The sequence below is a fragment of the Nicotiana tomentosiformis genome, chromosome 3 (assembly GCF_000390325.3).
Source record: "Nicotiana tomentosiformis chromosome 3, ASM39032v3, whole genome shotgun sequence".
Lineage (NCBI taxonomy): Eukaryota > Viridiplantae > Streptophyta > Magnoliopsida > Solanales > Solanaceae > Nicotiana > Nicotiana tomentosiformis.
The window spans coordinates 49,895,101-49,967,189 of record NC_090814.1 but is presented as its reverse complement, the minus strand read 5'-3'; the positions used below and the strand labels follow the sequence as shown (position 1 = coordinate 49,967,189).

The window sequence follows — 72,089 nt, the reverse complement described above, 5'->3', positions numbered from 1 at the left end:
TTCTCCCCCTTCCTCTCTCTAGAATCGCTCTCCCTTCTCTCTAAAACACTAAAAATTTCCCCAAAATGAACCCCAATCGAGTTAAATGAAATGGGGTTCGGGTCATAAAAACCCGTTTTTGTACAGCTGCGGCACATGGGGAGCCGCGGGGTGCGGGGCGGCTGTGTAAAAAGTGTTTAGAAATGAAATTTCGGAGTGTTCTGGAATTTCCCACAGGCACGGCGCATGGGACGGGGCGGTAGTGTTAAATTCTGTCAGCTTTTGGTAATTTGGTCATAACTTCTTGTATGAGTGTACAAATGAAGAACGGTTTAAAGCGTTAGAAACTAGGCTCGAAGATCTTTCATTTGATAGGTTTTCCATCACATAACGCCTTGTATATATATAGATATGCTCGTCCAAATTTTGGTCTTGTGCTTACTCATTTGGAACTTTAGTCTATCATGAAATTTCCAAGTTGACTTAGGCTTAGGCCTCTCCTTAGACCTCACATCACTTATAATATACTTCGTATACTTATTATCATATCCAATTTATGTCCATCATATTAATAGTCCTCGTCACACAAAATAATATAATTAGCATACATCAACTTTCTAATTTTGCTAAAATGCGCCGAATTATTCTACGGACTTCCAACTCAAATTCCGGGCATACGCCTAAGTCCGAAAACCAAACTCAATCGCGCGCGCAAGTCATAATGCACATTACAAAGCTGTTCGGGACCTTAAGCTGCTGAAGGGGACGTAAATTATCAAAACAAAAAGTCGGGTTGTTACATTCTCCCCCTCTTAAACATACGTTCGTCCTCGAACGTGCCAAGAATTATTCTGAGGACATTAAATTACTGAGTGTACTATTACACACTTACTCGTGGTGAGTCCACTTCACCAAAATTTTAACTTGGTCTGACAACACCATCTCAATTGAGATTATTTCTTTTATACATATTTATAAACTTAAAAACCAATTTCTTACACTCCAAATATTTCCAAAAGGCCTAATTTTTCACATCAACACACGATATTAGTCTCAACCGGTTGTAGCAACTCGTGCTTACGCACACATCGACTTCCTTAATAGTGCTTAAGTACTTCAAAATTTCTGGGAAGTTACATTCTTCCCCACTTAGGATCATTCGTCCTCAAATGAGAAGTAGAGTCTACCCTTAAACACATAACATAACTTATCTCTTCTTTCGCACATCTCAATATCCTAAATTTTTTCTAACTCTCAAATTTTTCAGAAAAATCGTGCAGAGTCTCCCATGTAATTGGGCCTATCCACCTATCAGAGTAGCACCAAAACAACTCCTAACAACACATCCACAACCCAACAAAGCACCACAATGTATATATCAATAACACTAATCTCAGCATTACAAGCATTGCATTATCATAATGATATCTGGACATGAAATACATCCTATATATGCTCATAACCACATCTCTGATCTTAATAGTTGTTCATAATCGATTACAACATCACCAATTAACCTCATGTTAACAAAAATCTGGTTTTAAACCTCCACTTTACTAACAATGAGACATGAGGCATGAAGTCCTCATAATCATTTACTCGAATTGATGAGTCACATTTAACTCCACCTGGGCACTCACATCGTAGGTTAAAACTCAATAATTACAACACGAATTTTGGCAAATTATGCACAGAGAAATTCATACAAGAATTTTCAAATAAACCTAACAGGCATGACTCCCCATTAATACTATAGTTCAAATTTAATTTCACAGAGAGAGAATTTAAACTAATAAATTTTTCATCACAAGGATCTCGTCCTTATATAACTTTCACTGCGGCTCGTAGCCCGAAACATATCAAATCATATTAAAATGCGAGGATCTCGTCCTCAGTTTTGAATCACAAGTAATATGCACATCGTTCCAATCGAAACATTCTATTTTCTTCTTTTAAATAATTTCCGTTAAATAAAATTACAACACATAATGAACCCTCATACCGGTAGGGCATATAATTCACAATTGAAATCAATTATCTGGAAATTACATCAAACTCACCGAAATGATTAACAAAAGTCACTTTTAGCCTCATGGCTATTTTTAGTGACCAACACATAATGATGGACATAGCTATCTCCATATAATCTCCCAACAGGAGTATTCACATAAGTAGATTTCAGGATTACGAAGCTCACTCATGAGTGGAGCATATAAGGAGGACTTGCCTTGATACTCAGAGCCGAATCAAGTTAATGAAATTGTTATATTATAATAACTCGTGATCGTACTTGTAACGATACCATCTGGTGTAGCGACCTCAGCCACACCATAACAAATATATCAATGAGCCGGGCCGGGCCTCCACCTCTTGGGAGCCCTCTACTCGCCTGTCCTCCACCCCTAACTGGTAGTGTAGGTAGAGTAGTAACTGTAATGGAGTTTGTGGCCTGAGTATTCTGATGAAATAGGTTTCTCCCAAGTCTGGAACAATTTCTCATGATGTGCCTAGTATCTCCACACTCATAACAATCCATTTGCGGTTCGGCTGCTCATAATGAGTCTGCGCCGGATAACTGGAATAATCATTAAGGAGCCATGTATCGGTGGTGCATTAAATGAACTTACTGGAGCACTCTGAGTATTCTGAAATTATTTTCATGTCCCCGCTGATACTGAAATGTAGAATTATTAAAGACGCGGGAATACCGCAAGTCCCAGCATCATCCCATACAAATCTCAGCTCTTAATCATATACAAGTTTCGGAGAACCTTTCAATACCACATAAATACATCTCCGACCAAAACTTATATAACACATGACCCCGCAATCTGATTGTTGATAGCGGACTCCCGTCACTTTGCGTGAAGCCATAGGACACATTCCAATGATCCGCAATATTAACTTTCATCGCTCGTACGATACCAGTTATAAGACACCTCAAGCCATTTATTTGGCGAATGTCATCCTCGTGACAGTTAAACGCGCTTCCTCGAGTTTCTTGGCTGCTAGTATGTACCCTTCCCTAAATAGAAATTTCATACGAACCATATAGTATCCAATACCACCAACTATCTTCAGGTCTACATCCACCTCGTGACCCTACCACGATTGTGACAATTAGGCAGCTAATTAAACCTTCTTAAGATCGTATTTATCAACCAGATGTCAGAACCTTATGCACCCTCACGTACACAAATGAATGACCTCTCAATACTTTCGCATCCTCGATCTGGACGACACGTGGTAACAATGGTTGAGCAACCTTGGCTCCCTTATAACCCCCATGTAGTATCATGAACCGTTGGCGCATAGTTGATACCGAGTGCACAATTTCATACACGAGTGGATGCAAAAGAACATAAGATATATGCTTCAAGCTGAATAAATATCGCACAATAAGGAATGATAGAAGTGGAAATGTTTCCTACTAGCTTTGTAGCCTCTCGAAGATAAGTACAGACGTCTCTGTACCGATCCGCAAGACTCTACTAAACTCGTTCGTGACTAATAGAACCTAGAGCTCTGATACAAACTTGTCACGACCCAAAATCCCACCACAAGCGTCGTGATATCACTTAGTCTCTAAGACTAGGTAAGCCAATTACAATTACATTTCAAGCCTTTTTCTTTTAATTCAATACAGGTGCCAAAACCAACAGCGAAAACAATTATAAAAACCTCCCAAGACTGGTAATACTGAGTCACGAACTCTAACTAAATACATGTAATGATCTCAAGGATCGAATACTCAATATTGTTTGATTAATAATTAACAGTACAAAAAAAATGGAAAAACTCCAAGGGACTGCGATGACCAAGTAGCTCTACCTTGAGTCCTTGCGATCACGCTTTAACTCTGTCCGAGTCCGATATCTCCAATACCTGGCTCTGCAAAAAAATATGCAGAAATGTAGTATGAGTACACCACAATCGATACCCAGTAAGTATCAAGACTAACCTCAATGGAGTAGTGATGAGGTATAATCAAGACACTCAATAGTCTAATAGCCTGTGCAATATAGTATACAAAAATAATAGAAAATAAATAACAATAATGGAAACACTAATCAACCAGTGATATACACAGTAGGGCAACAAGAACACCATTAATATTGCTCAAAAAATAATAAATACAAGTACAATCAATTAATCTAGTCCTTCAAACATAAATTTTTCGCCTATATACTTCTCAAATATTAATCTTCAAGATATAATACTTTTCAATAAATACATTTCAAATATACTCCCTTCAAATAAATATTTTTCAAATATAATTCTTTCAAATATAATTCTTCAAATAAATCTCTTTCAAATATAATTCTTCAAATAAATATCTTTCGAATAAAAGTCACCCTGTGACACCTCATTTCAAAATCATAAAATACGGGTCTCAGCCCACTTTCATATTTTCACAGCACCTCGTGCCAATTTCCCTACCACAACTGCACGGACAACTCACGTGTCAATATCATCATCATTTAACCACGGCATCTCGTGCCCATATTTCATATCACAACTGCATGGATAATTCACGTGCCAATATCATCATTATTTACTCACGGCACCTCGTGCCCACATTTCAATTCATAATCCGCCTACCAATAGCCACAGGCTCCCAATTTCAACATAGATGAGCCTATTATCACCCTTATAGTCCACGGCTCAATACAATGTATATAATATCTCAAAAATAACAAGGATGGAAAAATAACTCAGCATAGGACAACGCCTTCTTTAATCCAAATTTTAGATAAATATATAAACTACTCAATTTAAACATATTTAATTAATTATTTGCAGATGAAAAATCCATAATGTGATTATTTTCAAGAAATATCAAATCAACAAACACACGGAATTTACATAAAAATTCAAGTGGCAATCACACCAAATTTTCATATAGAATACAAACTCAACAAACAAGGAATGAGGCATGACAAATCAAGGATTTACTAAGTTCCAACAATTTTTCAATTTAATACATAAGGGCATCTACGAATTTCAACCGATATAATTTGCCCATATAAACCAAGTACGCACTCGTCAACTCGCGTACATGATTTTCAATTACACAATTTCTATATAAGACTCAATGCCTAAGGGGTAATTCCCCCACTCAAGGTCAGGCAAGATACTTACCTCACTTCGCAACCAAATTTAAGTTTCCAATAAACCTTTTCCTCGCGAATTCATGTCCGAACGCTTCAAATCTAGTCACAAACAATTCAATATACTCAATACGAATCGTAGGAATTAATTCCATATGAAATTACTAATATTTCATATTAAAATCCAAAATTCATTTTAAAAATCGACGGTGGAACCCACGTTTTGAATCCCGTAAAAACTTACGAAATCCGAACACACGTTCCGATACGAGTTCAACCATACAAAAATTATCGAATTCCGACATCGGATTGCCCTTCAAATCTTCAATTAAAGTCTTTGAAGATTTCTATCATTTCTTAACCCAATCTTTACCCATTTGAACTTAATAATCTTCCCACAACCTTATTGGTACAAGCATGTATAACTAATACTCTCACATCCAAGAATCATCTTACTAATTACCCATTTCTAGTTAGATTTCGAAATTGAAGGATTGGGGAAAGAAATTCTTACCTCTATGAAGCTCTAGCAACCCTTTATTGCGATTTCAAGGTTTGATTCAAGGAAGAGTAGTGAAATCTTTAGTTCTCCCATTTCCTCTCTCTAGAATCGCTCTCCCTTCTCTCTAAAACACTAGAAATTTCCCCAAGAATGAACCCCAATCGAGTTAAATAAAATGGGGTTCGGATCGTAAAAACCCGCTTTTGTACAGCAGCGGCGCATGGGGCGCGAGGCGGCTGTGCAAAAAGTGTTTGGAAATGAAATTTCGGAGCGTTCTGGAATTTCCCACAGGCGCGGCGCATGGGGCGGCGCGTGGGGCGGCGCGGTAGTGTTAAATTCGATCAGCTTTTGGTAATTTGGTCATAACTTCTTGTAGGAGTGTCCAAATGATGAACGGTTTGAAGCGTTAGAAACTAGACTCGAAGAAATTTCATTTGGTAGGTTTTCCATAACATAACTTCTTGTATATATGAAGATATGCTCGTCCAAATTTTGGCCTTGTGCTTACTCATTTGGAACTTTAGTCTATCATGAAATTTCCAACTTGACTTAGGCTTAGGCCTCTCCTTAGACCCCACATCACTTATAATATGCTTCGTATACTTATTATCATATCCAATTTATATCCATCATATTAATAGTCCTCGTCTGCACACAAAATAATATAATTAGCACACATCAACTTTCTAATTTCTCCAAAATGCGCCGAATTGTTCTACGGACTTCCAACTCCGATTCTGAGCATACGCCTAAGTCCGAAAACCAAACTCAACCGCGCGCAAGTCATAATGCACATTACAAAGTTGTTCGGGACCTTAGCTCCGGAAGGGGACGTAAATTCTCAAAACTACAAGTCGGGTTGTGTCACGACCCGAAATTCTCACCTTCGGAACCGTGATGTCGCGTAACATTTACTTGCTAGGCAAGCCAACGTAAGAATAATATTAGTCATTTTAAAATAATTTTAAACTAATTAATAACAAAGAGACAAATGCGGAAGTAAGGCCTGAAATGTAGTGAATAATCTATAATAATAGCGATGTCTAAATACCATCCCAGAACTGGAATAACAAGTGCACGAGCTTCTAGAATAATACAAATAAAGGTCTGAATAAAATTCAAGATGTTTGAAATATAATATACAGCTGAGATAATATAGAAGGGGATTTCAGAACTGCGAACGCTATGCAGTTATACCTCAAGTCTCCACTGGTAGTTGTATCGAGGCAAATCTACTGTACGCCGCTAGGACCAACTCCGAAGTCTACACAAGAAGTGCAGAGTGCAGTATCAGTACAACCGACCCCATGTGCTGATAAGTGCCGAGCCTAACCTCGACGAAGTAGTGACGAGGCTATGACAAGTATATACAAACACAAAGTAACAATAATACAACAAATAACAATTTATAAATTGGGAGGGAACATGCGAAGGGGAATGATATAATAATTTCAGCAGGAGGAGTGTCACTTAGCAGCTAATTAATTTATCAACAATAAAATGAGCAAATGATAATATGAAAATGGCATCATACCACCCTTCGTGCTTTTACTTTCATTTGACACGGCATCACCCTTCGTGCTTTTCCACTCACAAATGGCACGGCAACACCCTTCGTGCTCTTACACTCACAAATAGCACGGCAACACCCTTCGTGCTTTTACACTCACAAATAGCACGGCAACACCCTTCGTGCTTTTACACTCTTCCTTACCATGAAAATAATAATATAAATCCGGAAGAGTATTTAAGTGCGGGGATATACACTTATCAATCAATTCAATACCAAAATACCGACTTCACCTTCCTAAATATTCAACAATAATTAAATGAATAATAATTTCACGAATAATGATCAAATAATCAATAATAAACTTAAGCAGGAATATCTTAATTAAATAGACAATTATTCACAATAAACAAATTCTACTCGCATGCTTTGACTCAACCACAGCGCATAAGTAATCGCCACCTCACATATACGTTGTACCCACACATTAAATCATGTAGCAAATAGACAATTAAGTCCTACTCCCTCAAGTCAAGGTTAACCACGACACTTACCTCGCTTTGCAACCAAATTCAAGAATCCACTACACCTTTGCCTCGCGAATTCGTGTCCGAAATCCTCAAATCTAGTCATAAATAATTCAATATACTCAATATAAATCGTAGGAATTAATTCCATATGAATTTACTAATTCTTCGGATTAAAATTCGAAATTTATCTCAAAAATATCAGTGGGACACACGTCTCGAATCCCGAAACAATTCACGAAATCCGAACACCCGTTCCGATACGAGTTCAACCATACAAAATTTATCAAATTCCGACAACGGATTGGCTTTCAAATCTTCATTTTATATTTTTGGAAGATTTTACAAAAATCTAATTTTTCTTCAATAATTTCACGGATTAATGATATAAATGAGTATGGAATCATGAAATATAATCAATATAGGATAAGGAACACTTACCCCAATATTTTCCCGTAAAAATCGCCCAAAAATCGTCTTACCCGAGCTCAAAATCGAAAATGGTGGAAAATAGGTCGAAATCCCATTTCAAGAACTTAAGTTCTGTTTGCCCAGATTTTTACTCATCGCGATCGCGGAAATTCGTTCGCAATCGCGTAGAACAACTTCTGCCTAGGTCCATTCGCGATCGCGGATAACTCTTTGCGATCGCGAAGCATATTTTGGCTGCCCAGATTTTTAACTCTACGCGATCGCGTAAATGGTCATGCGATCGCAGAGAATATTTTCTTAGCCTTACGCAATCGCGTACTGACTTGTGCGATCGCATAGCACAAATGGCATGCCCAGCTTCTGCCTTCATTCCTTCTACGCGAATGCGGCTTGGCCCTCGCGTTCGCAGTGCACTGGAAGCTAACCTTCCGCGATCGCGTACCTATCTTCGCGAACGCGAAGACTAAAACTCACGACTAACAATTTTCTCTTCGCGATCGCGAAGCACAATGCACCAGATGACAGCAGAAGCTAAAAATCAGATTTTTCTCAAAGTTCAAATGGTCTGTAGGCTATCTGAAACTCACCCGAGCCCTCGGGACTCCAAACTAAACATGCACACAAGTCTAAAAACCTCATACGAACTCGCTCACGCGATCAAAATACCAATTTAACACCTAGAATTAAGAATCGGACACCAAATCAAATGAAATTTAAAAAAAAAACTTTAAAACTTCTATTTTCACAACCGAACGTCCGAATCACGTCAAATCAACTCCATTTCTCACCAAATTCGACAGACAAGTCATAAATGACATAACGGACCTATAAAAATTTTCAGAACTTGAATCTGACCCCGATATCAATAAAAGTCAATTTATAGTCAAACTTGGAAATCTTTAACCTTTAAATTTTTAGTTTCCGTTAAATGGCCATAACTTGAGCTAGAGACCTCCAAATTAAATTCCGGGCATACGCCCAAGTCCCAAATCACGATACGGACCTACTAGAACTGTCAAAACACTGATCCTAGTCTGTTTGCTCAAAATGTTGACCAAAGTCAACTCAGTTGAGTTTTAAGGCTCTATTTCACATTTTAATCCATTTTTCATATAAAAACTTTCCGAAAAATTATACGGACTGCGCACGCAAGTCGAGAAATGATGAATAGTGCTTTTCGGGGTCTTAGAACACAGAAATAATTATTAAATTTAAAGATAACCTTTTGGGTCATCACAGGTTGTTACAGAATAAAACTGTAGGTACATACCGAATGAAAAATTAGACTCAACTTCAAAAGACGAGAATGAAATTAGAGCCCGGTGGAGCAGGCAAAATAACAATGATTTGAGCAACTCGTGCTGATAATGTATTAAGAAATAAGAGCAAAATAGAACAATATAGTAATAGAGACAAGATATATAGTGAGAGAATATAAAAGTTATCTTATTCAAGTGTGTTTCTTGTGTGTACTTCATAAGATAGAGTATATCTTATTTATAGGATATGGGATACATGAAAGGTTACAAGAATACACCTAAAGGTTACAAATATTAAGTGATGAATTAACTAAATACATGAACTCAAATGGTTCATGGAATAAGGATGTATGGAGTATTCAATGGACATCCACTTTAATATATTTATAACACTCCCTCTTGAATGTCCATCTAAAAGATACTTACATGTCTAAAACTTTATAAAATTATAGCAATATAAGCCAAGAAATATAGATAAAACTTTCAAGTTGTATTCAAGTCTATCTTATTGGTGTCGTTTGTAGAATTAGAAATACCGTATATTTAGTGGACAATTTACTTGAGAGTTACAAGATATTAAATGAATGTAATAAATATATTCATGTATATCCAAAATGGTTCATGGATGAGTTGTTGGACATCCACAAATTTAATGTATTCATAACACTCCCCCTTGAATGTCCATAGATAATGTGCCTCTTTAAAACATTACTAGGAAAAACCCGATGGGAAAAAGCCTAGTGAAGAAAAAAGAATACACATATCTTGTAATACGCATTGAGTGTTGCCTTATTAAAAACCTTACTAGGAAAACGCAATTGGGACAAAACCTTGATTAAGGAAAAAAAAGTACAGCGCGTATTATACTCCCCCTGATAAAAATTTTATTTGATATCTCGGAGACGACGCATTCCAATCTTATGTTTCAGCTTTTCAAATGTTGATGCTGGCAATGCCTTAGTGAATAAATCTGCTAGATTGTCACTTGAACGGATTTGTTGAACATCTATCTTACCATTTTGCTGAGGATCGTGTGTGAAAAAGAACTTTGGTGAAATGTGCTTTGTTCTGTCTCTTTTGATATATCCTCTTTTAAGTTGAGATATACAAGCAATATTATCTTCATACAATATCGTTGGGATCTTCATTTTTAAAGAAAGACCACACAGTTGTTGAATGTATTGAGTCACTGATCTCAACCATACACATTCTCGACTCATGAATAGCTATTATCTCTGCATGATTAGAAGATGTAGCAGCTAAAGTTTGTTTTGTTGAACGCCATGAAATAACTTTACCTCCACAAGTAAATAGATAACCTATTTGAGATCGGACTTTATATGGATCAGACAAATAACTTGCATCTGCATAACCAGTCATTTGTGAATCGGATTCATAAGAATAAAATAATCTCATATCAATAGTCCCTCTGAGGTATCTAAAAATATGCTTAACACCATTCCAGTGTCTTGTTGTTGGAAAGGAACTAAATCTTGCTAATAAACTTACTGCAAAAGCTATATCTGGTCGAGTATTATTTGCAAGATACATTAGTACACCAATTGCACTAAGATATGGAGTTTCATCACCAAGAAGCTCTCCATCATTTTCATGAGATCGAAATGGATCTTTATTTATATCAAGTAATCTCACAACCATTGGGATACTCAATGGATGTGCTTTATCCATATAAAACGCTTTAGGATCTTTTCGGTATAAGTTGATTGATGGACAAAAATTCCATCTTTCATATGCTTAATTTGTAGACCAAGATAAAATTTTGTCTCTCCAAGATCTTTCATTTCAAACTCTTTCTTCAAACAGTCAACTGCTTTTGGAAGCTCCCGAGGAGTTCCAATGATATTTAGATCATCAACATACACAGCAATTATAACAAATTCAGGTCCAGACCTTCTTATAAATACACAAGGACAAATTGGATCATTCTTATACCTTTCTTTCAGCAAATACTCACTCAGACGATTATACCATATTCGCCCTAATTGTTTCAATCCATATAAGGATTTTTGAAACTTTATTGAACAAGTTTCCCGAAAATTTCAGGAACTTTAAACCCTTCAGGGATTTTCATATAAATTTTGTTGTCTAATGTGCCATACAAGTAGGCTGTGACAACATCCATCAGACGCATATCAAGTTTTTCATGGACTGCCAAATTTATAAGATACCTGAAAGTGATTGCATCCACCACATGAGAATATGTCTCCATATAATCAATGTCAGGTCTATGCCAAAATCCTTGTGCCACAAGTCGTGCTTAATATATAACGACTTAATTTTTATCATTTCGTTTTCGCACAAAACCACATTGTATCCTACTGGCTTTATTTTTTCAGGTGTTCGCACTATACGTCCAAATACTTTACGTTTTTTAAGTGACGCTAATTCTGCCTCGATAGAGTCTTTCCATTTTGGCCAATCATTTCTTTGTCTACATTCATCGACAAATCTTGGTGTAAGATCCTCATCTTGTTGCATTATCTCAACAGCAACATTATAAGCAAAAATGTTGTCGACAATAATTTTATTTCGGTTTCACCTTTTTTCCGTAGAGACATAACTTATTGAGATCTCTTCATTCTTATTATTTCCAGGTACCTGGACTTCCCCTGAGGTCTTATCATTTGTTATGTCACGAGGCTCTTTTTGAGCAATTGCCTCCATATTATGATCTCCCAAGATCATTTGCTCATTTTCGCTTTCGAGGATTTTTATATTTGGAACCAATTGGTCTACCACATTTCAAGCATGGCTTAGACTCATTTGTATTTATAGATTGTCCAACCGGGACATCAATTCGAACAGGAGCATTAGCAGATGGAATATGTGACTTAGTCACCCTTGATAGGTTAGTGAATGCATCTCGCAGTTGATTTGCGATATTTTACAAATAAATTATCTTTTGAACCCCATGTTCACATATATTTGTTCGAGGATCTAAATGAGATAGTGATAATGCATTCCAATCTATCTCTTTTTGCAATTACTTATTTTCTCCCCCTAATATTGGGTATACTGATTCATCAAAATGTCAATCAACAAATCTTGCAGTAAATAAATCTCCAGTCATAGGTTCCAAATATTTTATAATAGAAGGAGATTCATACCCAACGTATATCCACAATCTTCTTTGGGGTCCCATCTTTGTGTGTTGTGGTGGAGCAATTGGAACATATACTGCACATCCAAATATTTTAAGATGGGAAATATTTGGCTCCTGACCAAAAGTCAATTGTATTGGAGAGACTTTATGATAACTTGTGGGTCTGATCCGCACAAGAGCTTTTGCATGCAAAATAGCATGGCCCCATGCTAAAATGAGAAGTTTTGTTCTCATAAGCATTGGTCTAACAATTAATTGGAGGCGTTTGATCAATGATTCCGCTAGACTATTTTGAGTATGAACATGAGCAACTAGATGCTTAATTGTTATCCGAATTGATATGCAACAATCATTAAAGGCCTGAGATATAAATTCACCAGCATTATCAAGACGAAATGTCTTAATTGCATAATCTGGAAATCATGCTCTTAATCTTATTAATTGAGCTAGTAACCTCGCAAAGGCCAAATTGCGGATTGATAACAAGCACACATGTGACCATCTTGTAGATGCATCTATCAAAACCATATAATATCTGAATGTTCCACATGGAGGGTGTATGTGCCCACATATATCACTCTGTATACCTTCCAAAAATGCAGGAGATTCAACTCTAACTTCAATTACTGATGGTCTAATAATCAGTTTGCCTTGATAACATGCAGCACAAGAGAATTCTTTAGTTTGAAGAATCTTCTGGTTCTTCAATGAATGACCATGTGAATTCTCAATTATTTTGCGCATCACATTATAACTGGGATGGCCCAACCGGTCATGCCAAATAATAAAATCATTAGTAAACTCCTTATTTACTATAGCATGTGATTCGACTACACTAATACTAGTGTAGTATAATTCGGAGGAAAATGCGGGAAGCTTTTCAAGCACATACTTCTTTTCCGTTTTTATTGTAGTAATATAAAGGTATTCAACCTTTCGTTCATTGGGGGTCTCAATATGATAGCCATTTTGACGAATATCATTATAGATGCATTATTAACAACCAATATAGTTTCTCCTGGTAGTAATACAGTCGCTCTTCCAGAGCCCTCGATTAATTTTGTACTACCAGATATTGTTATGATATTGGCTTCTTTCATGATTAAATAAGAGAAATATCTCTTATCTTTTAATATGGTGTGCGTCATAGCACTATCCAGAAGGCATATTTCTTCTTTATTATTCATACGAACAATTGAAAACTGAGAAGTTTTCATATTCTTCATAAAGAAAAAAAAATACATCATAAGTAATATTGAAAAATTTAAGAACAAAAGAAACTACATTTAGGAAATTAAATACTGACAACATAAAAAGTTTTATTCAAAACATGAACTTCATAAAAAAAATACATTTATTCTTATAATGTTTCCCAATAATAAGTCTTCAGTTATGATGCTCAAAGAAGTCTTCGGCTTTTAAAAGATTAATATCTGCAAGGCCTTCAAAAATATCATCTTTATAGGCAAGGTTTGCTTCAACTTTATCACGATTATTCATAGGGCCTGCCTCAACATCATTTTGAAAGGTCAAATGAGTCTCTAACTTTATTTTGTTTCCCTTCTATAGATGCTTGATAAAGTTTGACAAAATGTTCAGGTGTATACTAAATTCGTGCCCAATAATTTTTCATACCACATCGGTGGCAGATATTACCTTTGTCGTTTGAAGGATTATTCTGAGAACCCTTATTGTTCTCTTGTTTATAACAACCACCACCATGGCGATTATTATTTCGCCCCTTTGCCACGTCCATGTATATTTATACGGTCATGATAATTATTGTCTTCTTTCAGACTTTGGATCTATCGTTCCCATATTCGCTTCTGAAAATGGAACTGATCCAGTGGGGCGGGCTTCATGATTTTTCATTAAAAGGCCATTATGTTGTTCAGCCACCAAAATGCATGAAAATAACTCAAAATATTTCTTAAAGCCCTTTTCACGGTATTACTGCTGTAACACCATATTTGAGGCATGAAAAGTGGAAAGAGTCTTCCAACATGTCCTCATCATTCATAGTTTTCCCACATAATTTTAGTTGGGAAATTGTTCTATATGCAGCAGAATTATATTCACTTATGATCTTATAATCTTGTAGCCATAAGTGCATCCACTCACGAAGAGCTCTTGGCAATACCGTAGCCTTTAGGTGGTCATATCGTTCCTTCAAACTAGTCCATAGTTGAATGGGTCTTTCAAGGTTAAATATTCACTTTTTAACCCCTCATCGAGATGATGGCGAAGGAAAATCATGGCTTTTGCCTTATCCTGACTTGATGCTTCATTTCCTTCTTTAAAAGTGTCACCAAGACCTTTAGCGTCAAGGTGAATTTCAGCATCAAGTACCCATGGCAAATAGTTATTCCCAAAGATGTCACGTGCCACAAATTCAAGTTTTGACAAATTTGACATAGTGAAAACTATCATAGAAAATAAGTGAATTAGAATGATAAGAATTATTATCAATGAAAAAAAAATCAATGCAGAATATAATCGTGTATTAACATTCTCTATATAATTGTTAGAACAAACAATTATGTGTAATGCGATGATGAATTAGTACTTAATATTATACACAAGAACTTTAGACATGTAAGTATAACTTCTGATAATAAATAAGATGAAGTACTCTCATTAATAAGTACTAATATATTTTGTTCTACTTAGAAGATATTTCAATATGTTAAGTAGGCATAAAACTAGATAATATCAATTCTGCCAAGTTTCAACATTGAATATGATTCATCTAATAGTTAATGACCTTTTGAAAATTTTGCAAAAATTCCTTCTAAATGCCTATTCTGTCATAACATTTGGATGTGGGATTAATTAGTCTAATCATGGTAATTCAATTTAATACTTATCTATTTATGTATAGGTTTAAACTTCTTCGTAGATTATATAATGAAATAACAATTTAACCGAAGCTTATTGTTTTCATACCAAGGCAATTATTATAATCATATTCAAAACAAGTTATGCATATGGTAATTAAATTGGTTAGAACTACGTGCTGATAACACCATGCATTTGTTTCTGAATCCCAGTATATGCGTTTGTAAATAACATTTGGCATTCAAACGCCAGATGCTAAACCCAGCAAAAGAGATGATATAATCAACCAACTCCAGTAAAGTTGAAAACGAGTGGATTTTGTAAGAACAAATCTAGGAGGATGAGTTCCTCGTTCGTGAAGAATCAACACTCAAGGACGATAATCCAACAGTATCAGGGCTTTTAAGCTGATCAAGCTGTTTCTTACCACGACGAAGTAAGTACTCAATATAAATAAAGTTCTTACGGTCAACTTGCTTAGAATTTTTGTGGAACTCAGCTGATACAATTGACTCAATTTGCCTTCTCTCCTCAACAGGCTTGGAGCGTGCTGCTCTTAGGAATCCCCTATATAGAGCAAGCACTTGCTTCTGCATCCCAGATAGCCTTGGTCCACTTGAGGCTCCCATTGCATCTTCAGGGTGAGCAATCTTATACTAGTTTCAGTTGTACATAAGAAAGGAAGTTTGCCACTGTCTTGGAATTCTGCTACGGACTGAAAGAACAGAGATTGTACATCAATTACAAGGCAAACTTGATGCAAAAACACACACACAAAAAAAGAGAGCAAAAAACACCACCGTGATTTGATCTACTCATATACTAGGATTCAAAAACATTTTCCACATATTCTTTTTAAATTTCAACTTCAAACACTCATTTTTTTAACTTCAACCAAATATTGTCCAAACGCCTACTTAGAATCTAACAAGTAAACTATTCTTTATCACTGAAAAACATCAAATTCTTCTTGTGGTTATGTTTCCCCGACAGATAAATAGATGCTAAATTCACAGCTATGCATAAATGAACAGGAACCTGCCCACGGAAACAGAAGAATGAACAGAACTTTTGAGTACTCAAATACAGAATAGAATGTTAATCTTTTTCCTTTATCTTTAACTTCATCAGTATAAATTGTCTTCCCCCACCCCCATCCCCCTTCGAGATATAAAAACTGGCATTTGGTTGACCTGATCTTTTCCATATTCACACTATAAAATAGAGTTTAAGGACATTTCCGAACAACTACTGAAAATAGATTTCAGTTGGATATATCAGGGAGAAAGAATCATTTTATCAGCACTGTAACTAATTTGAGTATATGGAAGGTCCATCTTTTTTCAGTTGTATGTGACTATTTAGCAGGAGTATAGTTAAGATATTGGTGAGAACTTTTCTCACTATATTTGGCCAATTACATCTGGAAAGAGCTTAAATCTTCAGCGTTTTTCTTCTCATCATCTCTGCCATTAGACTCGCTCTTCTTTTTTTCATTAGTAAGACCTTGATAAGTGAAAGTAAAAGCTAGGCAGACAGAATCGATTTATTTGCAGAGTAATTATTCTGAGTATATGGCAGGTCTACTTTTCCAGTTTTATGTGACTACTTAGCAGCAGTATACTTAAGAAATTGGTGAGGACTTCTCTTCCTATATACTCCCAATTACATTTGGAAAGAGCTTAAATCATCTTCGTTTTTCTTCTTCCCATCTCTGCCATCAGATTCACTCTTTATGAATCTTTTAGGCAGTTTAAAATAATGTTACCATCAACCTCATGTTAGAACCATAACAACTCAGCTTTTAGCCGCATAGATCTATGATAAAAGCCCATGCTTTTAAAGTAGAAGTGAGGCTAGAAGGGCTGAGCAGCTGTTCACCCTAACAATTCTCAGTTTTCCTAAGTACTTGTATCCTATATCTGGGCAGTGACATCTCGAAAGAACTCAACTCCTCTTCTTTCTTCTTCCTAATTCCGCCATAGATCTGCTTTTTACAGCATTATTAGACATGTAAACGACATTTCATATTTAAAACCTCTTTTTTAGAACCAGAAGTGCCTAGTCCCTAACTTACTCTTGGGTACTATAGTAAAAGGGCCTATATCATCCACACATAGCAGATCAAAGGGTTTGCAAAGTCTACAATGATTTAAGTTTAGCGTATAAATTCAGCTCACCTGGGTGATAGCTTTCTCAGCCTTACTAACAACTAGATTACACAAGTCATCGGAGTCTTGAGGAATATAATCTTCCGATTGACCACAAGGTGGTTTTGTCTCACCTTTGACCTCGAAGGGTGCTGCTCGTCTTTAGCTCCCCTGCAAGCATATTATGCTTCTCTTTCACCTAAAGAGATGCATTATATGCTTGTAGAGCCAATTTTTACAATCTAAACTAGTTAAATGTAATTAACATCATAGGACAAGAACGCATGAGGTTATTAAAAATGACTCCAAGCATTCATAACTGATGTTTCAAAAGGCAAAACTGAAACTTGCCTCAGGATAACTCCTATGTAAGACAAGATAGAAATACCCTGAGGCTATCATTGGACAGAAGTCCAATGGAGCAAACACCTAAATAGGAGGCATTTGCCTTGTGTACACTATACATCTTATACTATTTGCCTCACAATATTTTCTTCCTAAATTATGAAACAAAAAGTGAACTTCACACTTTATCAAAAAAGAAAGTTGACTTCTCAAGATTTATTGGTTCTGGGGCTGAAAATTGGAATAGATTCTTTCCATAACTAAGAATCTATGTCCAGCAGATTGCATGGAGTTAATGCAGATATGCAATGAAAGCTGTTGATCACCCCTTCTGCAACCTGCCCATCTTATTATGGATTTTCGGAAAATGAATGCCCATCTTATTGTGGTATTAGCGAGGATCTGACAGTTACAAGGTATCAAAAGCTCATCCATCAACAGACTATCAGCTATGACAAAAAAAAGCACAATTTTTCAAGATCCTAAAGGGTGTCAAAAGCAAAGTAGATAGCATGTCTCATATAACTATAAATTTCTAAACATATTACACACATGATCTTCGATTGTTTTGACAGACCCATGCCAAATAGGCATGACATGGATAATGAAGCCATCTAAACACACTAAAAAGGCGAATGCATAAGTGGTTTTGTATCACCACTTGGAATCTCCCTGAATCTTCTTTTTCTTTTTGACAACCCAGAAATCTCCGAGGACCGTGGTACACACCTCGAAACTAAGCGGATAATGGGCACACTGCTTTATTTCTCTCCACTTAAATACCAAGTTTTTGTCTGCGATAAGGTTAAACACATAAGGTGCACCTAATCCACACGACATTGCGCTCTTACCACTAGACCAAAGCCCGGGGGCTGCGATAAGGTTAAACACATAAGGTGCACCTAATCCACACGACATTGCGCTCTAACCACTAGACCAAAGCCCGGGGGCAAAGCCCCTGGAAACTATTTTTCCATAACATTATTTAGAAAATATTTTACAATTGTTCATTGCTTAGATTAACAAGTTTTGGAGCTAATCCCTTCATTTATCTCATTAAGCTAAATTCTTTCACAAGATTCTCACTAAAAATATATATAAAAAAATAAAAGTTAAAAAACAACGTATTTTTCCTCTTTCAAAACATAAAACCCAAAACAAGACAATTAAAAGAATTCAAATATTACCCAGAAGAAAACCTTTGCATTCTATAAAAACCCTTCAGTACAATCACCAAGAAAAGAAGAGGGGAAAAAAGGGGATCCTTCAACTCCTTTATAGTCACAAACATTTCCAGCATCAATAAAAGAAAAAACAAAAACACATAAAGAAAATCAAATGGAGAAGCTATAGATTTGATGTGTAGAATTTAGAACTTATCGTATACGAGAACAATTTGATCCGAACTCGATCTTCAGATAGAAGAAGAAGTCGACAAATGTAATTTGTGAGGAACAAATTGTATGTCCAGCTTCTTTGGTTCTAAAAGGGAAATTAGAGATGCATGCATTTACTATTAATTTTTAAGAAAAACTAGAAAATGGAAAAGAAAATTGTGACTAACGCTTAGCCACGAAATGAAGTTCTGTTTGGTTTAAAATCTTAGTTGTTTTAATAAATTCTTTTTGGTAAATCCAATTATTAATCACAATAAGTATTTGGTAATTGTAACAAAGAATCAAATTTTAGTGCTAATGTAATGATGTAATTATTTTAATTGGTTAATATCACTTGATTTTCTAGAGGAGGTGGCGCACAGAGTCATTTTACCTATGATAAATTGAGCGTAAGCCTATGAACTTTATGCTAATATTGTTAAAAATAAAAATAGTATTTAATAAATAGACTGAAACACGAAATACATAGTATAATATTGTATTAGTGGAAAAAAAGGCATGACGCGTGAACTACCATCAAGGTGAATCAAGCGAATTCAAGAATTCAAGAAGGCACGGGAGAAACACCCCCGGTGTTTCTTTAGAAAAGGGTACCGGCCCTGACAGCTGGAAAAGAAGAAATAGGTGCGGAATGGATAAAGACCATAAAGAGGGAAGGTACACGAATCTGTTATAAATAAGAAAGGGAAATTGACATTGATCGTGGTTACGGGAAATACTCAGTCATAAATGTTGCCGTTACAATTATATATGGTAAAGGGTAATCAAGGCAATTAATGCCATTAACAAGCCAGAATTAAGTAGGGAAATCGTTATAATTATGTTCTCCTATATAAAGGTAAGGTATGGTCCTCATTTGTAATGGGATCTAAATTTTGATCAATATATGCAATTATTCTTTTGCTTTATTCGAAAGGTTCAAACCGCAATTCAGGGAGACATTATCAATCTATTTTGAATTTTCTTTCCTTGTCTATTATTTTCACTATTCTTTTTATTCTTCAGATTACCAAGAAAGTGAAGTACTTTTGGTTATCAGTAACTCGATTTCTTCTTGATATTGAATTTGACCGAGAAATCTATTTTTGGGTTAAACAAATTGGTTCCGTTACTAGAAATCTGATAATGTGTTCACTTTCCAAACTTCATTTTTAGCAACAAAATATGTCTACTGCTAACGAGAACAACCAGCTGAATCAACAAGGTGGAATTCCACCACATCGCACACCCACGGGTACTCCTCAGCACTCACGTGAAAGTTCACCTGAAAGGTCTGCTTCGCGCAATGATGGACAACATGGAGGCGACCAGACTGTTGAGCAGGATGCTTTGAAGCAATTGATTGCAGAACACGTGAATGAAGCGCTGCAAGCTTTTGTTAGAGGATTACCCAACGTAGCACAAACTCCACCACCATTTAATACAACCACCTTGGAGAATCCACGTTCAGGACTCGATAACTCTGGTAGTGGCGAAATGCCCAATGAATCTCGCGATGGAGGGTCAGGTACACCAAATAATTTCAATTTACAAAGTATAGACCTAACTTTGCAGAAACAGTTGAAGGAGCAAAATGGGCGTATAGAACAAACACCTGGCGTGCCTTTTGTGATCAAAGGTGTAGATATTGACAAGTATTCACAACAACCCTGGAAGCCAAGTGCAACACATTTGCCAATTCCGAAAATGTTTAAAATGCCTGATGTCACACCTCCTTTTTTCCGAGGGGATAGGGGAGTTTTTCCAATTAAAGTGACATTAATCGAAATGGGATTATTTATTTAATTTCAGAGTCGCCACTTGGAATAATTTATGGTGTCCCAAGTCACCGATTTATTTTAAATCCCAAATCAAGGAAATTTGACTCTGTTTTAAAGTCTGCGAAACCAGAAGACCGGGTAAGGAATTCTGTTAACCCGGGAGAAGTTGTTAGGCATTCCCGGATTCCGTGGTTTTAGCACGGTCGCTTTAATCATACATGGCTTAACTAATTTGTTTAATTACTTATTTTTAGCACCTATATGTGTTTTACCTTTTTACCGCTTTTAATTATGGCGTTATGGATTTATCTTTGAAAACGGATCACATGTGTGTAAATCCGCTTTATTCAGCGTGCTAAAAATCATGTCGCGCGTACATGTACACGATTAACCACGCTTTATTAATTATCAAGATTGTTTGGACAAAGTCACGCGAACGCGTACTTCGATTTATTTTGGAAAATCATAATTATGTTACGCAATTTCCTAAGTTTGGGATTATTGCAAGGCCTTGAGTTATGGAAAGTATGGAAGAAATAAAGTGGATTAATTATGGAGAGGTGGGATAGCTTATTTAAATATATACTAAAGTTATCGAGCCTCGCTAATTGAAAGCATCTTTGTCCATACTCTCTTCCTTTTCTATTAGCTTTAACTCTTATTTTAATGTCAAATGTAATTCTCATCTCTCGAGATCGAAACCCATAGCCTATTTATGAACAACATTTAGTATGAAATTCAAGTAACCAACACTGCCAACAAATATTCTAGAGATATTAAAGTTTTCAAATCATCTGAAAATTAGAACTAAGGATCAATTTTTCCAATAGATTCCAAAACAAAGCAAGAAGCATCAAGTAAAATATACATATAGGTCCTCTGTTAACAAACAAGCAAATAGAGCTCATATTTGAAAATCCTACAATAACAATCACTGTCAGAGATTACCCCTCAAGACTTCAGCAGTAAAGAGTGTTCTACAAATTGCAGCCGACAACTCTTAAACGCCTGATTCATATCTGTTCGTGCTTAATTTCAGCATTCACACTTTAGCATCAATAAGTGAACATTTCAGTAACAAACAGCCCAATTACCTTTCGTTTACATCCACAAATACACAATTAACAGTAATATTGGAGATGATAAACATGATAATAATCTGGCTATTCACACGCTTTAAGCTAACTTAAAGATAAACTTTTATATGATTCGAACACAAATAGATCTCACAAACAAATCAAAATTCGGACCTGCTACTTGACTTTATATAAAATCAGTACATAAAAAAACAACAAATAAGGATTTCATTGAAGAAAGGAGAGGTTCAATCATTTCAAAAATAAGAACACAAGCTTAGAAGTGTGTACCTAATATTCGCAATTGGAATCAAAATGGCCAACTAGAGGCGAATCAGTGAAAGATGGAGCTCAGCTAAACAGCCCACAGATTCAGCAACATAAACAGCGACAAACCAGCGACCAAACGAGCCATTAAACTCGGTAATTCCCCAAAAATGTAAAAAAAAAATGAATTGATTGCACTCAGCTTTGTAACCTTGAATTTCAGATGTGAACTCTGTAATTTCTAGCTGTTTCTAGAGGCTTAGGCATGTGGGATTGAGTGTGTGTGCGCGTGAGGTGCAGGTGAGAGAGTGACGAAGGGGAGGCGGGCAGCTAGGTTTTTTGGTTGTCGAAGGGAGGGGGTCTCCGCCGTTCTTCAGAGAGATCGGAACTAGGGAATGGCTGCTAAGGTTTTTTGGGGAGGGGTCCGTTCTTGTGCCCATCTCCTTTCAGAAGCATCTGTCCCCCTTTTTTAATGTGGAAGGGATTAGGTCATTTGGGATGGGTTTTAGGACAGATTTTGAGCACAATTGGGCCCTTTGAAATTGTTTTGGCCCACTTCCATTGAAAGACCAATCAGCCCAACTTCTTTATCCTTTTAGTCTTTTATGTGTAGCCACTAATTTACTACATCACATATAAAGCTTAAATTGCAAAGTTAACCTATTTACTAATTTTTATCTATCAATTAATTAATTAATTACCTTAACAATGTAAACTAATAAAAGAAAATTATTAATTTAAAACCAAAAGCTAAAATGTAAAAATAACTATGGTTTTTCTTTTGAGATTTTTCGTTTGATAGTGCACTTAATTGACGTAATTAAATCCTAAATGCAATTAAGATTTAAAATGTTGTGAGATGAAGAATTTAATATTTTTTTATGATTTTCTATGATTTTAAAACACATCTAAATATGCATGAACAATGCAAATAAATGCAAAACAAATTGGATAAAAATGAAGAAAAATTCCTACAATTCTATGAAGTAATTAAAGAAAACTATTTTGGAATATTTTTAGGAGTGATTTGCATTAGGGCAAAAATTAGGTGCTCACACCTGATATTCCTAAATATGATGGGACATCCGACCCACGGGACCATGTTTCTACATTCACTACAGGCGTGAAAGGCAATGATTTAACCAAACATGAGATTGAATCGGTTTTGGTTAAGAAATTTGGCGAAACTTTCACAAAAAGAGTGTTAACATGGTACTCACTCTTACCTTAAAACTCCATTAATTCTTTTCCTGAGCTTGCAGATTCATATATAAAGGCGCATTCAAAGGCTCATAAAAGTTGAAAAAAGGATGGAGGATATCTTCAAAGTTAAACAAGGGAGTACGAAATTGCTCAGAGAATTCGTAGATATATTCCAACGTGAGAGAATGATGTTGCCACGAGTACCTGATAGGGCGGCTATAGCATTTGCGACCAACTTGAACGAGAAAAGTTCAGAAGCCATGAGGAGGTTGAAAGAAAGTTTGCAGGAGTTTCCTGTAACAATTTGGAACGATGTGTACAATCGATACAATACGAAGCTGCGGATAGAAGAAGATACGGTTACACAACAAAGGGTTGATGAAATATCAGGCTCAAGACGCTCGGAATCAGAAAGAAGATCTGGTAAAAATAGGTACGAACTTTACATGGGAGCTGCAGGGCGAGATTCCCGACCTAAACGAGATAATGCACGATTTGATTCAAGTTTAAGGCAAAAAGAGGAAATTTCTTCTTCTAGATTCAAAAAAGAGCGAGACGCCCAGAGAACCGATTCCAATACTTAATCAAGAATAGGAGATTATAGCTTTAACGCTAGCACCTCTGAATTGGTGGTTGTTCTAAGAGGAATGGGAGATAAGGTGCGATGGCCAAAAGAGATGAGATCTAATTCAAATAAAAGGAACCCAGATTTCTGGTGTGAGTTTCACAATGACCATGGCCATAGAATAATAGACTGCAGGCTTTTGCAAGGGGAGGTTGAACATCTACTGAAGCAAGGTTATCTTACTGATCTGTTCAGTGAGAAAGGGAGACAATCAATCATGACAAACAGGCAAGAACCCTCAGAGCCTCCATCACCAAAAAGAACAGTCAACGTCATAACCGGAGGAGGTGAAGTCAATGGGGTGACATACACAGCTGCTAAAAAAGACATCAAAAGTTATTGTCACTCACGGAAAATGAGTTCGCCAAGTCTTGGAAGGTGACAGTATAATATTTGATGACGAAGATGCAGATGGCTTGATGATTCCTCACAATGATGCACTGATAATATCTTTACTTGTACATGATACTAATGTAAAACGCATTTTGATTGACTTAGGTAGCTCAGTAAATATCATTTTACTAAGGGTGGTAAATGAAATACAAGCTAATGAAAAGGTTATATCAAAGTCACGGTCTTTGTTTGGATTTGTTAATTCAAGCATCATTCCGAAAGGAGAAGTTGTAATGGCTACGCTTGCATATAGAGTCATCAAAGATACAAAGTTCCAGGTAACAGAAGCGGACATGGCCTATAATATAATCTTGGGAAGGCCATGGATTCATGATATGAATGTTGTCCCGTCCATGTTGCATCAAGTTATCAAATTCCCTTCACATTGGGCCCGAGCTTCCCTTGGCATACCTTCGTTACCATTACTAAGAAAAGTAAGTAGGAATCCGTCCCAGATAAACTATTGATCTAGCTCTTTCGTCCGACGAATTCGGGGAGATCAACAAGCTTCATGGAGCATTAATTTAGTAGTGATTGCAAATGCAACAACCAACGAAGCAGATACAAAATAGCAATTAAATAATTCAGTTGGGTACGCTTCTATCCATACCTCAACTTAAAACACACAAGGTCATACTGATATCGATTCAAGACCTGATGTGATTCAAGAGCTAGAGGAAAACGAGAACATTAAAACAACCACGGAGGAGCTCGAAGCTGTGATATTATTTGTCCACTGGCCAGATAGAAAAGTTTACATCGGAACAAATTTGAGACCATAAATAAAAGGTAAGTTAACTGAATTTTTACGTGCTAATACAGATTGATTTGCTTGGTCACATTCAGATTTGATAGGTATACTACGAGAGGTGATGACTCATAAGCTAAATGAGGATCTGTTACACCCACCTCTCAAGAAAAAGAAAGGGACCTTCAAAAATCAAGTGATACAGGATGAGGTACAAAAACTTCTAAAAATCGGTTCAATACGAGAGGTAAAGTACCCTGACTGGTTAGCTAATACTTTTCTGGTTCCAAATAAGATTGGAAAATGGCGAGTCTGTGTAGATTATACTGATTTAAATACTGCTTTTCCTAAAGATTTATTTTCTTTACCACACACAAATCAATTAATTGATTCTACCGCAGGTCATGAGCTTTTAAGTTTTTTAGATGCTTATTCTGGTTATAATCAGATAAAAGTGGACCCTTTAGATGAGAAAAAAAACCCCATTTATCACAGACAGGGGGACTTATTGTTACAAAGTCATGCTTTTTTTGTTTGAAAAATATTGGAACCACATATCAAATATTGGTGACCAAAACGTTTCAAGAACACCTGGGAAAAACTATGGAGGTCTACATAGATGATATGTTGGTCAAGTCAACACACGCAGGAGATCATTTTCAATATTTGGCTGAGACCTACTTAATTCTGGCTTGTTAATGGCATTAATTGACTTGATTACCCGTTACCATATATAATTGTAATGGCAACATTAATGACTGAGTATTTCCCATAACCACGATCAATGTCAATTTTTCTTTCTTATTTATAACAGATTCGTGTACCTTCCCTCTTTATGATTTTTATCCATTCCGCTCCTATTTCTTCTTTTCCAGCTGTCACGATCGGTATCCTTTTCTAAAGAAACATCGGGGGTGTTTCTCCCGTGCCTTCTTGAATTTTTTAATTCGCTTGATTGGAAGTACCACATGTCACCTTGATGGTAGTTCACGCGTCATGCCTTTTTTTTCACCAATACAATATTATACTATGTAATTTCGTGTTTCAGTCTATTTATTAAATACCATTTTTAACAATATTAGCATAAAGTTCATATGCTTACGCTCAATTTATCATAGGTAAAATGACTCTGTGCGCCACCTCCTCTAGAAAATTAAGTGATATTAACCAATTGAAATAATTACATCATTACACTAGCACTAAAATTTGATTCTTTGTTACAATTACCAAATACTTATTGTAATTAATAATTGGATTTATCAAAAAGAATTTATTAAAACAGTTATGATTTTAAACCAAACAAAACCTCATTTCGTGGCTAAGCGTTAGTCACAATTTTCTTTTTCATTTTCTAATTTTTCTTAAAAATTAATAGTAAATGCATGCATCCCTAATTTCCCTTTTAGAACCAAAAAAGTTGGACATACAGTTTGTTCCTCACAAATTACATTTTTCGACTTCTTCTTCCATCTGAAGAATGAGTTCGGATAAAATTGTTCTCGTATACGGTAAGCTCTAAATTCTACACATCAAATCTATAGCTTCTCCATTTGATTTTCTTTCTAAGTTTTTATTTTTTTCTTTTATTGGTGCTGGAAATGTTTGTGACTATAAAGGAGTTGAAGGATCACCTTTTCCCCCCTCTTCTTTTCTTGGTGATTGTACTGAAGGAGTTTTATGGAATGCAAAGGTTTTCTTCTAGGTAATATTTAAATTCTTTTAATTGTCTTATTTTGGGTTTTATGTTTTGATAGAGGAAGAATACGCTGTTATTTATTTATTTATTATTATATTTTTAGTGAGAATCTTGTGAAAGAATTTAGCTTAATTAGATAAATGAAGGGACTAGCTCCAAAACTTGTTAATCTAAGCAATGAACAATTGTAAAATATTTTCTAAATAATGTTATGGAAAAATAGTTTCTAGGGGCTTTGCCCCGGACTTTGGTCTAGTGGTAAGAGCGCAATGTCGTGTGGATTAGGTGCACCTTATGTGTTTAACCCTATCGCAGACAAAAACTTGGTATTTAAGTGGAGAAAAATAAAGCGGTGTGCCCATTATCCGCTTAGTTTCGAGCTGTGTCACGGTCCTCGGAGATTTCTGGGTTGTCAAAAAGAAAAAGAAGATTCAAGGAGATTCCAAGTGGTGATACAAAACCACTTGTGTGGACTTGTTATGAGTATTGGGTACGTTTATGCATTCGATGTGGATAAATTCGCCTTTTTAGTATGTTTAGATGGCTTCATTATCCATGTCATGCCTATTTGGCATGGGTCTGTCAAAACAATCAAAGATCATGTGTGTAATATGTTTAGAAATTTATAGTTATATGAGACATGCTATCTACTTTGCTTTTGACACCCTTTAGGATCTTGTAAAGTTGTGTTTTTTTCTGTCATAGCTGATAGTCTGTTGATGGATGAGTAGTGTTGTTATAATATTTTTTTGATACCTTGTAACTGTCAGATCCTCGCTAATACCATAATAAGACGGGCATTCATTTTCCGAAAAATCATAATAAGATGGGCAATTTGCAGAAGGGGTGATCAACAGCTTTCATTGCATATCTGCATTAACTCCATGCAATCTGCTGGACATAGATTTTTAGTTATGGAAAGAATCTATTCCAATTTTTACCCCCAGAACCAATAAATCTTGAGAAGTCAACTTTCTTTTCTGATAAAGTGTGAAGTTCACTTTTTGTTTCATAATTTAGGAAGAAAATATTGTGAGGCAAATAGTATAAGATGTATAGCGTACACAAGGCAAATGCCTCCTATTTAGGTGTTTGCTCCATTAGACTTCTGTCCAATGATAGCCTCATGTTATTTCTATCTTTTCTTACATAGGAATTATCCTGAGGCAAGTTTTAGTTTTGCCATTTGAAACATCAGTTATAAATGCTTGGAGTCATTTTTAATAATCTCATGCATTCTTGTCCTATGATGTTAATTACATTTAACTAGTTTAGATTGTAAAAATTGGCTCTACAAGCATATAATGCATCTCTTTAGGTGAAAGAGAAGCATAATATGCTTGCAGGGAAGCTAAAGACGAGCAGCACCCTTCGAGGTCAAAGATGAGACAAAACCACCTTGTGGTCAATCAGAAGATTATATTCCTCAAGACTCCGATGACTTGTGTAATCTAGTTGTTAGTATTATCTGAGGGAATCTGATAATACTGTGGTTCAAGATGCTCGGAATCAGAAAGAAGGTCAAAATATGCAGGTATAAATTGTACTTCTTTCCTATCAATCGCAAGTCATAATATAGTACTATTATTCTTATATAGTTACAAGTTTTAAATTTGTCTTACACTTCATATTACAGTATTTCCTTTACTATAGTTGCAAGCTTTAATTCCATCTTACAGACATTGAAGTTTCTAGCTTAAGATTTCTTTGGCATCATTCTATTCTAATTTGTACTGGTGATAGTTATCATTGGCATCCTTCTAATTTTAGTCACTTTGAAGAAACTAATAACAATTGTAGTTTTACATCACATGGTCTAGCAAACTGAATGAACAAAATACAAAAACAATGAAGAATTAACCAAAGACTTGGCCGATGGCTGGAGAATCATTGCAATAATTTCATTGAGGAAAGAGTTTCTATTTTTAAAAGACTCATGAAAAGTGACTAGTTTTGTTTACTACTACTCAAACTTCAAGATAAGTAACTGAAATGTTGGGCTGAGGAGGGAAAAGAACTAGCATGTTTGAGGAGACTGAAAAATCTTCTTAATACCAAAGCTCTAGCGCATATTTTGATTTGGTAGGCCATACGTAGGGGTGGAAAATGGGCTAGTTGAATTAAATTTGGGCGGATCAAAATGGGTTGGATCAATGAACGGGTCATAACCCAACCCATCCAAAATTGATTTTAGGTCAAAATAGATTTGGGTCGAGATGAGTCAAGAAGTAACAAGTCAAAACCCAACCCCTCAATTATCACATAAATTTAAGCAATTGATCGGTAAACAACAATTTACGCTAACTCAACATATGTTTCGGTCAAATTGTAGCAGCAAATTTTTGGCAAAATGTTAGTTTTAAGATTGCAGAATCTATTGCAAGGATTTAGGTCTCGACTACATTTCAGAAAATTTAAAGAAGCTTATGAAATTACAACTTTTACGATTATGGGTCATTTGACACCTCTAGCCATACCTGGTTGCATCTACTGGACCATTTGGAAGGAAAGAAACTTAAAAAGTTTAGAAGGAAAGAGGGACTCATTAAGCTAGGTTGAAATTGAGCATATTCTTCATTTAGCGGCCTGGTGTAATATTTATGTCTTACCTGGGTTAGACAAGCAACTCGATTTATACTAGATTCAGTAATATATGTGTAATTATCTATTCACTGCACTCTAGCTCAGATTTTAATTATTGAAATAAAGTTACCGGAAAAAAAAGAAGATTGTAAGAATCCTTTTGATAACACACTGTAGCTTTTAGCTCATAGACATCTCAAGTATCCTTATGATTTATAGAGGAAAGTTATCTGCAGTGCAACAACGAAAGTAAGAAATCAGTGTGTAGAGCAGACGAGAGGAAATAGATAAAAATTAAGTGACAAATGAGACAATGTTAGCACCGGATATTTCAAACCCCTGAGTAGACATCGTTGCTTCGGTGCCTTGTTCCTTATCACTGCCTTGCTAATCTAGGTGAGACATTATAGGGCCTCAATGAACACTTTCAGAATTATTGAGATGTATTTTTATACTTTGCATAGCTGAATTAGTTTGTTAGCACTTACTTTGTTGCTTGTTTAGCTTTCACTTAGCTGGTATTGGTCAGTTAGATACAATAACAAAATAACAATAACCCAGTAAAATTTTACAAGTAGGGTCTGGGGAGGGTAGTGTGTACGCAAATCTTACCCCTTCCCCGAGAGGGTTGAGAGGTTGTTTCGGATAAACTCTCGGCTCAAGAAGACGAAAAGAGAGATAATATATCAGTACTATAAACATAAAATAATAGAAATAATAACAGAAACATAAGAATAGATGCAAAGCACTAACAATAATCAGTAGATAAGGTCTGGCATAAAGAAAAACTGTAGAATAGTGCGAACACAACATGAACCACTAACAGTCTAAGACAAAACCCTATCAGACTAGCCTCACACCTCTACAAAGTAGAACAATGCTAACTTGGGTAAAATCATGTTTCTGCTTCTGGAGCATATTTTGATTTGGTAGGACATACCTGGTGCATCTAGTGGACCATTTGGAAGGAAAGAAATCTAAGAAAGTTTGAAGGAAAGAGGGACTCACTAACTATCTAGGTTGAATTTAAACATATTCTTCTTTTAGCAGCCTGGTGTAAGAGGAAGTATAAAATTAAGTGACAAATAAGACTATGTTAGCACTTAGTACCGGATATATCAGACCCCTAAGCAGACATCTTTCCGCAAACATAGAATTAGAGCAACAACTTTTGCAGGACTTTTGTTGCTTCAGTGACTTATTTTCTATTACTGCTTTACTAATCTAGGTGAGACATCATAGGGCCTCAATGAACAGTTTCAGATTATTGAGATATATTTATATACTTGTATAGCTGAATTAGTTGGTTAGTTAGTGGCTTAGCTGTCAATTAGTTGGTATTAGTCAGTTAGATAGTTACAGATATTTTGTATAGATATACTGGTTTCAGATATTTTATTTTTTCTTGATACGTGACTCAAATGGCCTGCTCTTTTCAGTGCAGATAATATTGCAAACCCTTATAACTTTAAAATGAGTAATTAAATTATTCGGGTAAGGAGGAAAGGGGGTCTAGTGTATTTTTTCTGGAAAAATTAAGAGCCTTTCACGTCCTTCTAAACTTAGAAAGAGTAAAGTAATTAAATAACCTTTTTAGTTTTCATCTAGCACAGTCTAGTCGCATGAGCAAAATACAAAAACAATGATGCAACAAGGAAAGTGACGGAAGAACTTCAAAAAGGGTGGATAGTTAGTTTCATAAATCTATTGAGGAAAGAGTTTTCCGATTTAAAGACAATCAAAGTGTCCAGTTCTATTCACTGCTACTCATGCTGCAGCAGATTAAAATTCCAGATGAGTTACTGAAATGTTGGACAAAGAACGGAAGGGAACTAGTGAATGTTTGTAGAAACTGAAGAATATGCTTCTTTGGGTTGATTAAAACTGGGAGTAGATTGAAACTTGGTTAGATGAGATAAATGCTTCAAATTACTTCAACCGTACATAGGTTTTGCTATTTTATTTTAGCAGTAACTTTTCCACTAGATATACATTGATACATGCACTTTCAAACAGAATTAAATTGGAGTCAAATTATCAATGTCTTGGTGGGAATTGCTTTGGGATTGAAGCAGGTGCACAATTGCAGTCCTCCATTGATCTTCAATGACTTAAAACCATCCAACATACTTTTGGATGAGGTAATTACTTTATTAAATTTATTAAGATATGTCAAAACTTTAATATCTTATTCATTAAAATACAAATATAGGAATTAAATGCAGTTTTGTGCGATTTTGGGGCGGCTTCACCAACAACAAGGGAGAAAAGATAAAAGAAGTGGAAACAACAAGATGGTAACGCATGTAATATTCAGTTCTGGGCCCAAACCGAATACAAAAGAAAAAGACGTGCAGTTGCCAAGAGATTGAGAGAAAATGGGTGCTCTAAAGAAGATGCCACAAAAATTACTGACCTCGCCTTAAGGTGCACTCAGTGCGAGATACGTAAGAGGCCCAATCTTGATCGAATCATTCAGGAGCTACAAATGCTTGACCATGGCGGCTCTTTCCTTAAGAAAGCAAGCTGTTTTCGTCTACTTTAAATTGGGGATTGGCAAGTGTGTTTTTTTGTGAAGACTTCCATATACAAGATCCATTCTGACAATTTAGATTAAAAGAATTTAGATGAGACTCACCTCTGTGCAAGAGACATGGTTTAAATCCGCTTGGCCGGAATCAATGACCTATCCCCTTTTTTTTCGGTGAAAACTTAGCCTCGTAGTATTGTGGGGTACACGTTACTATTGTGGGGTACACACATTTATTTTCTTGGATATATCTCCTAGTCCTTGTATAGTATAGTGTGTATATATATACACACACACTGAATTATAGTAATATTCGAAGTCCTTTCTCAAATTTAGGTAACTTAATACTCCTTCCGTCTCATAATATGTGTCGTGATTCTCTTGTGCACGCCCATTAAGAAAGAATAATTTTTGACTATTTTATCCTTATTAAATATTTTTTCAATTTATGTGTCATCTGCATCAATGACATTATCCATATTTTTACTAAATGTGAATGCAATTGATTTGCTTTATAGAATATATGAATAGACACCTAGGATAATTAATAAATCAATAATGCAAACTCTCCCAACAAATAAATGGCATTCATCTTCCCTTCAAACAAAATTTCAAATGTAACTATTGTGGAGCCAATAAATTCAATTTGAAAGTTACTTTAGTTTCATTTGAAAATTTAATATTCCCTACCTAAAATTTCCTATAAAAAAATGCTTCACTAAATTCTTGAAATGAACACGGATTCAACACAAAGTCATCAATTTCCATTAATCCAAATAGATCTAAATATGCCTGCTGAACTTCGTGTGGCTAATGGTGTTAGACCACAAATTCCTGATCTAAATATTACTACAGAAACTATTCCTAGTCAAAATATTGAATCTACCCATCAAAAAGTTAGAATGTCTTATGTGAATCAATATAAGTTTGAATATACTTTATAAAGAACTTTGGTATTTAAAATATTGATTGAATTAATGTAAACATGATTAAAGTATTTAAGATGTCATTGGGCTCGATGTCTTTAGGGGACCAAATGTAAGAAAGAAAAAGAATTTTTAAGGGACCGTAAGAATCCCTTTGTTATATTCCTCAACACCTTGTGGTTCAAGACGCACGAAATCAGAAAGAAGGTCTGGTAAAAATAGGTACGAGCCTTACATGGGAGCTGCAGGGCGAGATCCCCGACCTAAACGAGATAATGCACGATTTGATTCAAGATTAAGGCAAAAGGAGGAAATTTCTTCTTCTAGATTCAAAAAGGAGCGAGACGCCCGGAGCAACGATTCCAATACTTAATCAAGAATAGGAGATTATAGCTTTAACGCCAGCACCTCTGAATTGGTGGTTGTTCTAAGAGGAATGGGAGATAAGGTGCGATGGCCAAAAGAGATGAGATCTGATCCAAACAAAAGGAACCCAGATTTCTGGTGCGAGTTTCATAATGACCATGGCCATAGAACAACAGACTGCAGGCTTTTGCAAGGGTAGGTTGAACATCTACTAAAGCAAGGTTATCTTACTGATATATTCAGTGAGAAAGGGAGACACTCAATCATGAAAAACAGGCAAGAACCCCTACAGCCTCCATCACTAAAAAGGATAGTCAACGTCATAACCGAAGGAGGTGAAGTCAATGGGGTGACGTACACAGCTGCAAAAAAAGACATCAAAAGTTATTATCACTCACGTGAAACGAGTTTGCCAAGTCTTGGAAGGTGACAGTATAATGTTTGATGACGAAGATGCAGATGGCTTGATGATTCCTCACAACGATGCACTAATAATATCTTTATTTGTACATGATACTAATGTAAAACGCATTTTGATTGACCTAGGTAGCTCAGTAAATATCATTTTACTAAGGGTGGTAAATGAAATGCAAGCTAATGACAAGGTTATACCAAAGTCACGGTCTTTGTTTGGATTTGATAATTCAAGCATCGTTCCGAAAGGAGAAGTTGTAATGGCTACGCTTGCATATAGAGTCATCAAAGATACAAAGTTCCAGGTAATAGAAGCGGACATGGCCTATAATATAATCTTGGGAAGGCCATGGATTCATGATATGAATGTTGTCCCGTCCACATTGCATCAAGTTATCAAATTCCCTTCACATTGGGCCCGAGCTTCCCTTGGCATACCTTCGTTACCATTATTAAGAAAAGTAAATAGGAATTCATCCCAGATAAACTACTGATCTAGCTCTTTCGTTCGACGAATCCGGGAAGATCAACAAGCTTCATGGAGCATTAATTTGGTAGTGATTGCAAATGCAACAGCCAACGAAGCAGATACGAAATAGCAATTAAATAATTCAGTTGGGTACGCTTCTATCCATACCTCAACTGAAAACACACAAGGTCAGACTGATATCGAGTCAAGACCTAATGTGATTCAAGAGCTAGAGGAAAACGAGAACATTAAAACAACCATGGAGGATCTCGAAGCTGTGATATTATTTGTCCACTGGCCAGATAGAAAAGTTTACATCGGAGCAAATTTGAGCCTAGAAATGAAATGTAAGTTAATTAAATTTTTACGTGCTAACGCAGATTGCTTTGCTTGGTCACATTCAGATATGACAGGTATACCACCAGAGGTGATAACTCATAAGCTAAATGAGGATCTGTTATACCCACCTCTCAAGAAAAAGAAAAGGAAGCAAGGGACCTTCAAAAATCAAGTGATACAGGATGAGGTACAAAAACTTCTAAATATCGGTTCAATACGAGAGGTAAAGTACCCTGACTGGTTAGCTAATACTGTTGTGGTTCCACATAAGATTAGAAAATGGCGAGTTTTTGTAGATTATGCTCAGTTAAATAATGTTTGTCCTAAAGATTCATTTCCTTTACCACACATAGATCAATTAATTGATTCTACCGCAGTTCATGAGCTTTTAAGTTTTTTAGATGTTTATTCTGGTTATAATCAGATAAAAGTGGACCCTTCAGATGAGAAAAAAACCTCATTTATCATAGACAGGGGGACTTATTGCTACAAAGTCATGCCATTTTATTTGAAAAATACTGGAGCCACATATCAAAGATTGGTGACCAAAATGTTTTAAGAATACGTGGGAAAAACTATGGAGGTCTACATAGACGATATATTGGTCAAGTCAACATAGGCAGGAGATCATTTTCAACATTTGGCTGAGGCCTTTGAATTTCTCCGCAAGTACAACATGAAGTTGAATCCGGAAAAGTGCGCTTTTGGCGTAGCTTAAGGTAAATTTTTAGGTTTTCTTGTTTCTAAAAGGGGTATTGAAGTAAATTCCGCACAGATCAAAGCTATTGAAGAAATACTAGATGTACTCATGAACAAGAAAGAGGTACAGATATTAACAGGTAGAATAGGGGCTCTAGGAAGGTTTATATTCAAGTAATCAGAAAAATGCTTTAAGTTCTTTTCAGTATTGAAAAAGCAAAATCAGTTTGAATGGACGGATGAGTGTCAACAAGCTCTGAATGACTTAAAGGCGTATCTATCAAATCCACCTCTGTAAGCAAAACCAAAAGACAAAGAGAGATTACTCATCTACCTTGCTATTTTAGAAGTAGCAGTAAGCGCGGTATTGGTACGTGAAGACAAAGGTAAACAATCTCCAATTTATTATGTTAGTAAGTCTTTACTAGATGCTGAGATACGGTATCCTCACCTAGAAAAACTTGCTTTAGCTTTAATTATGGCATCAAAGAAGTTATGACCTTACTTTCAATGTCATCTTATTTCTGTTATAACTGCTTTTCTACTAAGGAATATATTGCATAAGCAAGAATTATCAGGAAGGTTAGCTAAATGGGCTATAGAACTCGTTGAATATGATATTATATATCAGCCTAGAACCGCTATAAAATCTCAGGTGTTAGCAAATTTTAGCTCAAGCTTAATTCCTGAAGCAGATTAAGAACTACGAATATTTGATGGACCTAATCGGGGAACTTGGACATTGTTTACTGAAGGTTCTTCAAATGTTAAAGGAGAAGGTTTGGGGATTGTTTTAATTCCACCCTCAAGAAAGATTATAAGACAGACGATAAAATTTTACCCAATTACTAACAATGAAGTTGAGTATGAAGTTGTGATTGTAAGATTGGAGCTCGTACGAGAGCATGGTATTGAACAAATCGTGATCAAAAGTGACTCGCAACTGGTAGTCAATCAAATGTAGGGGACTTACGTGGCAAGAGAGACACGAATGCAACAGTACCTCGAAAAGGTACGAGAATTGCTTAGGCAGTTCCAGACATGGAATGCTATACAAATACTCAGGGAGGAAAATGCAGAAGCAGACGCATTGGCAAATCTCGCGTCTGTCACTGATGCAACAAATGTAGAAAATGCTATTGTGGTACATTTATTTCATTTAGCCCTCGACCAAACCAAGAGTGAGGTAAATTTTAATAATTTAACTTGGGATTTGAGAAACGAATTTATTAACTTTTTGCAGTATGGTATTTTGCATGAGGATAAAAAGAAATCTCGATTGTTACGGTTGAAAGCTGCTCAGTATTGCTTAATTCGCGGGAACTTATATCACAAAATGTTTGGTGCACCTTTAGTACGATGCCTTGGACCATCACAAACAGAATAAGTAATGAGAGAAGTAAACGAGGGGCATTGTGGCAATCATGTCGGGGGAAGATCGTTGGTGAAGACATTAATAAGAGCAGGATATTATTGGCCAAAAATGGAAGAGAAAGCAGAAAACGTTATAGCAAGGTGCGATAAATGCCAAGATACGCTAATAATATGCATCGACCGGCGGAATTGTTGCATTCAGTCATATCATCATGGCCCTTCATGAAATGGGGGATGGATATCGTAGGACCATTGCCTCAAGCTAAGGGAAATGTACGTTTTTGTTAATTCTAAAGGATTATTTCTCAAAATGGGTAGAAGTAGGTGCATTTAAACAGGTGCGAGAAAAGAAAGTTATGGATTTCATTTGGAAAAATATTATATGTCGATTTGGAGTCCAAAAGGAGATCACTTGTGACAATGGGCCGCAATTCATAGGTGCAAAAGTCACTGACTTTTTCCAAAGATGGCAGATTAAACGATCACTTCTGCAACTTACCACCTAGTGGCTAACGGGCAAGCTGAGTCGACAAATAAAGTTATCATCAATAACTTAAAAAAGCGACTGGAAGAGTCAAAAGGAAAATGGCCAGAAGTACTACCAGGTGTGTTTTGGGCTTACCGAACAACGACAAAGACTAGCACGGGAGAAAATCTATTTTCACTTGTGTATGGAAAGGAAGCTCTAATTCTAGTGGAGATAGGCGAACCAAGCACGAGATAGACACATACTAGTGAGGCAACAAATGAAGAAGAGATACGAGTAAATTTGGTTTTGACGGAAGAAAGGAGAGAAACAACATTAATTCGAATGGCTGCTCAAAAGCAGATGATTGAACGATACTATAACAGGAAGGCAAACCTGAGGTACTTCAAAATTGGGGACTTTGTCCTCAAAAAGGTATTTCGGTCAACAAAAACATTGGACATAGGAAAGTTGAGTCCAAATTGAGAAGGCCCATATAGGATTAGAGGCATTGTTGGAAAAAGCATACAAATTGGAAACCATGGATGGCAAGGTATTACCATCACATTAGAATGCAACAATTTGAAGAAATATTACTTCTAAAAGAGGTTAATACCCAACGTCAGGTATCATGCAAGTTCAATTTTATTTTGTTCATTTAAATTTTACTAACCATTTTAGATGATCGACAAAAAGCTGACCCATACCAAATGATGATATTAGACCCGAAAGACACGCGGAATACTTAATTATTCCCGGTCTAGGTTACAATATTTTTTATGGCAAAAGGGTTATGCAGTCATCATCTAAAAGATTACCTCCGAGTCCCGTATGTATTTCCTTTTTCAGGAAAACGACCAAAAGTAAGGAGTTGATATAACGTTCGAGATTTCATGCTTCAATGCTCTAACACTGGGGGGCTTGATGTCGCCCAAACTCACACCACTAATTGGGATTGTGAGGCGTTCGATGCATTTATAAATACCCAACGCGAGTCGGGGTCGATTTTACAGAGAGCTTTATGTTGGATTAGGAATATACCAAGTCTAAGTATATGATGTGCCCAAGATTGTACTTCCACATATTCGGTTGATTCTTTTCTACTCCTAAATCTTATGCTAATCCTGTAATTGTAAAGCTAAGAGATAATGTTTTTGGTATTGTTGTTTTTCAGGTTATAAAAGATCTAGGGTTATAACTTCCACCTAGTTGGTTACCTAATGGATTGAGAGCTTTAGGGAATGTTTAGTTGATTGGGATATAATATAGCAATCACACGTGATTACTCACTCTATACCTCTCGGTAGTTTGAGTGATTTTGCCCAATTTGGCTTTCTCAAGTCCAAATGGGTATTTCACAAAATAAATGATAGATGCTCAAGTCGGGTCTTACTATCTCTAGATTCGACTCTTTAATTGGGGCTATCAATTTCTTGAGTTCACCCTAATTTCTTGTTAGCCAAGTTTTTCTAGACTTAGTCTCTCTTTCTCAAGTAGAGACTAAATCAATTAGGCATGAATCAATGTTTGCAACCATCAATTCTCATATTCAAGCAAGAACTAGGCTAAATATCATATACCCAATCATAAATAAGCCCCAAATCAATCACCCATTAAGTACCCATACCAGGGTTGGATCACAACCCTAGCTAAGGATTTAGCTACTCATAAAAAATGAAGAAATTAAAGAAGAAACTAAGATAAAACTCATAATAGATAATTAAGGGAATAAAATCTAATGTTAAAATGTTAAACTATTACAAAGTTACCCAAAACAGGAAAGAAAAATGGCTATCTATTCTCAGGTGTTCTCTTCTTAACCTAAATTTGACAAAAGGAGCTATTTATACCCGGCAGAAATTATCGGACAAATTTACCCCTGCGGAGATTCTGCGGCCGCACAATTATGTGTGCGGTCTGCAATTTGACACTAGCTTGATAGGATGGACTTCTGCGGCCGCACAATTCTGGGTTGCGTCCGTACTTCTTCAAATTCCACGGTCCGCACATTTTTGAGTGCGGCCGCACTCTCAAATTTTAGCTTTGACATGCAAGACTTCTGCAGACCGCACATTTCTGAGTGCAGCCGCACTTTTGATTCTACGGCCGCACAATAATGGTACGGTACGCACTTCTTCATGACCCCAGAATCCATCTCTCTAACCTCAACTTCTGCGGCCGCACAATAACTGTGCGGTCCGCACTTTGCATAGATTTGTCAGAGGCTTCCTCATGTTCTGCGACCGCATTCAATATTATGCGGTCTGCATTTTGCCCTTTTAGCTTTGTTTTGGTCCTTGTCCAAAATTACTCCTTCTTGAGTTGATTTTCATCTCTTTGACTCATATTCCAACACTCCTGCAAGAAAGCACATTTCATCAGTTTTCGGGAATATCTTTAAGCAATTTTGAGCTAAAACGAAAGTAAAAGAGTGCAAATAAGTAGTCAAAATCCCTACTTATCAACTTTCCCAAACTTAAGCTTTTGCTTGTACTCAAGCAAATAAGGTAATTCCCACCTCCACAAGAAAAGATCTATTTCACCTGGCCTAAGGTGAATCAAACACACATCAATTGGGACCAATAATTTCCCACAACACTTATGAATTATCAACAATGCAATGATTTGTCTTTTTAAGTACAATAGTTCTAATGTGATACTAGAGCATCAAAGTTAACTTTATTCATCAAGGAAGCTCGCTCTTTCATGTAGGTCATTGTGGATCCCAAACTCGTCCTCCTCTACTCTCTGTTAGCATATCTCACTTTAGAATGTAACACTCAATTCAAGGATTGTGAAAAGTTCGCTCATCTCTCTCAAAAGAATGTCACAAGTACGGCTCTAAGTACCATATGCTTGCCCCTCATGTAAATCACCACTAATGTAAGCTCACTCAACTTGTAATTATGTAGGGCTTTTTCGGGATGTAATGAAGGCTTTTAGACTAAGGTAGGATTTGTTGGAATATCATATTTCCTTAAGCACTCCATTTTCTCTTTTTGGCTCATACTTTATCGACTCTTTGAGTCATTTTCTTTTTCCTCGGGGGAACTAGAGAGACTTAACATCACTCTTTCTTGGTCATGATATTCATTTTCTCCTTCTTTGTTTACTCCATGCCTTTCATCCTTGTTTTTCTTTGAATCCCTTCAACTCTTTACTTTATTCACTTTCTTTTTGGCATTTTTCATTTTGTTCTTTCTTTCTTTTCTTTACCTTCCCTTTTCTTCATTTCTTTCCTCTTCTTTATACCTTTATATCACTTTCAAACTCCTCGTCTCTTCCCTAAACTTACGTTTTAGCCAATTGTTTCTCAATAATGCCAAGGAAAAATCGGGTACCAAGAGAGGGTCATTACAAATGGGTATAGGCTTGTAACATGGTTATTAAATGAAAAAGGGCTTAGGCTCAAATGCGTTGACTAGGAATATCATATTGGTAGGCTATGGAAGATTTCAAATTGGATTAAGGAGAGCCTACAATCATTTCTCAAGCCAAGCCAAACTTAGAATTTCGCCTAGAAAAATATTCGGGGGCAAGTTCTAGACTATTAGCACAGGTACTTTGGACTTGCAACTAAATATCTCACCTCTCACACTGCTGGATTGCTATAGAGAACGGAGTCGAGGGCCCACAACAACCCTATTTAAGATTGAAAATCACAAATGGCTCGACCGAACCACTCGATGAATGCTTAAGTCAACACAAGAGTCAAAAGGTCACAACTAGAGCTATTTTATGCCAAAAACTTATTTTTAACCATAAAGCCGTAGGTAAATGTGTTGGTACCAAGTGAAGCATGCTTGAGGCCCTTTTATTCATTACTACTATTTTTACCTAAAAATATAAAAAAACGGACTCAATCCCTTAAGAAGGTTGTCACGCCATCCATCGTTGGGAAGAGCCACCCGGTTCACACAAAACCCACCTTTGGAAAGAACCATGACATTAAGAAAACCAAAGGCTTATTGCTCACTTAAACATAAAAAGAAGCTACCAAATCAACAAGAAGCTATTAAAGTAAATAAGAAGTTATACTACTAAGAAAAACAAACTACAGAAGCTATAAAATAAACTACTGAAAGGAAGACAAATGAATATACAAACTGAGGGGAAATGAATATATACATCAAGGGAAAGGGAGGAATATATACATAATGAAAGAGAGAATAAAGATAAAATAAAAGGAGTATTAAAGTTATTACAGGCCAATGTCAATGTCATAATAAACTATCCAAAATAGACCACCCCCCTGAAAGAAAAAAACATTGTCCTCAATGCTTAACAAAAATAAGGATAGAGAGTGAAGAGAACTCCCTATATGGTCTCAGTGTGCATGGCATCATCAACACCCTCTGGATCCTCCAACTGGATTTCATCATCCTCCGGTCGGCGAATAATAGGGTGGCTGAACATCTGGAGCATCTCCTCAACGGTGTGGGCAGCAGGGTCCGGCTCCTCAGACTGGCCAGCTGCTGTCTCTGATGCCTCAGGTACGGGTGGAACTGCTGGTGCTACTGGTGCTTTCTCCATCAGAAGGTCAAGGGGAATATCCCCAGCTGATGCAAGCTTGGCCACCTCGGTGCTCAGTCTTTCCACTGAATTCTTTGATGCCTGAAATTTCCGCATCTTCTTCACCTGTTTGCCCAACTCCTCAATAGCTCTGCCGTGTGCCACCACTGTACCCATGATAGTCTTCTGATTTTCCAGGATCTTCTTCAAAGTTTTCTCCACTGACGGAGGTACCTGAGGTGCTGTTGGGGTAGCGGACTGTGCTGCAACAACACTGGATATATCAGACAGCTTTGAAGTAGCTATCTGTGTCCAGTTGTTGAGACTCGCCAATGTCTGGGAGACTCGCAGCACAGTGAGTGAATATGTGGAAGAGACAAGCACTGGCATTGGTGTAGATGGCCTAGAAGGTGGAGGTGGTGGCATGTTAGCTATCTCAGTGGAAGGACCAGCTGTTGTGGAAGGCATGGCAGCTGTAGAAGGCTCAGCAGCTGAATCTGTAACCACCACTATTGGCTCATCAGACTGGCTACTAGTGGTAGTTGCCTTACCCTTGAACTTTGAGTTTCCCGGACCTTGCAAAGAGTACCATGAGAAGGGTTGTTTAGCCCACACCTTTTGATCAAAACTCCTCGGCTCCACCTTTGCATCCGTGAGGTATGTTGTGAGTGTGTTGGGATATGGATAGGAACTTTTATCTCTTTGGACCACCAACGACATATTGGTCGACATGATGGCACCCACATTTATTGGGTACTTGGCCATGATGGATAACACCAAAACTGCTAGGGAGAGGGGAAGATTGTTTTCATTCCGGTTCGGGTCTAAGCGGCTGCACACAAAAGTTTGCCACCCTTTTGCTTCAAAATTGAGGGTGGCCCGAGCAATGGGAACCCTCGTTGTGATCCACGGTGGTGGTGGTGGTCCTGGAGCTGCCAATATCTATGCTAGCCAAGGGCGAACTGCATCACCCTTAGAGAGCTTTTCCAAGTACTGGACTGGTTCTAACTCCTCGAATCCCAAGTACTGGTTTAGAGTGCACTGATCAAATCTAACTTTCAAATTCCGCACTTTGGTAACTTTGGTACCCTTATTGACGTATGCCACATTGGCATAGAATTCTCGTACCAAGTTCTCCTTAGCATCCTTGACACTCTGGGTGAACCACATCCACCCCTGGCGCTCCCAGAACTGTCTAAGGACATTTGGATTGTGAATATCCAAATCCTTAATTAAGAATTGTCGCTCAAGTGTGAGCGATCGCTGGGGCTACCACTCTCTGAACCTTGAGAAGGCCGTCAAACTCACAAACCGATCCTCCCATGCTTCCTTCTTCTTCGACCTCTCTAGGCAGCCCACTCGAGTGTCACCTCCTCTACCATCATCCGGGACATCATCATCTATTGCCACTATTGCCGGAGGAGTAGGTATAGAAGAGGGCTCTGAACCCTAGCTATCGGCATCGGAACCCTCAGAAGAACTTATTGAGGTGGAGGGTTCGTCCCGGAGTTAGTATCTCCCTGGGAAGTGTGATGGTTGGGACTGGGCCTCAGGCTGTTCTCCTATTGAGTGACCTTTAGAGGCTTTCCTAGACGGGACATATGAGCTTGATTCAGAAGGCTCTGTGGCCCTGCCTCTCCCCGGGGTTTGCTTTTTTGTCAAAGTTTTCTTTTGCACCCCCAAAGGTTGAGTGCCTTTGCCACAGCCTCGGGAGGGTTCACCTATCCCTTTAGATGTATCTCCTCTACCTCGTGAACGAACTATTGTTTGCAATATGAGGTACATAAGTCAGTTAGAGCTCAAAATAGTGTACACAAATGCATAACAGTTACAGGAAAACAGACTGCAGAAGAGGCAGTGTGGACCGATCAATTTTGAGTGCGGACGCAGACTGCCATGTGTGGACCGCACAATTTTGAAGTGTGGTCGCATATCCTGAAGTGCGGACTGCACAATTTCGAGTGTGGCCACACAATCCTAATTCCAGAACACTGGTTCTCTGAAGTTCCAAAGTGCGGTCGCACACATTTTTCTACGGCCGCATAATTTTTCTGCGGACCGCACAATTTTGAGTGCGGTCCGCACTTTTCATGCAATATTCTAGCCCTAAGTTTAAGATTTGTGGACCGCACAAATTTGTGTGCGGACGCACAATTTAAAATTACGCAGCACTGACTCTATGTTTTGCAAGTTTTGCACAATTTAGACATAGTATTTGCAATTAAACATGATTAATGATCTACCCAGGCTCCAATGAACATATATGATACTACCCACATTATTTTAAGCACACATGATTAACAATTGTCATTTTAGGTCTAAAAATAACTCTACCACAAAAGAACAAAAACTAAAAGAAATTGAAAAATCTAAAGAAATAATGAACATACCAGTTATGAAGGACGCATGTAAGAATCTACAGTGATGACATGAAGGAAGATTGTGAACTAATTAAACATGCACTGTGTTTGCTTAGGGTCCAAGAACTCAGAGTGTGTAAAATTGTGAATAGTGCATTGAGATTCTATTTATAGGTTGACCAAGTTACCCCAAACCTAAGGTGAGTGCAGCGGCACAATTTTGAGTGCGGACCGCACTCTTAACCTGAACCTTGATGCAACTCTGCGGTCCGCACAAAAGTGAGTGCGACCACAGAATTTGTGCGGGCCGCACAATTTTGTGTGCGGCCGCAGATTGGCTATGAATTTTGACAGGCCAACTTCAGAGAACTTGCAATTTTGGTCTTCCAGTTGTGCGACCGCACACAGAATTGTGGGTTGCATAGTGATTTATGCTACTGCCTTTAGAATTGTGCGGTCTGCATAATTAATGTGCGGTCCGCACTTTTTCAACACTTAGCCAATTTTTTTTATTTTTTTTTAGAATTTTATGACACAGTCCCTATAATGCACATCCATTCCTGCATACACTTCAAAACTAGTTAGCATAAAACAAAGCCTATCTAATGAAAAATATAAAAAAAAAGAAGAAAAAGACACATGGGTTGCCTCCCAAGAAACGCCTGATTTAACGTTGCGGCATGATGCAAATTACCAATTATTTGAAATGAAGAACCGCCACGATGTGGCCATCATCAACCATGCCAAGATAGTGTTTTACCCAATGCCTATTAACTCTGAACACCTCATCATTTTTATTCTTCAAGTCCAAAGCACCAAAGGGGGTTACATTCACCACTTCAAATGGGCCACTCCATTTAGACTTCAACTTGCCCGGAAACATCCGTAACGGGGAATTGAACAATAACACAAGATCACCTTCTTGAAACTCCTTGTTTTAGATGTACTTGTCATGGAGGTACTTCATCTTGTCCTTATATAAGGACGAACTTGAATATGCATGTTACCAGAATTCATCAAGCTCATTCAATTGTGACAACCTTAAGTTGGCGGCGACATCCCATTCAAGATTAAGCTTCTTCAATGCCCACATAGCCTTGTGCTCAAGTTCCACCGGTAGGTGACATGCTTTCCCAAACACTAACTGATACGGTGACATACCAATCGGTGTTTTGTAAGCCGTCCTATAAGCCCAAATAGAATCATCAAGTTTCTTTGACCAATCCGTCCGGTTGGCATTCACAGTCTTTGACAAAATACTCTTGATCTCCCGGTTAGAGACTTCGACTTGCCCACTTGCTTGAGGATGATAGGGAGTTGACACTTTGTGACTGACACCACACTTTGTGAGTAAGGTATCAAAAGATTTGTTAAAAAAGTGCGATCCCCCATCACTAATAATGGCCCTTGGAGTACCAAATCTCGTGAAGTTGTTATTTTTCAAAAATGCCACCACACTTCGAGCTTCATTGTTGGGTAAAGCCACGGCTTCAACCCATTTTGACACATAATCCACAGCTACCAATATGTAAGTGTTCCCACAAGAGATCACAAACAGACCCATGAAATCAATGCCCCACACATCAAAAATGTCAATCTCCAAGATGGTGGTAAGGGGCATCTCATTCTTCTTAGAAATCCCACCGGCCCTTTGACATTCATCACAACGCTTGATGAGATCGCTAGCGTCCTTGTAAAGAGTAGGCCAATAGAATCCACAACTCAACACTTTTGTTGCCATTCTAGCTCCACCAAGGTGACCACCATATGGTGAAGAGTGGCAAGCCTCAAGAATTTCTCTTTGCTCCTCCTCCGGCACACATTGTCGAATCACACCATCGGTACAAATCCGGAAGAGATATGGCTCATCCAAATAATAGTCAAGGCAATCCGGTTTGAGCTTCTTTCTTTGGTTTGAAGAGAACTCATTCGGTACAATACCACTCGCAAGATAATTGGCTAAGTTGGCGAACCATGGCATCCCGGTCATTGAAATGGCTAGAAGTTGCTCGTCGGGTGAAGGAATCATTTATCTCAAGGCCGTCATGTGGCCTCCCCTCCTCCTCCAAACGAGACAAGTGGTCCGCCACTTGATTTTCACTACCCTTGTGGTCTTGAATCTCTAGATCAAACTCTTGCAATAGAAGCACCCACCGCATTAATCTTGCTTTAGAATGTTTCTTGCTCATCAAATATCGAAGCACCGCATGGTCGGTGTGTACAATCACATTTGTACCCATCAAATACGGGCAGAACTTCTCCATACCAAAGACAATAGTAAGGAGCTCTTTTTCGGTCACTGTGTAGTTGACTTGGGCATCATTTATGTTCTTAATAGCATAGTAGACCGGATGGAAGATTTTGTTGATACGTTGCCCCAAAACTGCTCCGACCGCCACATCACTTGCGTCACACATGAGCTCAAAAGGCAAGCTCCAATCCAGTGTGATGATAATAGGAGTAGTAGTCAACTTGAACTTGAGCAATTTGAATTCCTTCATACAATGCTCGTTGAAATGGAACTTGGCATCCTTCTCCAAAAGTTTACATAAGGGGTTCACCACCTTAGAAAAGTCCTTGATGAATCAGCGATAGAACCCCGCATGACCCAAGAAGCTTCTCCCTCCCTTCACGGATGTAGGGGGAGGGAGTTTGGAGATCACCTCAATTTTGGCCTTGTATACCTCAATACCATGCTTTGAAATTTTGTGGCCGAGGACTATGCCTTCTTCGACCATGAAATGACATTTCTCCCAATTTAAAACCAAGTTTGTCTCCTCACATCTTGCCAAGACCTTATCCAAGTTGTTCAAGCAATCATTGAAGGAATTCCCAACCACATAGAAATCATCCATAAAGACCTCAAGAAAATCATCCACCATGTCGGTGAAGATGGCCATCATACACCATTGAAAAGTCGATGGTGCATTGCATAACCCAAATGGCATCCGCGAGAATGTGAAAGTACCATAGGGACAAGTGAAAGTATTCTTCTCTTGGTCCTCAGGAGCAATAAGAATTTGATTATGGCCGGAATATCCATCAAGGAAACAATAAAAAGTTCGTCTGGCCAACCTATCAAGCATTTGATCAAGCAATGGAAGCGGAAAATGATCTTTCCGAGTGACTTTGTTGAGCTTCCTATAGTCCATGCAAACTCTCCACCCGGTGACCGTTCTTGTGGGGATCAACCCGTTCTTATCATTTGTTACCACATTCATGCCCCTTTTCTTTGGGACACATTGCACCGGAGAGGTCCACGAGCTATCGGAAATTGGGTAAACAACCCCGACATCCAACCATTTTGTGATCTCCTTCTTCACCACCTCTTGCATTGCTTCATTTAATCTTCTTAGATGTTCAATGGAGGGTTTGGCATCCTCCTCCAAAATAATCTTGTTCATGTAAAAGGCGGGTCTTCTACCCCGAATATCCGCCAGTGTCCATCCTATAGCTTTCTTCCTCTTTTGAAGCACCGCCAAAATAGAATCTACCTGCACGTTAGTCAAGCAAGAGGAAAGAATAACAGATAAAGTAAAACATGGGCCAAGAAACTCATACCTGAGATGTGAAGGCCATGGCTTTAACTCCAAAGTGGGAGGCTCCTCGATTGAGGGCTTTGTTGGAGGAGTCTTCCGGTTCTCAAGATCTAAGGAAAATTTTCGGTGTTCATAAGTATACGACCTCATTCCTTGTAATGCATTTACACATTACACAAAGCCTTCCTTCTTATCATCATCATGATTAAGCAATACGGCTTCCAAAGTGTCATCAACATTTATCATGGAACTAGCATCGTCAACAATCACCTCGGTCACTAAGTCCACAAACAAACAAACTTCATTGCTATTCGGTTGCCTCATAGATTTGCATATATGGAAAACCACCTTTCATCACCCACCCGGAAGGTGAGCTCACCGGCTTCCACATTAATAAGTGCCTTCCCCGTAGTAAGGAAAGGTCTACCCAAGATAATAGGTACCTCATAGTCCACTTCGCAATCAAGAATCACAAAGTCCGCTGGGAGGATGAACTTATCAACACGAACCAACACATCATCAATAATACCAAATGGTCTCTTCATAGTACGATCCGCCATTTATAACCTCATAGATGTGGGTCTTGGTTGCCCAATTCCCAAAGTTGTGAACACCGAGTAGGGCATCAAGTTGATACTCGCCCCTAGATCACATAGAGCTTTGGCAAAGTCGGTGCTTTCAATAGTGCAAGGGATTGTGAAAGCGCCGGGATCTTCCAATTTCGTAGCCATTGAGTGCACAATAGCACTCACTTGATGTGTCATCTTGATAGTCTCACAATTCATTGATCTTTTCTTTATCACTAAATCCTTCATGAATTTTGCATAACCGGGCATTTGTTCCAATGCCTCAACCAATGGCTCATTAATGGATAAGCTCTTCATCATGTCAATAAACTTCTTAAATTAGTTCTCACTATTTTGCTTGGCGAGCTTTTGAGGGTATGGAGGAGGAGGCCTTGGCATTGGTGCCTTGGCCTTTGGTACTACCGGTTCCGATATGTCAATCACGTGTTCCCTAGACGGGTTCACTTCTTCTTGGGTGTCCTCCACACTCTCATCAATATCAATTCTCACTTCTTCATTAGCTTGAACCACATTGCTTGGAATCTCATCTTCTTGCACCACTACATCATCATCCACAATTCTTCTTTGATTTGAGGTGTTTGCATCTCCGCCTCTTCCACTCCTTATTGTTACGGCCATGGCATGTCTCGTGTTGTTCCCACCCTTCGGGTTCACCACCGTATCACTAGGTAGTGACCCCTTAGGATGAGTGTTTAAAGCTTGCGAGATTTGCCCCAATTGAACTTCCAAATTCCGGATTGAAGTGTTGTGAGAGGCTAATTGAGCATCGGAGTCGGCATTTTCTCCATCATTTATTTGAACATATTTTCAATCCGTCTCATCTCATTGTTGGAAGAACTAGAACCTTGAGACGGATAAGGAGGCGGGTTATTTGGTTGTTGATACATCGGGGGCCTTTGAAAGCCCGGCCCCCGATTCCCTTGGTTATTGTTCCAACCCCCTTGCTTGTTACCTCCCCAATTGCCTTGGTTGCCTTGATTGCTCCAATTGCCTTGATTATTGTTATTGTTCTAATTACCTTGATTGTTGGTACCACCAATCCAATTGCCTCGGTGGTTTTGATTGTTCCAATTTCCTTGATTTCCTTAAGATCGCCATTGTTGTTGATTCGGGCCTTGAGAGTTATTCCTTTGCCCTTGGTAGTTGTTCACATATTGCACTTCTTCCTCTTGCTCATTGTATGATTCGTCTTGGTCAAATCCACTATCATCTTGCACAAATTGTTCCACATGGTTTTGCACTTGTTGACCCTTTTGCCTTCGCTTGTTCACTATCATATTGACACCTTCCATTGCATTTACTTGCTTAGGACCTTGAACCTGTTGAAGTTGAGCTTTGGCCAATTGATTCATTGTAGTGGTCAACTCGATAATTGCTTGCCCATGATCATGCAATTCTTTGTGTAGGTGAATCACATTTGGATTACCTTGAGGAACATTTGCTCTACTTTGCCATGTCGATGAAGTATCCTCCATTTCACAAGCTTCGGCATATGGTGTTGTCATGAAATTTCCACCGGCAAGTTGATTGACCACGCATTGATTGGTAGTATTGATCCCCCTGTAGAAGGTTTGTTGAATCATAGCCTCAGTCATGTCATTATTCGGGCACTCTTTCACCATAGTGCGGTACCTCTCCCATATCTCGTGCAAAGGCTCATTGGATTCTTGTTTGAATGCTAGAATCTCATCTCTAAGAGTAGCCATATGACCAGAGGAAAAGAACTTGGCAATGAATATTTTCGCCAATTCATCCCATGTATGGATAGAATGGTTTGGCAATCTTTCTAACCAGTCTAAGGCTTTCCCCCCATAGAGAGAAGGGAAATAGCCTCAACCTTAGAGCATCTTCGGAGACGTTGGTCTATTTACTCCCCCAACAAGTATCCACAAATCCTTTCAAGTGTTTGTACACATTTTGGTTCGGAGCCCCGGTTAAGAATCCACGTTTCTCAAGCAATGTGAGCATAACATTTGTGATTTGAATGTTGCCCGCCCTAATGCGGGGCGGGACTATGGCACTTGCGTACCCTTCATTTGGTAACACCCGGTGTGGAGCCGCTCTTGGTGGATTTGTGGGTGGAACGGAAATGTTGTCTTGAGGCGGTTGGCCTCGTTTATTTGCTTGAGGCTCAAGAGGAACCTCCTCAACTGGGTCATCTTCCACATTCACATCCCCCAAAGGCATGTTTCTAAGAGGATCATTGTTGAGATCCATTTTTGTACCTACAATCGATTCACAAAAAGGTTAGTAACCCGGAAGGAAAAGAAGACAAATCATACACAAAACCAAATATATAGCTAAATCCGTTTCTAGCTCCCCGGCAACGATGCCAAAAATTGATGTCGCCCAAACTCACACCACTAATTGGGATTGTTAGGCGATCGATGCATTTATAAATACCCAACGCGAGTCGGGGTCGATTTTACAGAGAGCTTTATGTTGGATTAGGAATATACCAAGTCTAAGTATATGATGTGCCCAAGATTGTACTTCCACATATTCGGTTGATTCTTTTCTACTCCTAAATCTTATGCTAATCCTGTAATTGTAAAGCTAAGAGATAATGTTTTTGGTATTGTTGTTTTTCAGGTTATAAAAGATCTAGGGTTATAACTTCCACCTAGTTGGTTACCTAATGGATTGAGAGCTTTAGGGAATGTTTAGTTGATTGGGATACAATATAGCAATCACACGTGATTACTCACTCTATACCTCTCGGTAGTTTGAGTGATTTTGCCCAATTTGGCTTTCTCAAGTCCAAATGGGTATTTCACAAAACAAATGATAGATGCTCAAGTCAGGTCTTACTATCTCTAGATTCGACCCTTTAATTGGGGCTATCAATTTCTTGAGTTCACCCCGATTTCTTGTTAGCCAAGTTTTTCTAGACTTAGTCTCTCTTTCTCAAGTAGAGACTAAGCCAATTAGGCATGAATCAATGTTTGCAACCATCAATTCTCAAATTCAAGCAAGAACTAGGCTAAATATCATACACTAAATCATAAATAAGCCCCAAATCAATCACCCATTAAGTACCCATACCAGGGTTGAGTCACAACCCTAGCTAAGGATTTAGCTACTCATAAAAAATGAAGAAATTAAAGAAGAAACTAAGATAAAACTCATAATAGATGATTAAGGGAAGAAAATCTAATGTTAAAATGTTAAACTATTACAAAGTTACCCAAAACAGTAAAGAAAAACGGCTATCTATTCTCAGGTGTTCTCTTCTTAACCTAAATTTGACAAAAAAAGATATTTATATCCAGCTGAAATTATCGGAAAAAATTGCCCCTGCGGAGATTCTACGGCCGCACAATTATGTGTGCGGTCCGCACTTTGACACTAGCTTGACATGATGGACTTCTGCGGCCGCACAATTCTGGGTTGCGGCCGCACAATTCTGGGTTGCGGCCGCACTTCTTCAAATTCCGCGGTCCGCACATTTCTGAGTGTGGCCGCACTCTCGAATTTTAGCTTTGACATGCAAGACTTCTGCGGACCGCACAATTTTGAGTGTGGCCGCACTTTTGATTCTGCGACCGCACAATAATGGTGCGGTCCGCACTTCTTCATGATCCCAGAATCCATCTCTCTGATCCTCATCTTCTGCGGCCGCACAATAATTGTGCGGTCCGCACTTTGCATAGAAATTGTGTCAGAGGCTTCCTCACGTTCTGTGGCCGCACTCAATATTGTGCGGTCTGCATTTTGCCCTTTTAGCTTTGTTTTGGTCCTTGTCCAAAATTGCTCCTTCTTGAGTTGATTTTCATCTCTTTGACTTATATTCCAACACTCCTGCAAGAAAGCACATTTCATCAGTTTTCGGGAATACCTTTAAGTAATTTTGATCTAAAACGAAAATAAAAGAGTGCAAGTAAGTAGTCAAAATCCCTACTTGTCATGGCTATGCATATATAAGGATACACATGGAAAGAAGACGTATACCACAAGAACATAGTTCAGCCAGAATTAAAACCTTTAAGAAACCTTTGAATAAAATGTTAAAATTTCAAAGGCGTTCAAGCTCGCGGAAAGGATGGGCAATAGAAAGTGCAAAATACTCCCACGAGCTTCTAGGTTAAGGCCATAAATTTAACCACGGGAAAATATACCCGTATTTGTAAACGTGCTACAAAAAAAGCAGTTATGAAAATGTTGTATAGACTTATTTATTTGAATGTTAAAAAAAAAAAACTTCTTCGAATTACTTCATATTTCATATCTTTGCACTAATATGTAGATGAGACGTCATCTTCATTAGTGTTGTTAATATAAAAGAGCCCTCTTTTATTAAAAAAAAACCTGTGCATATTGAAAACATTTTCTACTACAGCATTTTTTATAAGCTCAAAAACTTAAAGAGCAGAAAACATAATATGCAGCAAAGAGATATTTATATCATCACCCAAACAACGGGGGCGGAAAACCTTCCAAAAACTGTCCAAAAAATAAGAAGAGAGTTTCAACAAAAACCAAAACAAATCAAACAACTTCCACAAAAGCCAAGGGAAAAACTAGGGGGCATCATCCACGGGAGAAGTCCATCACCATCACCTTTGGAACTTTCATCCTCGGTGTTGAGAAGCTTTGACGTTGCTGAGTCTATTCAATCGTCTCTTTAGCGTTTGTAATTTCAGCATTAAGGTCAAAACCCTCTTGGAAAATTTCAGTTAGATTCTCAAAGCGAGTGTTCAAAACATCCCAGCTAGCATCAAGTGTTAACTTGTCTTCAAGAGCCTCATAATCCGTCTCCCACTGCTCAATTTCAGCTTTCAAATCTTCTTTTTGTACTTCTGAGGCTTCATAAGATGCCTTCAAATGAGTAAGAGAACTCTCAAGAAATTGAATCTTGTCTGTTGAGGCACAGAGGTCTTCTTGAGTCTGGGTGAGAATTTGTACCAGATCACACGCGTATGCCTCTTTTTGGTTAAGGAGCTCTTTCAAGCTTCTTATTTCTTCACTTGCCTTGGAGTATTGTTCAGTGAAGGAGGATTCCAATCTGTCCTTGTATTTTTCAACTTGATTGGAGGAAGCTTTTAAAATCGCTAGTTCGACGGTGATTGTCCTCAATTTTTGTTCTAAAGCTCCCTTCTCCTCAGCAAGAACATCTTTCTTCAGTTGTAGGCCTTCGAATTGCTCTTTCCAATTATCAGCCTCAGTGCGTAACTCAATTACATTTTGCTCTGTCCAAGAAATCCTTCTCATAAGCTTTGTACCTGTCAAATTGATCTATAAAAAGACAAAAGAAGGGGATTTACAAACATGAAAGTAAGGAAAGAAAAGTAGAGAGAGTAAAGATATACCTTGAGGGAATAATGGATGATGTCATTCATCAAGGTCAAAGAATTATGACCCTCGAGTTTTTCTTTCCACGGGACCAAGCAATGGTTTTAACTACACAGCGGCTTGTCCAGACTTTTTCAATAGATTCCCACCATTCGGGGACTTCAATCACAACTCTTTTCATACCCCGTCTACCGCTAGAAGGCTCGACTTCTTCACGAGAAGCAACATTGGGGGCAACCACTAGGGTGACTGTAGGCGGAGAAACAGTAGGATCAACTGACGACATTGGAAGAGAAGAGAGGCAAGTGGCGGCTCTTCAGAAACATGACCAAATTACTCTTCACTCTCAAAACCTTGGGCAAAGAACCTGTCAATGGAACTTGAGGGGGGTTATCAAAATTACCAACATCTTCATCAGAGATATCCAAATGGACATTCTCTGGCTCATCAACGAGATTAAAAGGAATTGAACTTGAAGGGGGATCTTGAGAGATATGAGCTTCATCATCTGAAACCATGTGCCTTCTGACTCGTGGTTTCCTCTATAAGAAAACTTATTTGGTATCCTCTTCATCTTTAGACCCACGGGCTTAAGCATTCTTCCTCTTGGAGGAAGATACGCTTAAAATCTGTTCTTGTGCAGAGCTTATAGAAAGCCTGGAAGAAGGAACAAAAGTGGGGTTGATGTCACGAATAGCTATATGCATTAAAAGAAAGGAACAAACAAAGAGAGGGGGAAGCATGGGAATAAAACTTTACCATGAGTCTTCACGTTCCATCCAAATTTTTATGAAAGAAATTTCCAAAATCTCTTATCCATAGGAGCAGCGGTCAACATTCTTTCTACCCAAGCACGGAAGTCAGAAATTTCTTCGAAAACTTCCATGGTTGCTGAAAAAAAGAACATACACTCATGTAAAGGAAATCAAAACATCAAGAAAAGTAAGGGAAAAGGAGAAAAAACATTTACATGCAAAGTTCCACTTTTTAGGGAAGGGCATATTTTCATCACCCATTAACCCACGAGTGGGGGCAACAACAAATAGAGTATACCAGCCATGGTCACGGTCATCCTCGGGACAGACTAAAACCCCTTTACTTCTAGCCACGAGGGAAAATACAACTTCATGAAACAGTTTTGGAGAATATAAGTGGAGCAAGTGACGGAAGGTAAAAGGGGCAGAAACTAAACCCGATAAGTAGCGAAGGTAAGCAACTATCCTCCACACGATGGGACCCATTTGACCGATGCAAACATTGAAGTAGCGGCAAAACTCAATAATCACGGGGTCAATTGGGGGATTAAACCCTAAAGTAAAAATATAGGTGTAAACAAAGGAATGACCAGCATGGTAAGAGGTGATTCTTTGATTAGCACCAGGAATCAATACTAGAAAATTCGGTTTCCAGTGGCATTCACGTCGAACCAAAGAAAGAAGTCCTGGAGTAATCAAGCTTGGGTAATGTTCAACGGGGTTAAGAGACGCTATGGAAGAAACATATTTTTTCATAGCTTTACGATCCGATATAAAAGAAAACTCTTGTGGGACAATCTCAAAAATAGTAGGTTCTCGCATGGGTTTGTTCTGATCTCTCCCCTTAGAGGAAGATATAAGAGTCAAAGGAGTTCTAGCCCTAGAAGAAGACGGCTTAGCATTACTACTTTGAGGAGTAGAACTACGAGTGGATAGTGAACCTAAACTATGAATTTTGTCACCTCTCCTACTCCTGGTGGGAGCCGTAGAAGGAGGAAGTTCATCAACGATCACCATTTTATATGGGTCTGACGATGAAGAAGGATTTTGAGAATGTGAAGATATCTTTAATGGAGGAAATACAACAAAAATATGAAGAAATACAAGAAAAACCAGGAAGATGAATGCAAGGAAGAAAAAAAGAGACTTCGAAATTGAGTGAGATGAGGTATTTATAGGAGAAAGTAACCATCATCAGAGTTAGTTATTATGAACTGTCATCATGGAACCATCACTTCTTGACTGATGCAGCCGCAGAAAAATCCTAAAAGGCACTGAAAACTGCAGAGCCAATTACAATGGGACACATGTATTGAGCATTGAATAGACATGACGTATGTCACATCGGTTCTGAAAAAGACATTATGTTACTCGGGAAAAGGCGGCAAGGAGTGCCTGCCATAAATACTTACCACTTCCCGAATATTCAGAAAGTGGGGGGACTATCTGTATTGGTAGGAAAAAAGCATGACATGTGGACTACCATCAAGGTGACAGGTGGCACTTTCAATCAAGCGAATTAAAGAATTCAAGAAGACACAGGAGAAAACCCCCAGTGTTTCTTTAGAAAAGGGTACCGGCCCTGACAGTTGAAAAAGAAGAAATAGGGCAGAATGGATAAAGACCATAAAGAGGGAAGGTACACGAATCTATTATAAATAAGGAAGGTAAATCGACATTGATCGTGGTTACGGAAAATCCTCAGTCATTAATGTTGTCGTTACAATTATATATGGTAACGGGTAATCAAGGCAAGTAATGCCACTAACAAGCCAGAATTAAGTAGGGAAATCGTTATTATTATATACTCCTATATAAGGGTCTATTCCTCATTTGTAATGGGATCTGAATTTTGATCAATATATGCAATTACTCTTTTGCTTTATTCTAAAGGTTCAAACCGTAATTCTAGGAGAGATTATCAATCTATGTTGAGTTTTCTTTCCTTGTCTATTATTTCTATTAATCTTTTTATTCTTCAGATTACCAAGAAAGTGAAGTAATTTTGGTTACTAGTATCCCGATTTCTTCTTGATATTGACTTTGACCGAGAAATCTATTTTTGGGTTAAACAAATATATTAACATTTCCATATAATTCAAAAATAATCAAAATATTTCACACTCTATTTTAATATGTAACAATATATTAATAATTTAAGCCATCAAACTCTTAAATAGAACAACAAATTGTATAAGTTAACGTCATCAAGTACAAAAAAATTAAAATTATTATATTTTGAAATGAACAGAATGGATAGTGCATTAATATCCAAGTTCAAGGCCCCATCAGGGTGTGAAAAACGAAAAAAAGACTCCATCAGAGCAAATTTTCCCCGGGGAACACCAATATTCGTGGCAATCGTCAGAGGCGCTTCCCAAAATTCTAGCTAAAGTCTATTTTCTTAAGATTTTTTTACGGGGTTCAAAATTTAAATGATAGTACCAAAAAGGTTCACCCAGCGTGATTTCATGATTTTCGCGTTCTATATCACTTGGCCCAAGTTTATAATCAAAATGGGTTCATATTTTCAGATCTTATCCGAATTGGTCCATTTTATATATAATTAAAATAGTTGTTCACCCATTAACAGAGCCTTAACTATTACTCCTTTTTTCTTTTTCTTTTTCCTTTCTTTTCTCTTTGAATTTTAGAGTTGTTTCTCTCAATTCCTCCGTGAATTAATTCTTATTTTTATATGCAAGCAGCAATTTGAATACTTATTTTTGCATTCCGATTCAGATTACAACAATAACAGTAACAATAAATCAGTGAAATTTCACAAGTGGGGTCTGTGGAGGGTAATGTATACGCAGACCTTACCTCTACCTTAAGAAGGTAGAGAAGGTATTTCTGGTAGACCCTCGACTCAAGAATAATGAAAAAGAAGCAATAAACAGATAATAGCAACAACAAGTAATAGGCAACGGAATCAAATGGCAAAGCGTGTAATAACACTAAACAAAAAACTAATGAGAGAAGGTCTCCCCTCCCTCTAGAATACCTACATGGATACAAACACTACACCACCAATTATCCCACTGGAACCACCAGATAAAACTAACCAAATGGGCGTGGAAGAAACAACAACACACTCCTACAAAGAAATGTTACTAGACAAACAGGCAGTAAGCCAAACAGAGTATTACAAAGAGGAATCCCCCTCAAACATCAAAGATGATAAGGGGAAAGAAATTGATGGTCCAATTGCCTTATCTCAAGAAGACAAGAAATGTCTATACCATCTATGGAAATTTTCAGTAACCATAAAGGTCTTTGGTCGTAGAATGCCCCACTATTATCTCTGATCTAAGCTAACTGACCTCTGAAAACCATCTGAATTGTTAATTTTGATTGACTTAGGATGAGATTTCTTCATAGTCAAGTTTAATTTAGAGAAAAACATGGCTAAGGTACTACATCTAGGCCCATGGTTCATCTTTGGGAGCTTACTATCAGTACGTAAATGGGAACCAAAATCCATTCCACAAGAAGCTATAATATCTTTCATTGCCATCTAGATTCGTCTGCCACAGTTGCCAACATAATTCTATGATAAAGAAATTCTGGGAAAAGTTGGGAGGAAGCTTGGTAAACTACTTAAAATTGATACATGCACATCCTCCACCCTGAGAGGAAGGTATGCAGGCATCTGTATCCAAGTTCCACTTGCAATTATGGTAAAAATATCGTTCATTAACGGAGATCACAAACATGCAGTGATCTATGAAGGAGAAGGAACATTATGTACAGACTGTGGCAGGATTGTCCACACCCCTAAACATTTCAAGTGCAGACAGGTTACAACAATACTATCACAAGAAGTCCTAGAATGCTCAGAAACGCGTAGTCCTAAAGAAGACAAGGACAGATGGAAGACAGTTTCCTTCCCACGAAGAAGAAATACAAACCACAAACCCACGCAGGGAAGAAGTAATGAAACAGGAATTGCAAATCATCCTGATCAAAACTCACAAAAGATACAGGTAAAAATATTCGATGCAAATTCTAGTAAGTTTTTGGAAACTCAAACCTTTCAATACAATTCCAAATTGAATAATACTCAAGCTAACAATCCCAATCTGCCCAATGTTTTAACTAACAAACACAAACCCATTACCCATACCCCGTTAGCCCAACCGAAAAGGCCCTAGCCCAATAGAACACTAAATGAAAAGCGGGGTCGGGGCCTGAAGAGACGGGAATGGACGCTACAATTGGGCCTGTCTAAGTTGTACCCAACGAGGCCCCCATAACTAACAAAAATTAAAGCATAGACCTGACAAGCAACTTTGGATTGGGTCTCCACTCCCTAACCAAATCAGCCAATGGGTCCATACACAATTAGACTTTTCCAGCCCAAATGATTTCCCCTGCCCCAATACCTACATGCCCCCTACTCACCCCCTAATAGAGATCTCTACTGAGAAACATTCACCACAATCCATGGACACTCAAGTGCCTCACCTGATAAATCATCCAAACTCAGGTGACATGGCACCCTCTGTCCACTCAAACAGATCCACAATTAATTCTAAATCCAAGATATCAGATGTAATTACCAATGCTCAAACCACTGAATCTGATTTGACTCCTATGCCAAATCATACCATTATGTACCAAACACCTAACCTAACCCCTATTTTTACCCAAAAAGGCAAAGCTAAAAAACACAAAAATAAAAAAACCACCACAACAACCCATCATCATGACCTCACTCCCATTGCCGCCGGACCACATGCCGACATTGTGGCTGAAGATGGAGCTACAAGTCCAGGGATTAGCCTACAAATTTATCTCGGGAAATCGGCCGGTGACTCTAATCATCCAAAACCCTGCGCACCTAGCGAGGGTACCAATGGAGGCCCTAAACAAGGCCTTGGCAGCCTTTGCCCCAAACCTCTTACAAGCAATGACCCTCAACAGCAGCATGTACCCCAATCTAGACCATCCATTGATCAACAACTTTATCTCCTAATCATTCTAGTTGATTCCCTTATTCCCAGACCCAATTGCAGAAGACCCGGCGGCGACTCCATAATTTGTGACTATCGAACCACCATCCTAACAAGCTCCATCGTTTTCAGCTCCAATAGGGAAGATCCAAAAATCACTGCTAGGGAACATAACAAAATAGATCAACAGAGCACTAGAACTGTTGAAAGGGAAAACAGCTATGGAGGTAGAATGGGAGGATTATGGACCACTCCGAATGGACTCTCTTCTACTGGACTCTATCAGGGCGATAGAGTTCAGTGTGGAGAGCAGCGAGATCCTGATTCTCCTATGCCCCAGGACCTTGACCAAATCTGGAGTGGGCCTGGGTTCTCACCACAGTAAAGGAGTGATCAAGCATTTGCTAACGCTATGCCCCGGGACCTTGACCAAATGGTGGCAAAACTGACTCTTTCAAACCATCAAGGGGAATTAGGCAAGAGGGCACCATTTCTCCATATTTGTTCATCATGTGCATGGAGAGACTCTCTAGACTTATTGATAAGGCTGTTTATGATAAGCAATGGCTCCCAATCAGCATTAGTAGGTCTGGCCAAAGATATCCCATCTCTTATTTGATGATGACCTTACCCTATTTGCAAAGGTAAACACAAGAAACTTCAACACAATCTCCACAATCCTGCAGTCCTTTAATGAAGCATCTGGGTAGAAAATCAATCTCACAAAGTCTAGAGTACTTTTCTCTTCTAACTGCAAACCTGACACCGTGGAGAACCTTACAAGTGCTCTTTTCATTCAAGCTACAACATCCTTTGGTAAATACTTAGGCTTCCCAATATTCCACAAGAGCCCCTCCAATAGTGACTTTCAATTTATAATAGACAATATACAATCTAAGCTGTCTGGATGGAAAACAAATTGTCTGAACATGACTGGAAGAGTTATTCTAGCCAAAGCCTCCGTTAGTAGTATACCAATCCATGTCATGCAATTCATCAAGCTACCTAAAACAACCAAACAAATAAATTTAATCCAAAGGAACTTTATCTGGGGTACTACTCCAAATAAGAAGAAAATGCACCTGGTCAATTGGGATAGAGTCACTAATCAGAAAGCCCGTGAAGGTCTGGGCTTACAGAAAGCTGAATGCAAGAACAGAGCCTCCCATGCTGGCCTTGCTTGGAGAATTTTTCATAACACCTCTAGCATGCGGGAAAGAGTCCTAATCTCCAAGCACTGTAACTGGAATCATACTCCAAAAAGCCTAAATTCCCAATCTGGCAATGTATCCTCAAAGGTTGGGATATATACAATAAGGGCAGTAGATGGGTGGTTCACAAAGGTAACAGGGTGAACTTCCTTAATGATGCTTGGATTCCCAACAATCCAGCCATAAGGGATATGATTGAGGGTCCTCTCACCCAAAATAACATAATTACCATAGTGGATACTATCTACAATCTAGAGGATTGGGATACATCTTCCATCTCCATGAATCTCCCTGAAGATATCACTAATTTAATCAAATCTACCTTTATCTCTGCAAACTCTATCAAGAAAGACAAGCTAATTTTGGGGACTGACATATAATGATTTCTTTACTACCAAATCAGCCTACTATTTTCTTAACAATAGTCGTAAAACTCTGATGAACGGTGAGGGGGTAACTTCAGTTGGATATGGAGGTTAAAGGTTCCTAATAAAATTAAAACCTTTATCTGGTTGCTTTGCACAGGAAAGGCTCCCAACAGGAGCTTTCCTGCACAGAATTGGTATTAACTATAATCATACCTGCTATTTTTGCTCCACTGTACCAGAAAGTAGCAACCACATCTTCTTTGACTGCCCAAATGCTATTTAGTTCTGGCATAACCTGATCTCAAAAACTCTATTGAAAGCCAACTTATGAACCCAATCTTCACAACCCATCTCTGGCCCATCACATGGAAAAGCTAAGAAAGATGCCTTTTAATAATACTAACTCCTGGGAAGTCATACTTCCATTCTGTTTTTGGCACATTTGGTTAACTAGGAACCATAACCTATTTAACAATTTGAAATATGTCATCTCAACTGTGAACACCATTGCCAAAACAACAGAATACCATACAATAGCAAGCACATGAAGTATTAGGAAGACAATCCCTACCGGGGTTAAGTGAGAGCCTCCCATGATGGGGCATTACAAACTTAATATTGATGGGGCAACTAAGGGTAACCCACGGGCAGGGGGAATTGGTGGAGTATTTAGGACACACAATGGTGATTGGGTACTTGGGTACGTGAAAAACATATCACACACCACCAACAACCTTGCAGTATTAATTGCTTTGCTTAAGCGATTCCAAATTGCAGAACAAAATGGCTTAATACCACTGGAAGTAGCCACAAATTCATTAGAGGTAATAAGAATGTTAATTATAGGAAATATAACTTATGATCCTATTATATGTGAATGCAGGTTGTTGATCCAAAGGATGACCAGGTGGCTGATGCATTGGCAAAGGAAGGAGCAAAAACAAGCTTTTTGGGAAGAACAACAACGGTATCAGTTCCTCCGGTGTTTGCAAATGAATTATTTTGGGTAGACATCCTAGGAACTAAAGTAACTAGAGATATTTTGGCTTGTAATACTGACACTTTGGAACAAAACATGTCTTTCTTAGGGGGATTTCAATATCCCCAAGTAATTAGTACTTTGTAATGTAATTATTTATATATATATATATATGCAATCCCCTTTACCAAAAAAAAAATCTAGGAATACGAAATTTGCAAGAATGATGCCAATACTATAGGTGAGAGTGGCGCGCCATATAATAACAAGGAACTAAGAATAGGAAAAAGCAAGACTAGTGCTAATACTACTGGTAAGACAAGGAGAAACTCTGGACTACCTGTCAACTCACAACCTTAATTCTCGACCTTCACATCTTCCTGTCGAGGGTCATGTCCTCGGTAAGCTGAAGTAGTACATTGTCCTGCATAATAACCTCTCCCCAATACTTATTAGGCCTCCCTTTACTCCTCCGCCGACCCGCCACGGTCAGCCTCTCACACCTCCTAATCGGGGCATCGATATCTCTTCTCTTCACATACCCGAACCATCTCAGCCTCGATTCCTGCAACTTGTCTTCAACTGGGGCCACACCCACCTTGTCCCTAATAACTTCATTCTTAATTTTGATATGCCCACACATCCATCTCAACATCCTCATCTCTGCTACTTTCATCTTCTGGATATGAGATTTTCTGACTGGCCAACACTCAACACCATACAACATAGTCGGTCGAACTCTCACTCTGTAGAACTTATCCTTAAGTATAGGTGGCACATTCCTATTGCACAAAACACCAGAAGAAATTTTTTCTTAATCTCCATTATTAAAATTTTTGAGTTCATATTTTCAAAGTTGAATCTAAAAATCGTGAATCCTATTGATTGTTAGTTGACGAACTGAAATTTGTTGTTGCATTAGGAGCTTAAATCGTGGTCAGAACTGGTTTTGCAAGATTTGGGTGGTGAAAATCATATTAAAAAGGTAACTCGCTGTTATTGAACAAACTTGAAAAAGTGGGTTTGAACATGGAATATGATTTTTTGAGAAATTTGGAGTATTATTGTTTAAACTTGTTGACAATAATTATGGAAGTTGTTCTCAAAATTTGAAGTCCTTTGGTAGATATTTGAACTGATTTTGAGCAAAAATTATAGTAACTAAAAACACAAAAGAAGTTCGTCTTGTAGCTAGCTAGCGATATTTATACACATTTAAGTATTATTATACACTTTTATATAAGATTGATACATATTTATACATCATAAAAAAGACACATATTTATACACTATTCTACACTTTTGTACAAAGGTAGATATATTACTTATTAATTATATCGGTGTATAAATATATAAGAGTATATATATAAATATTATTGCAAAAAGATGTTGGTTATATAGATGTAAATTGAAAAATATGTCTGCGTGAATGCAATGTGTTGTGTTGAGCTATATAATATTTGTACAAATTTCCCTTGGAAGGAGTCATGCTATGCAGAAAGCCTATTAAAAGGCACAAACACCCATATAGAATTACAGGTTTATTCCATGGCCTCAAAATTGCAGTTACTGCGGATATGACACATTGGAAATCGTATCAAACTCAAAAGAGATAACCTCCATGCTCCATATATATATATATATATATATATATATATATATATATATATATATATAGTTCTAACGTCTACCCCTCAACATGCAAGGAATTGCAGGTACGTGCTGGTAACCAGGGTAGTTCTCAAATAGAACACAATTACTAGGAGCAAATATATGGTAGATAGTAGTCTAAGCCAAATATGGAAGCAACCAAGCCAGTAGAACTGTGCTATAGTACACATTTTGCAATTCCTTCCTTATTTATTTCAAAAGTTGTGGAGCAGACAAACTAGGAACTACTTTTTATAAATTTGTATCCCTTTTTGTTACAACAAAAGTCTTCTATACTGTGCTTCAATGCACAGAATCATACTCCATATAAATTGGTGTGGAGTAAAAGATTGATTTATGAAATGGTCCAAGTGAATCGTCTCATGATATCATTACTTCTTCCTTCTTTCTAATTCATTCACGTTAATACTGATTTTGAACGCCAAAATTCATTCATCCCTCATCATACTTTTTGGTACGACTACTTAAGAATTGTAAATTTGTCATATTCTCCAGATTTAGTGCCCAGAAAAATGAATTAATTGTTTGTACAAAAGAATGAGGCCTCTCTATATCTAAGACCCGGAAAGCCCAAAACTACTAATAAAAAATATAAAAATTGCATGGGGCGTCCTATTCGGTCGCCCCTTTTTAACTTATACCAGTTTTATTTTTCCGTTTGCATCCGTACCCATTTTTTTGTTAAAAATATTTTAAAAAGATGATTTTGCCCTTCTTTAAAATAAGACTATTGACAAACTGCAGGACAAAAACTTAAGCATGTTTAAGCTGAAATTTTAGCAAATAAACTAAAAAATATCAGCTTGTTTAGACTGAAATTTTGGATAAAACTCAGGACAAACTGTAGATTGCGTTACAAAATTTCAGCATGGTTTGGTATGAAGTTTTAGCAAATTAACTAAATAACTTCAGCATACATTAGCAAAAACTCTTTAGAAAATTACATACCGCAAGATAAAAACTTAAGCATGTTTAATATGAAGTTTTAGCAAATGAACTAAAAAATTTCAGCATGTTTAGTCTGAAATTTTAGCAGATGAACTAAATAATTTCAGCATATTTTGTCAGAAGTTTTAGCAAATGAACTAAATAACTTCAACATGCATTAGCAAAAACTCATTAGAAAATTACATACTACAAGACAGAAATTTAAGCATGTTTAGTTTGAAGTTTTAGCAAATGAACTAAAAAACTTAAGCATGTTTAGTCTGAAATTTTAGCAAATGAACTAAATAACTTAAGCATGTTTAGTCTGAAGTTTTAGCAAATGAATTAAATAACTTAAGCATGTTAGGTCTGAAGTTTTAGCAAATGAACTAAATAACTTAAGCATGTTAGGTCTGAAGTTTTAGCAAATGAATTAAATAACTTAAGCATGCTTAGTCTGAAGTTTTAGCAAATGAACTAAATAACTTCAGCATGTTTAGACTGAAGTTTCGGATAAAATTCATGGCAAAACTGTAGACTGCAGGATAAATAACTTCAGCATGTATTAGCATGAAGTTTTAGCTTCAATGTGAAACAACTTCATGCTATATTAGCATGAAGTTTTAGCTTCAATATGAAACAACTTCATGCTACATTAGCATGAAGTTTTAGCTTCAAGGTGAAACAACTTCATGTAAATGTGATTCTGAAGATGAATCTAGACAAGTTTCAAAGTTTTTTATAAAGTTGGTGAGAAGAGAGGAGGAAATCGTTTTATATCTTTTGTCACGGGTGTAATTGTTATATTATTAAGGATTTTTTATGAGATGACTACCAAATCAATAATTTTTAAAAATAGGGTACATGTTAAAAGGTGGCACAAATATATAGTACAACTGCAAATCCCCCATAAAAAACTAAAATAAATACAAGACTCGGTTGGGTACTACTTGCGCAAAGTAAATGAGTATCAGCCACTATCAAATGGGCCTATTCTAGCAGCCCCCTTCAAGCTGGAGGGTGACAAAACCCCTAGCTTGCGAACATGGAGATGATGAGCAGACCTAGGTTGTCACGACCCAATTTCACATATAGGTCGTGATGGCGCCCAACATCACAGCTAGGCCAGCCAGCTAGTGAATTAAACATATATTTATTTCTTTAATAATTATCTGAGTAGTTAAACTCTTCTTATTTGCAAGATTTAAGAAAAAATGAAAGATCTGATTAAATAAAAACCAAGAAAAATAATTCAACCCAAATTCTACCAGTGTGTGTGCTAAGACCTGGTGTCACAAGTGTATGAGCATCTAATAGATTATACAAAAGAAAACCAAAATATTGTCTGAACAAAAAATAGACAGAAAAAAATACAAAAGGGAGACACTAGGTGCGGCGGAACGGCTCAGGAGAAGCAGCTCACCACTAGGCCTCAGGATAACGTGATGCGCACCGGTAGGACCGCCTAAGGTTCCTGTCTCAGATCCTGCACAAAAAGTGCAGCAAGCGTATCATGAGTACGTAAACAACGTGTACCCAATAAGTATCAAGTCTAATCTCGAAGAAGTAGTGACGAGAGGTCGACTTTGATACTCACTATGGGTCAATAATATTTAAAATAGAAATATTTAAATAGACAAGATTTATGTGAACAATAAAAATTTCCTTAACAAGTAGAAATAATTAATTCTTTCAATTTCAATAATTTTCAATTTTATCAATTAGCTTCACAAGCTGCAATAAAATATCGAGGTATCGTGTAATTATTATTATTAGGCACGATTTCTGTCGAGGTCGTTCGTCCCGGTCCAGAGTGTCGTATTCACTACCGAGGGACGTGCGACACAATCCATAGATGCATCTATACTGCTAAGGCGTTCGGTCCGCTCCACAAGAAATGAAAATATTTATGAACCTCCGGAATGAGAAGTTATTATAAGGCTAACACATAAGGATGTATAATTTTCATTAACAGTCAAATAATTTGCACAAAAATTCAAGTATGTAAAATTTCGGTCTTTTACTATTTCCGCTAACAATTTACAATATAATTCCAGTATTTTAATTAAATAAAGGATGCAATTATCACAAGTAATTCATGATTTGAGTCATAAACTACCTGGACATAGCATAATTAGTAGCTACGCACGGACTCTCGTCACCTCGTGCATACGTAGCCCCCACAATTAGCAACAATGTACAATTTAAATTACCTATGGGGTAAATTCCCTCTTACAAGGTTAGACAAGATACTTACCTTGTCTCAAAGTCGACTTCCCGATCACAACATCGCGTTAAAGTCTCAATTCGGCGTCGAAAAATTCGAAACTATCAAAATTTTATACAAAATAATTAATACATGCTCAATAATTCAAAATTAGACTATTTAATTAATTACCCGACCCAAAATAGTAAAATTTCTAAAATTCACCCCGGGCCCATGTGCCCGGATTCCGAAAAATTTTGGAGGAAATCCTTACCCATAATCTCAAGAACTCAAATGTATAATTTTCATCCAATTCCATAACCATTTTCGCGGTTAAAATTTGATTTTTATCAAAATCTAGTTTTTTCATCCAAACCCTTGATTTCCACGATTTACAGGTTATAATCTACCCATAATCTATGTATTTAACTCAAAGTGTGTAGAATTAACTTACCTTCAAGTTGCTAGTTGAAATCCCCACTCAAAAAGCTCCAAAATCGCCCAAAAATGGAGGAAATATGGGCAACAATGGCTGAGCCTCGCCCCTTTAAAACATTCTACCCAGACAACATTTTCTCTTCTGCGGCTCGCAAGCCGCTTCTGCGAAAACGACCTCGCAGATGCGGCTCCCCTTCAGCTGGCTCCCCCGCTTCTGCATTGGCTCCCGCTTCTGTGGGGCTTGGACCGCTCCTGCGGTCACACATCTGCCAGCTCGTTCACACCTGCGATTTCTGGGCTGCCAACACTTGGCCGCTTCTGCAAGCTTTGGGCTCGCTTCTGCGAGCTCGCACCTGCGGCTAGCCAAGCGCAAGTGCGATTGCAGCAGAAGCTGGAAGCTTAAGCTACTGCTCCAAATTCCAAAATTGGTCAGAACCTCGTCCGGTTAACACCCGAGGCCCCCGAGGCCCCGCCCGAACATACTAGCAAGTTTGAAATCATAAAACGGACTCGCTCGAACCCTCAAAATGTGTAAAACAACATCAAAACTAAAAATCATACCTCAAACCAAATTGATTCAACTTAGAATTTTCAAATTCTTTAAACTTGCTCCGAACGCGCCGAAACATACTTAAACTACTCGGAGCTATATAGAGCTATTCCCAGACTCAGAATTTCAAACGGGCCTCGATTACTTCAAAACCTACTCCAAACCAAATTTAAAGAACCTTAAACCTTAAAATAGCTAGTTTTCACTATTGAGCAACCAAATGCTCCCGGGTTGTCCAAAACCCGATTCGAACATACGCCCAAGTCCAAAATCATCATACAAATCTATTGGAACCGTCAAATCCCGATTCCTTGGTCGTTTACTCAAAATGTTGACCGAAGTCAAACTTAACCTTTTTACAGCCAACTAAGGAACCAAATATTCCGATTTCAACCCGAACTCTTCCAAATCTCGAACTAACCATCCCCGCAAGTCATAAATTAGTAAAAGCACATACATGGAGTCTTATTTAGGGGAATGTGGTTTTAAAAGGCAAAATGACCGGTTGGGTCGTTACATTCTCCACCTCTTAAACAAACGATCGACCTCGAACGGGTTTAGAATTATACATGTAGTGTCGAATAAGTGTGGATATCTGCTCCGCATGTCTTTCTCGGCCTCCCAAGTTGCCTCCTCGACTGGTTGGCCCCTCCACTGGACTTTTACCGCAGAAATATTCTTGGACCTTAATTGGCAAACCTGCCTATCAACAATGGCAACTGGATCTTCTTCATAACCTAAGCTCTTATCTAGCTGAACTGTGTTGAAGTCTAACACATGTGACAGGTCGGCATGATACTTTCGGAGCATAGATACATGGAAAATCGGATGAACCCCTGTTAGACTAGGTGGCAGAGCAAGCTTGTAAGCAACCTCCCCAACTCGTCCCAACACCTCGAATGGGCCTATAAACCTTGGGCATAACTTGCCCTTCTTTCCAAATCCCATGATTCCCTTCATCGGTGAAACCTTCAAGAGAACTTTCTCACCCACCATAAATGATAAATCATGCGCTTTCTGATCCGCGTAACTCTTCTGTCTGGACTGTGCTGTACGAAGTCGCTCCTGAATTAACTTTACCTTTTCCAAGGCATCCTTCACAAAATCAGTACCATATAACTTAGCCTCACCGAGCTCAAACCATCCGATGGGCGAACGACATCGCCGACCATATAAAGCCTCAAATGGAGCCATCTCGATGCTGGATTGGTAATTGTTGTTATAAGCAAACTCGGCTAAAGGCAAAAAACGATCCCACTAACCTCCAAAGTCAATCACACATGCCCTGAGCGTATCCTCCAAAATATGAACTGTCTGCTCTGACTGCCCGTCGGTCTACGGATGAAAGTTTGTGTTGAGCTCCACACGGGTCCCCAATTCACTCTGTACTGCTCTCCAGAAATATGAAGTAAACTAAGGGCCTCTATCTGATATGATGGAAATTGGCACACCGTGCAACCGAACTATCTCCTGAATATAAATCTGGGCCAGCCTCTCTGAAGTATACGTAGTCACAATCAGAATGAAGTGTGCCGACTTGGTCAACCTGTCGACAATGACCCAAACTGCATCAAACTTCCACAAGGTCCGCGGCAACCCAACTACAAAGTTCATAGTAATGCGTTCCCATTTCCACTCTGGTATAGTCATCTGCTGAAGTAGGCCACCTGGCCTCTGGTGCTTATATTTAACCTGCTGGCAATTTAGGCACCTAGCTACATACTCAACTATGTACTTCTTCATCCGCCGCCACTAATAGTGCCGCCTCAGGTCACGATACATCTTCGTAGCACCTGGATGAATAGAATATCGAGAACTATGTGCCTCCTCTAGGATCCTTTTCCTCAATCCATCCACATTAGGAACACATTGACGATCCTGGAGTCGCAGAATACCATCCTTGCCAGTAGTAACTTCCTTGGCACCACCCCGTAGTACCATTTCTTGAAGAACCAACAAGTGTGGATCATCAAATTGGTGAGCCTTGATCTGCTCAAATAGTGAAGAACGGGCAACAACACATGCAAAAAATCAGTTGGGCTCTAAAATATCCAGCCTCACAAGTCTGTTAGCCAAGGATTGAATATCCAAATCTAATGGCCTCTCCTCTGCTGAAATAAAAATCAAACTACCCATACTCTCCGCCTTTCTACTCAAGGCGTCTGCGACCACACTTGCTTTGCCTGGATGATACAGGATAGTAATATCATAATCTTTTAGTAACTCAAGCCATATACACTACCTCAAATTTAGGTCCTTCTGCTTGAACAAATGCTACAAACTGCGATGATCAGTGTAAACCTTACAAGGCACCCCATAAAGATAATGCCTCCAAATCTTAAGAGTGTGAACAATTGTAGCTAACTCCAAATCATGTACCGGGTAATTCTTCTCGTGGGGTTTCAGCTGACGTGAGGCATATGCAATAACTCGCCCCTCCTGCATCAATACACAACCCAAACCAACGCGTGAAGTGTCATAATACACCGTACATCCCCGAATCATAAGGCCATAGTAACACTGGTGTTGTAGTCAATGCTGTCTTGAGCTTCTAAAAGCTCACCTCACAATCGTCGGACCATCAGAACAGAGCACCCTTCCGGGTTAATTTGGTCAAAGGTGCTTCAATAGATGAAAAGCCCTCCACGAACCGACGATAATAACCTGCTAACCCTAGGAAACTCCTGATCTCAGTCGCCGAAGTGGGACGATGCCAATTCTGAACTGCCTCGATCTTTTTGGGATAAACTTTCATACCATCGCCCGATACAATATGCCCTAAAAATGCTACAAAATTTAGCCAAAACTCACATTTGGAGAACTTAGCATATAGCTTTTATTCCCGCAAGGTCTGAAGCACCACTCTCATATAGCGCGAGTAGATCGAAATTTCATCAATGAAGCTAATGACAAACAAGTTAATATATGTCCTGAACACCCTGTTCATCAAATCCATAAACGCCGTCGGGGTATTAGTCAAATCGAAGGACATCACCAGAAACTCATAATGACCATATCTAGTCCGAAAAATAGTCTTCGGAACATCCGAATCCCGAATCTTCAACTGATGGTACCCCGACCTCAAGTCGATCTTAGAGAACACCCTAGCACCCTGCAACTGGTCAAATAGATCATCAATACGTGACAACGAGTACTTGTTCTTAATGGTAACTTTGTTCAATTGGTGATAATCAATACACATCCGCATAGTTCCATCCTTCTTCTTCACAAATAATACCGGTGCACCCCAAGGCAATAAGCTCGGTCTGACGAACCCTTTGGCTAGTAACTCCTCAAGCTATTTTTAACTCCTTCAATTCTTTCGAAGCCATGCGATACAGTGGGATAGATATAGGCTGGGTATCTGGAGCCAAGCCAATACAAAAATCAATATCACGATCTGGTGGCATGCCTGGAAGATATGAAGGAAATACATCGGAGAACTCTCGGACTACATGCACTGAATCAATCGGTAGAGTCTCTACAGTAGTGTCCCGAACATAGGCTAGATAAGCCAAACAACCCTTCTCGACCATGTGTAGAGCTTTTAGAAAGGAAATAACCTGATTAGATGCACTGACAGACGAACCCTTCCACTCCAATCTAGGTAACGCTGGAATCGTCAAGGTAACAGTCTTGGCATGGCAATCTAGGATGGAATGATATGGAGATAACCAGTCCATGCCCAGGATGATCTCAAAGTCAGTCATCTCAAGCAGCAAAAGATCTGCTCTAGTTTCGTAACCACATAATGTAAAAATGTAGGACCGGTAGATCCGATCCACAACAACAGAATCTCCCACAAGAGTGGACACATAAACAAGAGTACCCAAGGACTCATGAGAAACACCCATGAAATGAGCAAATAGAGATGACACATAGGAATATGTAGACCCCGGATCAAATAATACGGAGGCATCTTTGCCGCAAACAGAAATAATACCTGTGATCACGACATCTGAGGCCTCTGTATCTGGTCTAGCCGAAAAAGCATAGAACCGAGCTGGAGCACCAACTGGCTGGCCTCTACCTCTAGGGCAGCCTCTACCTGCCTACCCTCCACATCTGGGCGGCCATACGGCTGGTGGAGAAACTGGTGCGGTAATCATAGGCTGCTGACCCTGCTGCACTGGTCTATCCTGAAGCCTGGGACATAATCCTGCATGTTACTGAAATCCCCGCACTCGAAACAACCTCTCGGTACGATGGACTACTGACCTGAAGTCTGGCCTTGATGACCTGAATACCCACTGGAAGAACCCTGAATAGCCGGTGGGCGGTAAGAACTCTCTGGCATAGCTCTAAAATAAGGTCGCACTGGAACATCTCGAGGAGGCGGTGGTGCTGGATATGGGGGCCTGTTGGACTGCCCTTTCACGAACTGACCTCTACCCCCAGAAGGGGAACCTATGAACTCTCCAGAATACCTGAACCGCTCATCTCTAATAACCTGCTCTCGGCTACGCTGACGCACACCCTCAATCCTTTGGTCTATCTCCATAAAGAACTCATAAGAAGTCCCCATCTCAACCTCTCGGGCCATAGTGGCCTGAATTCCAGTATGTAAACTCACAACAAACCTCCGTACTCTCTCTGCATCAGTAGGGAGTATCATAAGTGCATGGCGAGAT

At 38.1% G+C, this 72,089-nt stretch overlaps 2 protein-coding genes and 1 long non-coding RNA gene across 5 annotated transcripts; 1 reads left to right on the top strand and 2 right to left on the bottom strand.

The window, feature by feature from the left end:
* Positions 1-15,538: 15,538 nt before the first annotated feature.
* LOC104084505 (succinate dehydrogenase assembly factor 1, mitochondrial) lies at positions 15,539-32,222 on the bottom strand. 2 transcript variants are annotated; one of them, XM_009588390.4, is made up of 2 exons: positions 31,942-32,222; positions 15,539-15,997 (listed from the first exon to the last, which is right to left on the bottom strand). In XM_009588390.4, exon 2 carries the CDS (start codon positions 15,909-15,911, stop codon positions 15,615-15,617), a length of 297 nt encoding a protein of 98 aa, XP_009586685.1. In that variant the 5' UTR covers positions 15,912-15,997; positions 31,942-32,222; the 3' UTR covers positions 15,539-15,614. The 2 variants fall into 2 exon arrangements, with proteins under 2 accessions (XP_009586685.1, XP_009586684.1); XM_009588389.4 differs by lacking the exon at positions 31,942-32,222 and adding an exon at positions 22,302-22,747.
* LOC104084504 (uncharacterized) lies at positions 26,646-32,351 on the top strand. 2 transcript variants are annotated; one of them, XR_004503819.2, is made up of 5 exons: positions 26,646-26,754; positions 26,863-26,948; positions 28,261-28,476; positions 31,542-31,666; positions 31,738-32,351. It is a non-coding gene; the product is annotated as an uncharacterized lncRNA (long non-coding RNA). The 2 variants fall into 2 exon arrangements; XR_001966980.3 differs by lacking the exons at positions 26,646-26,754; positions 26,863-26,948 and having other exon boundaries at positions 26,955-28,476.
* A 12,148-nt stretch (positions 32,352-44,499) lies between these two features.
* On the bottom strand, positions 44,500-46,009 carry LOC138907783 (uncharacterized). Its single transcript, XM_070198395.1, has 2 exons — positions 45,541-46,009; positions 44,500-44,582 (listed from the first exon to the last, which is right to left on the bottom strand). Exons 1-2 carry the CDS (start codon positions 46,007-46,009, stop codon positions 44,500-44,502), a joined length of 552 nt encoding a protein of 183 aa, XP_070054496.1.
* Between the last annotated feature and the right edge of the window lie 26,080 nt (positions 46,010-72,089).

Bases quoted from the DNA above. Each gene is read 5' to 3' on its own strand.
- LOC104084505 (XM_009588390.4), bottom strand. From the start codon at position 15,911: ATGGGAGCCTCAAGTGGACCAAGGCTATCTGGGATGCAGAAGCAAGTG.
- LOC138907783 (XM_070198395.1), bottom strand. From the start codon at position 46,009: ATGATTCCTTCACCCGACGAGCAACTTCTAGCCATTTCAATGACCGGG. The intron at 44,583-45,540 runs GTCTGTTTGTGA...ATTTTTCATTAG, and splicing joins GTGGGGCATTGATTTCATGG to ATAGGCTTTGTTTTATGCTA.